At 47.4% G+C, this 71,511-nt stretch overlaps 1 protein-coding gene across 1 annotated transcript; it reads left to right on the plus strand.

The window, feature by feature from the left end:
* The first annotated feature begins 16,142 nt into the window (after positions 1–16,142).
* LBH (LBH regulator of WNT signaling pathway) lies at positions 16,143–40,960 on the plus strand. Its single transcript, XM_082851677.1, has 3 exons — positions 16,143–16,358; positions 18,944–19,046; positions 40,438–40,960. Exons 1-3 carry the CDS (start codon positions 16,333–16,335, stop codon positions 40,624–40,626), a joined length of 318 nt encoding a protein of 105 aa, XP_082707803.1. The 5' UTR covers positions 16,143–16,332; the 3' UTR covers positions 40,627–40,960.
* The last annotated feature ends 30,551 nt before the right edge of the window (positions 40,961–71,511 follow it).

The following is a 71,511-nucleotide window of genomic DNA, read 5'->3' on the forward strand; positions in this document are numbered from 1 at the left end:
TCAAAATCATAAAGATGTCAAATTCATCTATGGAATTTTAATCAAAGTCCAACAGGGTGTTTTGTCTTGTTTGGAACTAGACAATCTGATCCCAAAAGTGATTTGGAAGAGGAAAGGGCCAAGAATAACTGAGAAGCAATTTTGAAAAAGTACAAGGTAGAAGAGCTTACCCTACCAGATATCAAGACTTATCATCAAAATATTTAGTAATGAAGACAATATCATTTGGGCAAAAGGATAGACCAATGGAGCGGAATAGAGAGCCCAGCCACTGGCCCACCTGTACTTGGAAAGAATATAAGGCAGAGATGTCACAAATCAGTGTGGATCTATCTAGTAAACGAGTCTAAGGAGCAACTGTTTTCATATGGGAAATACAAAATTAGATTTCTACCCTAAGTCAACCCCAGGTAGATTAAAGAATTCTTCAATAGAAACAAAAAGCCAAAGTTTAAGATACAAGATGAAACTATAGGAAAATTCTTCATGACTTTAAGATAAAGAAGGATTTCTCTAAGAAATGCACACACACAAATAGAAACCAGAAAAAATGGATAATTTTGACTACATTAAAATTAACTTCTACACAACAAAAGGCCACTATAACAAAGTGAAAAACAAGCCATAGCCTGGGAGAAGATATTTTCAGTGACTATAACATGTAAAGAAATCTCTAAAATTAATTAGAAAAAGATAAACAACACATGGGGGGAAATGGGCAAAGAATATAAACTATCGATTTGCAGAAGAGGAACCCCGGAAGGTCAATAAAAATACAAAGAGATGCTTGCTTTCACTATTAATCAAAGAAATACCAATTAAAACAGTAATGTTATACCATACACACCCACCAGCTCAGCAAAAATTTATGTTAGACAATGCCAAGTACTGGCAAAGGTCTGTTATGTCATGGAGCCTCATTCACTGCTGGTGGGATTGTAAATTGATACAAGTACTCTGGAGAGCAATTTGGCTGTTACTAGTAAAGCTGTAGGTGGTCGTGTCCAGAAATCCCACTCCTAGGCATACAGTCTTGTATATATGCACAAGGAGACATGTATTAAGATGTATGCTGCCGCATGGAAACAACCTAAAAGTCCTTGAGACCGGATGACTAAATTGTATTATAGTTATACAATGGAATACAGTACAGTGTGTGTCAGCATAGATGAAAATCTCATAATTGTAATGCTAGGGGAGAAATGCACATTGCAGAAGATTATGATTACGTATACACACACATATAAATATATAGTTTAAAAGCTGGCACAGCATAATAATACTTTATAATGTTTATGGATACATAAAAATGCAATAAATATAATAAAAAATATAAAAACATGCACGAGGATGTTGAATTCAAAACAGTGCTTCACTCTGGGAAATGAGAGAGGAGAATGGAGTGGGGAAGAGGACAGAGGGAAACTCAGCTGTGTCTCTAATATTTACTTTCTTTGAAGTAAAAAGACCTGAAGCAAATAAGACAATATGCTAATATTTTCTAAAGCTGATGTGGCCATCATTAATGCTGTCCACCAAATATTTCCGGCTCTCTGCTTTCCAGGCCCATGGTAAGATTGTATTTTCCATTCACTTTGAAGTTAGGGGTAGCCTGGAGACTTTGGCCAATGAACTGAAGTGGAAGTGACTTACATTTCTGGTGTCAGTGCACAAAAGTGTTGGCCAACATGGCAGCCCAGAGACAAAGTTTCTCTCCTCCCCAGGCCCTAAGCAGACATGATATTTCCAGATAACCTGTGGAGTACAGGTGGATGAGTGAGAGATGAACCTTTATTGCTCTTGGCCACTGAAATTTGGGGATGTTTGTTACCACAGCACAACCAGCTCTGTCCTGACTGATATAGCTGTGAAGTGTGTCCATAGGTGTTCACTGTGTTAGTCTCTGATTTTATCTACATGTTGAAATATTACAAATACATTTTTTAAAGTTTTTAAATTGGACTGGATTAATCATATTTCTCAGTTCATGGCACATTGTCTTTATTGGTCTGCATAATGCCCTTCTCTTATTCTATTAATTCTCATTTTCTTAGTAAGTACCTCGGACTTGGGATGGAAGCAATGTTGAATGACAGGACATCTTGATGTATTGACAAAGGGAATGAATGATGGGCTCGCACTCCTAGCACAAGTCCGGATTTCCTCCAGTGCTCTCTGGTCAGATTGTGGGAGCCAGACTTTCCAATTAGAAAGTCTCAGCCCTTCTCCAGACAAATGTAAACAAGAATTGTGATGAATGCAATGGTCCCAATTGTTGCTGACTCTTTGTATGGTTTTAGAAAAATCATTTCACCCTTTGTTCCTAATTCTCTGATGTGTTGGAAAGTGCTAACCGTGCCCCCAGAGAGTTCCTTCCCTACCCACTTAGAGCCAGCACCTGCCCTCCATCCCCACCAACCAGCAACTGTTTCCCCAGACGCAGGTCACTTGTGAGAGAAATGCTAAGAAAACTTTCCACACCTCCTGGCTCCCAGGTTCCTTTTGCAGGGCTGCCTGCAGAACCCTCAGGGAGTGAAAACCCCAGAAAGAGAAGGAGGAAGGGGGCAGAGAGCTGGGAGAAGGAAGAGAAACTTGTGCTTCTGGCCAGTTCTGTTCTGTACTGTGGAGCGAAACACAAGCAGTGCCTGGAAGTCACCGTGAAATTTGATGCCTTTGAGAAGTTCCGTGGAAAGAATGACATCATGACCAACCACTCCCCCCCACCCCACCTTTTTTCCAGTGGGAGTGAGAAATAAATAGACTGACACATTTTCCAGTCAGGGAGCGATTCTGGAGAGCAAGTTTACCTTGGCTCAGGAGCTCAGGTGGGGCTGTGAGAAACCTTATCTGTGCTTGCCCTGTAAACAAGGGGCCCTCCATCTCCCCGGAGCCTTGGCCACTGAGCAGGTGACCGCGGCAGGCAGGTGAGCAGGGCAAGCCACGGGCTGGCCAGAGCTACCGCAGAGCCAGCCTGGCCCCAAGCAGGCTGTGTTAGGTAAATATTGCCTAGATTTGACTGACAGACTCATTTACTGACTGTGGCTGCCAAGAGAAATGCCATCAAATCCACCAGATTCAAAGGTAAAACAGACGTCCCTTAATTCGATGTTTCTCAAACTGTAATGTGCATATGGTCACCTGGGGATCTCCTTAAAATGCAGCTTCTGATTCAGCAGGTTGGGGCAGGGCTGAGAAATTGCATTTCTAACAAGCTGCCGGGTGATACTGATGGTGCTGGTCTATGGAGCACACTGTGAGCTGGCAAAGCCTCAGTGTTGAGATGACCGTGTGCATTTTACACGGTCGAAATAGTTACCATTTAAGGAGCCCCGTCTGACTCTGTGACAGGTGCTGTACCAGGTGTCTTCTGTCACTGAGCTCTTTTACTCTTCATACCAGCTCTGCAAGGTAGGCATTATTATCCCTGCCCCTTCCTTGGCAGACAAGGAACTTGAGGCTAAGAGAGGTTAATTCCTGCTCTGTAAGTGTCATTTCCAAAAGCTTTCATTGCTATCTTCCCTCCCCTTCCCCGCGATCTGAAATAACCCAAAGACAAAGGATAATACACACCCTGTGTAGGGCTGGGCGTTGTCTGCTTGTGGTGATCGGCCCACTTGACATCCGAGAATGAATAATTCCTTTTGTACAGAATCATCAGGGCCAAGCACAGGACTTCAGGAATCCTGGAGTGAATGTTTGGCCCAGTAAGCCCTGGCCACAGTAGAGATAGTCACTCAGAAAGGTGGACACGTCTGGTTTTCAAATCCCTATTGTAGTGATGTGTTCACCCCTAGGAAATGCGGTTTAAGATTCTAAATACCAGGAGGAGATGCTTTGATGTGTCAGCTTGGAAAGAATGCCTCTTAAGGGCCATTTAGGACTGCAGGAGGGAAAAAAAATGCCCCAGCTTGTGTAAACACCAGCATGAAGGCAGTTGTAATTGACTGACCCACCTGGAGATATTTAATTACCTCCAAGAACTGTGATGTGCCCTTGCAAAACCCAGACAACTTCCGTGTATGAACTTGCATCACATCTGCATCTCAACCAGCAAGGCAATCCAGCTAGCTGGTCCTGGCCACACACAGGGCAAAGTGGGAAAAATATGATACTCTCCCCCAGACCTTGGAAGACCTGAATTCTGGTGACCACTTAGGAAGTCGGACTGCTCTAGGACTCCATTAGCATTTGAACCTCATCCATAGTGGTTCCAAGATGCGACCATGATTTGTACTGCAGGGTGGGGAAGGCCAGGTTCAGGTCCTCCTGGAAGCCATTACTTTGTTATTTACATATTACATCATCCTACAAAGTATTTGAGGGAGTTTACGGAAACCACATAAAAGAGAGCAAACTTTAAAAAAAAATAAGGAGAGGGAATATGGGAGGAAGGGAAAATAAAAGAAGAGGATTAAGCCTGGTGTGGTCAATACCTTATCAAATATTTTAAGGTCCCACGCACTTGGACTAAGTTATCTTAAATCGAGCTCTGACTTCCTAACCTACAAAGCAAAAAAGAAAAGCATGGACAGCATTCACTACACCTATGCTATAAAAATGAAGCAACTGCTTCAGAGAAGCACAGCTATTCCTGGTGCTGAGGCTCCCCATGGGGCTTCATGAGGGAGAACCAGAAGACACAGTGGCATGTCATCAAGAGTGTCCTCAACACCAGCTCTATGGGAAGTCCCACGGGTTGTTTCATGGGGATGTTTCCTCTAATGCGCCCAGTGCAGGCTGACGGCCGTGCCAATGCCTAGTCCATCGAGAGCAATTGTGAAAGATTCCAGAATGACCCCTGCGGAGCTGGCTTCGTCCCAGGATAAAAATCAGAGGCAAGGAACTGCTCTGGTAATCTGACAGTCTGATTTCTAAGCACTCCTCACGCCTGCCTCTCTGCGAATCTGAATTTAGTCTGCTCTCCAGGTCTTGTGCCCACCTCACTTAATTTTGGGGTGTGCGTCCTGAGCACTCCCAGCAAATCTGCAGACAATGAAGGTGAAGACGGGGCACAACCTGTAGCCCATCCCCGAGCTGGGAGCAACGGTCTGCCCGCCATGACTTGCTGGGCACAGAGCAGTCTCTTTTCCTGGGAAAGCACAGGCTGAGGAGCCAGAGGACCAGTGCTGGTCCTGAGTTCACGCTCACTGACTGTCAGAACTGAGGAAAGTCAACTCCTCTCTCTGGGCCTTACTTCTGTTGCCTGCAAAAGGGAGAAGATGGGCTGGCATCTAATCTGTCCGTTCCAGGAGGATTCCCCAAGCTGTGGTCCTCCGTGATGCACGGCAAATGGAAGAGAGGCAAGAAAGCAGAGTTGCAAGCTTTGGGGTCTGTGATAGAAATGGAAATGTGCCACCTGGATCCGCTTGAGGGGAGCACCTGCTGCCCAGCTGCTGGGAGTGGGGTCAGCAGACTGCATCCAGCTCCCAGCTCCTTCAAGGTCAGCCTCGGCTGAAGAGGGCCTCCTCTGCCAAGATCAGGCCTTCCCCAGGACAGCCCACACCGCAGATGCAGGAGAACAAAGGCCCAGGCATTTTGTCCCAATGCGGGACACTCTGACAGGTAATATTTCCCCCAAAGCTCCCCATAGGATTGGCTGAGATTTGTTGAGCCTGCATTAGACTTCCTTCTCGGCCCAAGCCTGCTTCTTCCCCTTCCTTTTATCAGTGTTGGCCCCAAACCCTGTCTCCACAGCTGCCTCTGAAGAACCTAGTCTGCAACAGCTTCAAAGCACCCACGGCACAGAGGCTTGCCAGACCTGACCTTCAGAACAGAAGCCTTAGCCACCAGGGATCCCAGAGTGAGAGAAACAACTAGTGTGGATGGTGTGACAACACTTATAGCCACAGCCGCAACTCAACAGGCAGTCATCACGTGGACGCCCCACCCATCTAAAACTGACATGATCCTCTTCTCCCCAAATCAGTCCCTTCTGGGCTTTGTTTTCCCAGCGGATGGTGGCAGTTTTCCAGTCACCCAAGCTCAAGAACTCCAAGACTTTTCCAATTCCTTCTCCCTTCTGCTCTCACGTCCAAACAATTACCGAGTTCTAAAGCCTCCATCTCTGCATGGCCTCTCACCTTGTCATCTGCACCTCCCATGGACACAACCTCTCTCTTGGGCCATCACAGCAGGTCCCCTTCTGACCTCCCTTGCTCCAGCTCGCCCCTCCTTACTTACCGTCAGATGGTTATACCTGTGCGGGCTCCTGTCATGGTGATGGCCCCCACTGCCCCCCGTCATCGCTCTATGGAAGGAAGAGAATGTCAGAGATACTGGAATCACACCAGTCCTTCACACCTGTTTCCCCTGTAGTCACTGGGAGGTATTTGTTGCTGCTTGTGACAAACACTCATACACAAAGTGGTAAAACAACGTGAATTGGATAAGTTTCTGTTTCTATTTGGATTGAGGTCAGCGTGATTTCCCTACCTTAGACCCAGAAAACAGAGCACTTGTTCAACTGCGGAGGTGCCCCTGGCATGTAAGTGTATGTGCCTGTGTGGACATGTGGAGGTCCCAAGAACAAAAAAAGAGCTGGGTGACTTGCTGGCATTCAATACCAGGGTATTTCTTAATGTTCCTTGTTGAACAAATAGCTTTCATCTGCCCGTGTCCCCATGTGCAGAAGGGCAGGCTGTGAAGGCGGGACGCCCTCTGCCTGCCAATTAAGGCTGGTGGAACCTCCCTGGGCTTTGATGGAAATGCAGCAGTTCACACACCGTGTGCTTCTAGCCAAGGCATTGGCAAGTGCAAGACTAGTGCAAATACTCTGAGAAATGTGCTGGGAAGAGGGAGAGATGGGTTATCAACCATTATATTTGGCATCATCCTCTTCTAAGAGAACTGGCTTGGCCTCTCTCAGAAAACAAGAAAGGGTTGCTACCTTTGCTATGTTTTCCTGTTAAGCAACAAAATGAAATAATTGATGTGGGTTTCACTATCCCTTCTTTTTACTGTTCATCTTCAAGCAGATCCAGTAGAGAATAATTTAACACTGTACCTTTCTGCCAAGGAAGCCGAGTGTCTGCCGCGACTGCACCCTTATGTGTGACGAGCTGAGGGCAGGGAATATAAGGTCCATTTTACAGAGGAGCAAACTGAGGCCAGACAAGTAAAGAGACCTGTTCATTCTCTTATTAAGAATGTCAGACAACATCATATGTGGTGTGTAATTCATTAGTCTTTATATATTCTTCTTTTTAAATGAGGAAATTAGTAAGAACTGGGGAACATTAGGGTCCTGGAGGTGGAGGCAATAACAGGAGAATAACCCTGGGGAACATGTGTGGAGGAGACCCCCTCCAGTGAGGAACAGGAAGTGAAGTGGGTCAGGGCTTTCAGTTGGGTTCTCCAACTACCCCTAAATAAAAAAAAGCCTGTGGCTAGGGGCGGGGGCCACCCGTCCCCAGCCTCCTGAAAGACTGGAATGCTCTAGCTTTTTTCAATAGTAACATCAGGGCATTAAAGGGTGAAGTTAGAAAACAGCCTCAGGAGGGTCTCCTGCCCTATTTCTGGTTTTCCTTTCTTTTTCTTTTTTTTTTTTTTAAATTTATTTATTTAATTAATTTATTTTTGGCTACATTGGGTCCTGGTTGCTGTGTGCAGGCTTTCTCTAGTTGTGGCGAGTAGAGTCTATTCTTTGTTGCAGTGCGCGGGCTTCTCATTGTGGTGGCTTCTTTTGTTATGGAGCACAGGGTCTAGGTGCGCGGGCTTCAGTAGCTGTGGCACGCGGGCTCAGTAGTTGTGGCTTGCGGGCTCTAGAGCGCAGGCTCAGTAGTTGTGGCGCACGGGCTTAGTTGCTCCGCAGCATGTGGGATGTTCCTGAACCAGGGCTCGAACCCGTGTCTCCTGCATTGGCAGGTGGATTCTTAACCATTGCGCCACCAGGGAAGCCCTGATTTTCCTTTCTTAAGAGGATGCCAGGGCTTCCCTGGTGGCGCAGTGGTTGAGAGTCCGCCTGCCGATGCAGGGGACGCGGGTTCATGCCCCCGTCCGGGAAGATCCCACATGCCGCGGAGCGGCTGGGCCCGTGAGCCATGGCCGCTGAGCCTGCGCGTCCGGAGCCTGTGCTCCGCAACGGGAGAGGCCACAACAGTGAGAGGCCCGCGTACCGCAAAAAAAAAAAAAAAAAAGAGGATGCCAGGGTGTTGAGGAATGAGACGGCCAGGTGCTCTCTCAGAAGGCAGGTGTCTCAGAAGGCAGGTGGGGATGCAAGGCAAGAGTCCTGCAGTTCAGGCTTTGATGTCAGGGTGGGGGGTGGAGGACGTGGGGGCCAGCTGCCCCACTGTCCTCAGTAGCTGGTGAGCAGTACTGTCCCCGGCTCTGCCCGAGCCCATGTGCCACGCCGTCCACTCGCAAGGCTTAGAAACCCTTCATGGAAGCCTCTGACGCCCCAGGGCCTCATCAAACATGTGAAAGGGCATTTGGCCTTCCTCGCCATCACGACCTGTCATCAGCTTTGCTCACACTGGTGCAGGACTTCAGCAGTGATGTCAAGGCCACCTCTCCTGGTGCACACGTGGGCTGCTTGGCCTGGCCTGGGCAGGGGTGCTGGGTGCCTGGGGTCCACTTGGAGAAGTATCCTTTGGTCTAAAACTCCGTCCCTTCTTAGTACAAAGGAAGGAAGAAAATGATCTGCCCAGACTTTTTATACCCCTCCCCATTGATCACTGGCGTTAATCTGCTCCAATGCTGTCGTCAGACTCGAGCTGGGGTCAAAGATTCCCATCAGATCCCTCCAGAAGGGCTGTGACCGACTAGGGAAGTCATTTTCTATTGTGCCCATGGTTGCACCCGCCCAGCCCTTCTGAGGGGTTCACTTCCTTCTCTGTCCTCTCAGGGCATGGTTTCCCCTCAGCCTCCGACCATCAACCATACTCCAGGCTCCGGGACCACAGAGATCTTCCCTCTCACCCACTCAGCCTGCCTGAAATGGCACTATTAGATGGAGACCCTGGAGGTATTGTGAGCATGTCATTCTCACAATAGTGTGAATTTGGCAAATCAAGTTCACTTGCTTCGCAGCTGCCTGAGATTAGGGCGTTGAAGAGTGGACTTTTCTTTGGAAAAGAAAAAAGATGGCTTTGGAGTTTGGAAGGCCAATATGTAGGAGGGAGCATGGGTTTCTTGAGATCAGTGGGTGCCTGAGGCGGGTCAGAAAAAAGGTGTGAAACAAGAGGAGATGGAAAGGGGAAGTCTCAGAAGACACGATTCACATAAATTCAATCTGACCTACTTAACACTTCTGCTTAGGCCCCACCCAACTGGAGGAGAAATGCTGATGTTAACTCAAATAATGTAGAGGTGAGGAAAACTGGACTGGTTTGGCTAACAGAAGTTCCAGACATTTTTCCTGCCAGAAATTTGGTGCACAGCCCATGCGGCTGAGCACAAGGCCCTTTCCTAACAAATAAGTGTTGCATTTCACATGCAGACTTGGAGTCCTAGGGGCCTCCAGTGTCCCCCCTCAAGATCTAGATTCTTTTGCTCACTCCTGGTTCCCAGCACACCCTGGCACCTTCTCACCCCTGGGTCTTTGCTTATGCTGTTCTTGTTGCTAGCATCGCCTTTCTCTGGCTTTTACCCATCCTTTGAGGCCAGCTCAGTAGCATCCTTTCCCTTTCGCTTCTCCTGATACCATTCATTTATTCAACAACTATTTCTTGAGTGCCTACCATGTGCCAGGCACCCTTCCAGGTGGTAAAGGTACAGCAGTAAACAAAACAGACTCAATCCTTGCCCTTGTAGAATTTATATTCTGGTAGTCAGCACCCTTCTCCCCAGGACAAGAGTAATCACGACACCCCCCATGCTCACATCTCTATCACAACAGCTGTCAGATGGTCCTAGAGGGGCTGGCATCTCTCAATCTCCCCAGTGACGGACACCATGCCAGCACCAGAGGCAACCCCTGATTTCTTTATAAATGGAACTCAGGGATAGAAAATCTGGTAGGAAGGGTAGAGGCTAGGGCTTTTTTGTTTTTGTTTTGTTTTGGTTTTTAGAGGAGGACAACACATTTAGTTTTATTTCAGTCAAATCACAGAGGCTCGGGTTTTTATATGCAAACGGTACTTACATAGCACACGTGCTGTTTTTATTCGGTTTTATAATTAGGGGATCGCTAAAACAATTTAGTGATTTGTCTTAGAGCTGTGTTGGCCCATCAGACCCCCTATTATCACATAGTGTGTGTGTCTATTTGAGATGGTTTGGGGGGTGATGGAGATGGGAGAGAACTAAAGACCTCCTAAAATAATTCCTTGGAACTCCACCATCTGGCATGTAGTAGGTGCTTAATACCTCCTTAATTCTACCTGTTGGTAGAATTGTTGTTGAAAGGTCAGGAAGGTGTAATATGGACCCAGCTATCTGATCCCAAGGCTGGGCACCATGTGGGTGTGAAGTACACGGGGGACTCCAGTGAGCTGGTGTTAGCTTGGGTTACAGAGTTGGCAGAGGCCTTCCGAAGGAGCTGCTCAGCGTGCATAATTCACTGCTTGTTCCTCCAAGGAGGAACAGTGGGTGTGAAATCAAGAGGGACACAGCTGGCCCTGGAGGAAGCTAGCTGACATCCTGTATATTTGAAGAGAAAACTGAAAGTGCTTTTCTTCACAAGAAACTATTGTAAGTGTTTTTCTCTTTTTTCCTAACCCCACAGGAGCCATGGAGTTTCTGTGGTCCAGAGGTGTGGGTGAAATGGCGGGGGGTAGGGTGGTATGAAGGGAATTTAGATTATTCTGTGGTCTGTGCTCTTTGTCTAATTTGAGGACGGTATCAGCCTGCTGGAGTCCACCCCGAGGAGCCCTCTGCTATATGATCTGTGTCCTGGTGATAGTAACCTCTTTTCTGGCTGTTAAAGTACATTCCTGTGTAGATGTGGAAAGAGAGAAAGCACGCTAGGGCCAGAGCCAGGACAGGAATGTGAGTATTTCCTTAATTGGACACGAGAGCCTTGAACTGGTTCCAGTTTTAGTGTTTTCTTTTAAGAGCCTGGACCCTAAAGATTCCATAGAGTTTTCTTTCTCTGAAAAAATCCCTTTGGTTCAAAGCCCCCTTGATAGAAATAAAGATAGAAATAAGCCAGGGCTGAAATCTCTTTGATATTTGGGAAGGCAAGAGTTCATGGGCTGCCAGATCCCAGGCTTCTTTTGGGGGTGAGAACGTTCTGGGCAGAACGGTGGAGGCTCCTCGTGAGATGCACAGGGCAAGAGCATCCACGGGCTTCAAACTGGGCTGCAGGGCTCTGATGATAGGATGCAGAGCACTTCGCTCTTGAGCATTTATTAAGGCAACTTCTCTCAGCCTTATTAGTGCCCTGAGAGCTAAAAAGAGACGCTATTGCCTGCCTTATTGCTTTAGGAGTCTGAGACAGAGAGTTTACACAACTTGCTGAGGACTTAGAGCAAAGTCAGTGGAAGGCTAGAGGATTCTGTCTGGTGGGTTTGGGTTGCTCTGTGTCATGGACTGCTAATTCCTTAACGGCCGAGGTGGGAGAGCGTGCCCACACTCTCAGGCCCGCTCATTCATCGTGTGCCCAGAACCCAGCTGAACGCTAGCTGGGAGGCACCGAAAACTCCATGGGGTGTGAGGGGAGCTGCTAGGACTCTGGCACCACAGCAGTGCCCACCAGGCAGAGCTTCACTGCTTGCCTCTGATGTCTGCCCCACAAAAGCTGGAAACTTCAGTCAAGGGGCTGCAGGGGAAAATGGGGCAGTCTGTGGTTGAAATAAGTGAAAAACTGAAGCAGATGCAATCATGTCTGCCAAACCCCTTCTTTCCTCCCCCTCCACATCTTAAAAACAAGCCGTGCATCTGCTCAGTGCTTTCCAACTTACCAAGTGTTTTCATAACATTATCTCATTTCATCCTCACATCAACCCACACACATTCTTGCCTTTCAGATTTCTTATATACTCAAATGAATTTCACTGAAAAATTGGCTAGAAACTCCCTTTCTCCCACTCACTTTTTTTTTTTTTTTTTTAACCCCGAGCCTTTGACTGATAGTTTGAGAAATTCCTAGATTCCCAGGGTGGGAAATTTTATTCTGCCAGCCCTACTACCCCACTGGATGGTCACAAAGTAGTCCTGATCTTTGCTATTGGAATCAACACCTGTGTATTCAGTTTATAGATTAGCTGTTAAAACAAACAAAGCCACAGAGGGGAGGATAAATGTCGCATTGTGGGGAAAATATAGGCTTTAGAACCAACAAGCCCCAGAGTCAAATTTTAGTTGAGCCATTTGAGAGTCACGTTACTTAACCTCTCAGAACCTCTTTATTCAGCTCTAAAATGGGGCAATAGTGCCTCTGTCTTAAAGTTGTTTGTGAGGCATAAGTGTTCTAACAGATGTGAATGTATCTCAACAAACTTACTTTGTGAAGTCCCTTCTAGCTAACCCAAGAACCAGCTTCACCACTACTAGGCAAATTGCGAGCAATACTGCCTTTTTGCAAAGGCAGAAGGGACATAAAGTGTGGGAATATGTTACTAAATGAATGTGGATGGAGACTTTTTTACTCAATGAGTAATTAGAGACGTGTCCTGCATACATGGCATAGTGGTGTCTGAGATATAAAGCTCAGTACCTTTATTCTTTTTTTTAACTCTTATTTTAGGTGAGAGTGAGAAGGAGCTGGGAAACTGGATTTATGTAATGTTGGAAAGCATTACAACTTGGATTTTTCAAGTTGTAAAGTTCTCATTACACTTGGATTTTTATCGAAGCAGAATTGCAATTCAACTTTCTAGTTCCTGGGGACAAAGGTAGGAGAAGGGACTATGGAAACGTATTTAGTTCCCTGGTCTGCACATAGTAAATGCTCAATAAATGGTGGTGGTGGACTCAGGGGGCTTCAAGAGACCGGGTCGTGTGTTTGACTTCTGTTGCTGACTTCCTGGCAAGTGCAATGCAAGGCGTGGGGTTGTCGTGGAAAGAACATTTGACCAGCAGTTTGAAGGCGGGCGTTCAGGTTCCATCAATACCACTTAATAGCCTGGCGACCTTGGACATGCCACTTAATCTTCGATGTCTTCTCACCTGTAAAATGAGGAGACTGGACTCGGTGATTTGGAAAGTCTCTTTCAGCTCTAAGTTTCTGCAGCTCAGTGCAACTTCATTCGTTTGTGTTTCTGTTTCTTCATTTATTCAAAGAAAGCAGAGATAGAAACCTATCTCACGGGGTATTGGGAAGAAATGGTCAGTCTGCAGGTTAAAATAACCTGTGTCTTTAGAGAGATGAAGGAAACACAGTGCCCCACAGCAATGTAGTAGAGTGGCGGTATGATCCTTGGAAACCCCCTTCATTTATTTCAGCTTCTGTTGGCATATCTGTAAAGTTGTGCTATGGTAATCTTTCTACATTCTTTTGAAAGTTGAGATCATGGAAATGCTTTGAAAACCTGCCAGGTGCTATAGAGAGTATTCGGATTGAGAAATGTTATATTTGTTATAGTTGTATAAAAGTTTAGCCCTATGCTTCCCATGTTTTCAAATGAATGAATGTGTCATGGGGACCCAGAGGGGAAACAGAAACTATAGATTTGGGGTCCCAACTCAAGGCTTACTTTCAACTGCATCCTACTGACGGAGGTGAAATTTAGCTAAAATTTGCATTAATACAAATTTTCCCCAAGAGGAGCATAAGATAATTACCTCAGTGTTCTCCAACGTAGGAAATTTTTCCAGAGGCCCGATAGGCCAGATATCTGCTGATGGAGGCCTTACTTCCCATCCTCTTCTCAAAAATGAGGCCATTTTGACACTAAGGGGTGTGTGTGGGGGGGTAGCTTTCTGAGTTTTGAAAGTTTCACAAAGCAATAATCACAAAGATATAATGCACGGCTGTTGGTGTAAAAGTGGTGAGACAGTCTTTCATGCCAGGCCTTGCCACGGGTTGCTACTGGGGAGAGATGGCAGAAGGCATCAGTTCTGCTCACCCAGGCTCTAGCTCAGGCACTCTCCTCTAAGTGCCCCAGAAAGTCCAGCCTGGAAACCAGTTCTCCAAGCACTGGCTTCTCCTTTGGTGGAGTAGATGACATGTCACACCCACCCTTTGAGAAGCTTCCCCACCCTACACCCAAGGCACAAACAGAGTCCCCTGGTGGCAGTAACCTCACACCTGGAATCCCCACCCCACCATGGCACCTGTCCACAGAAGCATCATCGCCCTCCATCAGGACAGTACCTCCAGAGGAGCAGAATGGAGGTGGTACTTAGAAGCACAAATCAATTTCTGATTTATCTTGTGGGGAGGGAGTGGAGATGGGGGTGACGAGAAGCTCCTGAATTTCTCGGGTTGGAGGGAGCAACTAGGGGGCTGATCTTTTTCATTTTATTTTATTTTATTTTTTGGCTGCGTTGGGTCTTTGTTGCTACACTCAGGCTTTTTCTAGCTGTGGCGAGTGGGGGCTACTCTTCGTTGTGGTGCGCGGGCTTCTCATTGCGGTAGCTTCTCTTGTTGTGGAGCACGGACTTTAGAACTCAGGCTCAGCAGTTGTGGCACACATGCTTAGCTGCTCCGCGGCATGTGGGATCTTCCTGGATCAGGGCTCGAACCAGTGTCCCCTGCATTGGCAGGTGGATTCTTAACCACTGCACCACCGGGGAAGTCCCTAGGGGGCTGATCTTGAAGCTGCATTTTCATTGGAAGTTCACTGTTTTTATTCAGGTTGTATATATGAATAACTAAAAATAGCAAAGTTAGTTTTAATTTAATTATTCTTGTCAATTCTTATCCATTATTTTTATTTGGGTTGGCTTGAGAGGGCTGATCAAATTATGAGTGCTTCCTCATGACCCTGCCACTGTTAAACCCTCACCATTAATCCTATCCTCCTTTACCTGAGATAAACCTGATGTTTCTACTTTTAAGCGCATATATATGGATTCAATACATTCACTATCTTTCAAAGAGCTGACTTCAGTGCACACTTCATTTTGCCTAGTTTTGGATACCGTCCTCCCCCTGTCACGCCTCCTCCCCCCTCCACACACACATAGACTTCCTCTGTCCCCAGTACACACTTAAGTCAGGGTTATAAAGCCATTTTACAGGAGTCTCTGAGGCAGAGGTGTGAAGCAACGCACTCCAGCCACAGAGGGGCAGACTCCCATCCCTACTCTGGGGGCTGCGCAGCCTGACCGCACGGAGGGACTCCCGGCGTTGCAATTCCCGGGCAGTGTGGGAGGGGTTCGGCTGAAGCTCTTTGTTTCTTCTTCTTGGAGGAGATCTGGGAGCCAAGGCTGGTGGGATGTGCTTGTGCGGCGTCCTGCAGCACCCCCGTTCCCCCGCCACGGCTCGGGTGTGTATGTGTCCAATGGAAAAACCCTACGACGACACCACATCCTTTCGCGCACCCTCCACGGCTCTCAGGGCTGCAGACCAGTCCATTGCAAGCTAACGTGACCCCCGCGGGCACTCGGTCCCGCAGCTCCGCGTCCCCTCCCACCTTCCCACTGCCTCTTTTTTAGCTGTGCTCTCATTTGCACGCATCTTCCCAGGGATAGAAGAGACGCGTCTCGGGCGCAGCAATCCAGGTGCCACGGGCGAGGATGCCAGGGAAAGGCCTAGTTTGGGGGATGTACGCTGAAGAGGGGTCCCGAGGTGTGGGCCGGGGACGGCGAGTGGGTACAAAAGAGGGCACTGGTTGAGGGATGGCGCCCGCCCCCGCGCCGAGCGGTCACGTCCGGAGCGGGCCCCGGCGCCCTCCTCACACCACAGTCCTCTGCCCCCAAGTACCCCCCCCACCCGGCCACAGAGGTGTGTGCAGGGAGAGGGGCGCGGGGCGCCAACGCCCGCGGGATTGTAGGTCTGAAGTAGCGTTGACATTGAACTCCGGTCCCCTTGCGTGCGTGTGTGTGCGCGCGCGCGTGGCCACGCGCGTGTTTGAGTGTGTGAGTCGTGGGGTGGGGGCCGGGCTAGAAGCTGCAGCAAACCACTGCCCTCGGGGAGCAGAGCCGAGCGCGCCCCCGAGCCGCCGCCAGCGGGAGCTGCGAGCGCCAAAGCCATTCATGATTTTGGTGACGTTATTCCAGGAGTGGGCGGGGGGGGCGGGGCCTCCCGGAGCCGAGCCCCGCCCCCGCCCCTATAAATACGGCTTCCTGGGCTCTTTGTGGGGCCGCGAGCTCGGTGGAGAGCCGAGAGCTCCGTCTGCTTTGCCGACGCTGCTGGCAGTGGGGCTGTCTCCGGGAGGCGGACCGGCGAACGCCCAGTGCCCACACTCGGCAGCCTGCCGCGCCTGTCTGCGCCCGTGACATCCTTACCCGAGACGCAGTGACCGTGTTTAAATCACAAGGGCGTGGGTCAGGCTCCCCTAGGACTTCATGTCTGTATATTTCCCCATTCACTGGTGAGTATCCTGCGCCCTCGGCGGGCATCCGTCTCGCGGCCGTGGCTGCGGGGCCCGGGCGCCTGCTCGTGCCTGCTCTGTGCGAGGGCAGCGGGTGGCGCGGGCGCCGGGCACTAACCCGCCGCCCAAGCCGGAGCAGGAGTCAACGTCAAGGTTGCAAAGGTGGGGGTGGGGAGGTGGCGCTGAGAGCATCCAGACAAAGGAAGTGAACTCGAAGCTCTCACTTAAGTGACGGCTGGTAGGGTGTGCGTACGGCCGTAGTGGGGTCGGGGGAGAACCAGGGGTCACGGCTGAACCCGGCTAATAAAAGCCCCTTCGCGGAGGGCTGCGGGAGGCGCGCGCCGTGCCTGGCGTAGGGGGCTCCTGCTCTCCCCGGGCCCCTCCCCTTTTCCTTTTTGTTTGCATGCAAGTCTTGGCGTCGAGGCCGGCGGCAGCGGGGCTGAGCTGGTGCAGCGGCGGCTTTTGCAGAGCTCCGAGGGGTGAGGGAAAACGCTCTCCCCACACGTAACCCGACTGAAGCCACAGGCAGCAGCACAGTTCCTCGCTGCACCCTCTCGATCCCTTTTCTCTCCATAGACCCTAAACCCGATGCGCCTTGATGGGGGCCCGGGTTGGGGAGGAGCCGCCCTCACCGGGCCCGCCGGGAAGGAGCCCGGGCCGGGTGGGGGGAGGCGGAGGTTGCACCCGACCGGGTATCGGGGCTGGGAGGGATGCGCCCCGGGCGCCCGCCTCGTTGAAGAGCGAGGCCCACGGCCGCTGGGACTTGCGCACCGGCTGCTGCTTCCTTCCTGCTCTGGGGAAGAGGAAGAGCTGTCGGGGGGCGAGCGCTGGCGGCCTGGAGCTCGCTCCCAGGTGCGGGCGTGGAGAGCCCGGCCCCGCAGGCTCCATGTCCGCGCAGTCCTGCTCAGCTCAGATACCGGAAAGTTCATGCTTCTTGCTTCAACTTTCCGGCCCCGCGCCACAGCCGGGAGCGAGGAGCGAACGCCCGGACACCAGGCTAAGAGCCTGGCGAGAGCCCGGTGGGCGCTCTTCTGGCCCGTTACGTTGGGGGTGGGCAGTAGCCTCTCCATAACCCAGGGGGAAACTGACTTTGGAGTCCTGGCTGCTGACCCTAAACTTGCCCGGAAGCCTAGCATCTTCTTATAGTCTCCCCTCCCCCAATCCAGCCCGTCTCTGTTTAGAAAGGAGACTGAACTCTCAAAACAAAGTAAAAATTTCCTCACCCCGGAGGCTTGCGTACCTCTCTCCTCTGAGCTCTCCTTCCCTCCCACCTCCAGGTACCATATGGGTGAAACTTGGAAGGCAGTGGAGGCTGTGTGCGCCTGGCCACTCAAAACTTGCCAAAATGGTGTTAAGACCCATCAGGGTGATTGTCCCCTGAGAGATTAAGGTTTGGTATTATTTTACAGTTGATTGGCATTTCATAGTTTGCAATGCTTTCCCCCCCAGAGATTAGTCCTTTGCCATAGCTGTGAGATATGCATTATTAGCATCATGGTAACAGACTAACAGCGCATCTGCAGCTCAGAGAGGTTATACGACCTGTTCAAGATCACACAGCACTTGAGTGGCATAGCTTGGACCAGAACCTATTGCTTCTGTTTCCAACTCCTGTGCCATTTCTACTCTATGTAGTAGCTGTAAAATGAAGAAGAGTTTGGTACCCCTGTTTCCTTAGATACAGTCTTTCTAAGGCCTACCCTACATTTTTTTTTTTTTTAACCATGTGTAAAGGCATGATGGTGAAAATATTGCCTGTTGTGTAGGGAGTACACTGACTTTGGTGTGTGCTATTTGGCATTACACATTCGGGACCCTGTACGTGCCCGTGGCTTGTGTGAGGATAATGGAACATTTGTATCCTGCTTACAGAGTACAAAGCACTTTTACATGTCAGCCATTGGTGGGCCAGCTTGGCCCCTCTGGAAATTTCCTTTGCAGTCAGAGTCCGGGCATCCTTAAGGCTTTTAATCCAGGGGATGTTTTTCAAGCTGTGAGCTTGCAGCTGCTGTGGCTGGGGCTAGAGAAGGAGGTTGGATGGCAGATGTGAAGCTTTCAGAAAGCTGACCCTTTGGGGCTTTAAGTGGGACATTTTGCAAAAAGGAACACCAGAGACACAGAGAAATTTAGGAAGGCAGCATTATCGAACTTGGTTTCTCTGAGGTTGACCTGTTATCATTATGTAATAATAATATTCAGTTCCCCTAGAGACGGGTTGAATTGGTTTTAATATAGATAGACGGCCTCAGCTACTTACTGTTTTTTTTTTTTTTTCTAGTTCTGTCACTTAAAAGAAAATCCAGAGTCGCTCTGTGCCAGTAGGGACTAGTACAGGAGAGGAGGGAAGAGGAGGTTTGCCAGAGCGGTTTTCAGACAATGGGCTTTGTTAGTGGAGGTTGAGAGCCCTGATGCTCTAGGCTTGTAAGGTGCTTCCTCGGGGCATGAGCTCGTTTTTCAGTGAGTTCTGTTTTGAACACCTCTCATCCTGCTTCCAGGCAGTCCTCTAATTTAACAGCAGAAGGCACTGAGAGTAGGCATTTGAAAGTGCGTGTGTTTGTTGACTTTTGCTCTGGGTTTCTTGGCAGCCCTGACTATCTGAGATCAGCCGAGATGACTGAGGTGATGATGAACACCCCATCCATGGAGGAAATAGGCCTCAGCCCCCGAAAGGATGGCCTTTCCTATCAGGTAAGTTCAGTACTGGCTTCCTTCTGGTTCCTTAGAGCCTAGTGTCTTTTGCTGGGGCTGGAGGCAGACTTGGTTCTGTATCCCAGTGCTGTTTGTAAGAGCTATGCGCCCTTGAGGAAGTCCCCTAATGCCAGTAAGCCTCGGTTTCTTAATCTGTAAAATGGGGCAACAAGAGTCCTTACTTCACAGAATTGTGGTGAAGATTCAACATGATGAGATGACATGGATAAGGCATTCACAGTACCTGGGAGGCAGTAAGCGTTCAGGAAGCATGAGCTGATGTTATTAATTAGTCATCCTGGCTGCTGTGGACTCTCCCCTTCATGGTGGCAAAGGGGGAAGTGATAATGTGCAGTCAGTTCAGATCAGAACTTCCCTCCCCACCCAAGCCTTGGGCAGTAGCAACATTGCTGTGAGGGGCAGCTTATGGGGAAGGGTAGTCTGGTGGAGGCATTGCTGTGTCAAATGCTGCTTTCTTCCTCTGGTTGATGGTTGACCAACTGATTCCAACAGGGTTAATGTTCAAACTACTTAGAGTTGAAGAGACCTTTCCCAGAAGGGTAGCTCTCTCAGGGATGTTATTGCCAGGATCCAGCATAGAGATTATGCTGTGTGGTGGATCCAGAATATATAAGGACCAAAAAAGTGGTCTAAGTAACACCTTCAGATTCTCAGCCCAGTGCTCTTTCTGGCCTGCCATTCACTTTCCACTGCCCACAGCCCGCTGCAGAGACCTCCAGATAGCGCCGAAGCAGTGAACTGTTTTCAGATTTCCAAGAAGAGTGCCTACGTTATTACCTTCAGGGGAGGAAAGAGTCTGTTCTTAAGGGAAGATCTCGGAGCTAGGGAAATTGTGTAGGATGGCTGGCCGGGGAAGATGAATGAAGTGTGATGGGCTCATTCAGCAGATATTAGCTGAATGTGGCTATGGGCCATGCACTTTACAAATGTTACTCATTCACTCTTGACTGTGGGCACTGAGATGGGAATTTTTGTTCTGTTTCACAGATGAGGAAACAGGCTCAGACTGAGTGGATGACTTGAGTCTCGAACTCCAAAACCTTGCACTTCTGATGTATCATGTGTCTGTGCCTTGAGGTTGGCTCTTGGCTAGAATCTAGACTTGTTCTGCCTTAGAACCATTCCAGGGGCATTTGTTTTGTGAAGGAAGAGAAAATAGAAAGCTGGGTGGGTGTGATGGAGGGAGGGTGATCAAAGAGAGCTGAGATGAAAGCTAAGGTTGGGTAAGGTAATTTGGCAGGTGACAGCAAGAGTCACCTCAGACACACTTGGGAGGTTAGAGAAGGCCCCTTTGTTGTGTGTCAAAATGGCCAAGCCCCTTTTGCTGGCTGGAAATAAGTATTCAGGTAGGCTGAGGGGATTCAGAGGGAGGGGGAAAATACCCTTTCCTGGTTGGTTTTATACCTTCCACCCTCAGAGTGGGTCTGAGAGAGACAATTGAAAGCCCCACAGCCTGTGGGAGGGTAGAAGTTTCCTGACCTACCAGCTGGGGTGTTTTTGGGTACCAGTTTCCAAGCCACTGAATCAGACTGCATCTCTTTGTGGTTACAGGTGAGGTGTTTTTTGGTTTTTTTGTTTTTTCAGTTCTGGGTTTTAGATTTCCATCACAAAACCTTTCCAAACACAGTCATCAGTATGTCTGTGTGTGCTTTTTGATATTCTCCTTTTGAACGTGTTCCAGGATAAAGGACCAGGTCCTACAGGGCAGTTTTCTTGACCTTCAGCTCATTCCGCTGGATCTGAGGGTAAGAACAGGTCATGACCCAAGAAGGGGCTGCAGTGCTGGGTGAGGACAGCTGAATTGGGGCTGCCACGGCAGGAGGAAAATAAAATCGCCTCTGGGTTCCTAAGATAACTCGATGCTGCCTAAGAAAAGGGCCCTCAAATCTTCCTTTGTGGTGCTAGACTTAGGGCCCAGTTTTCACAGCCTCTCAGGAAATCTGCCCTGCTACCTGAGTGGGGACTACTGCACAGTTCCAAAATATCTTACCTAGAACTTCAAAGCACTCTGTCACAAGATTTCAGAAAGGTCTTCTGGTTGCCTGGTGAAGAGAAAGGGGAGAGGTGGTTATCGTCAAGCAAGCAGTATTTATTGGACACTCGAGGTACGTAACATGCTATGCTGGGCATTGTAGGAAGGGTCCGGGGCTCACGTGGGAAACTAGCATGTACATAACTGGAACACAGGCCATCTGGTGGAGCAATATGAAAGCAACGGTCAGTCCAGGGATGTGTGGCAATCTAAAGGCTTGGGAGAAGGAGGTCAGACGGGGGCTGGGCCTTGAAGGAAGCTTTGAGAGGACACTTCCACCTCTAATTTTGTTGCACCTTCAGATACCCCTTGGCTTGCCCCTGTTTCAGCCAGGCGCAGAGCTGTGCAGCGAAGTGGTCTGCCAATTGTCATGAGACCGGTATTTTCTGGGCCCACTCAAAGCCAGTGCCATCCAATTAAACACATTCCCACCAGAGCTCTGGGGATTGGCTGGGGCTGCACTTGGCTGGAGCCTGTCCATTGTACATGCTCAGGCTAGGCTTGGCTCTGGGGGCAGGGGATCTTTGAACTCTGTTCTTGGCATTCCTCCTGAGGGTAATAATAGTACATGGCTTTTACTGCGACCTGCTTTTCCAAGGAACTAAAAGTGGGAAGGAGACATCAATCCCAACTTGGCAGTTGAAATAGAATCTCAGACTTGTGGTTTGACCTTGAAACAAGGTCATAAAATAAATAGGCACACTGGAATTTGTCAGTTGTTCCCCCACCTTCCAGACCTACCCAGAAGGAAGCTTTCCTGATTTCTCTGCCCCAGATGTGATCTCCTTCTTCTCCAGCACCTGTGGCATTTGTGCTTAAATGATGCTGCCGTGGTCCTGCCTGACCTTCTCCCTGCCCATGTGTCCGAGGGCAGAGGATGACTTATTCCCTCTTTGTGCCCATCAGCCATCACCCCTCCTGCAGCCCTCCCCAACCCAAGGTGCCTGCTGGCCCTGGGCCTTCACAGAGCAGGTGCTAAATGGATGGTGGTGCTTTCAGTTAAATTGAGTCTCTCGGTTCTGAAGCTGCCCACCTTCACTTCTGCCTTAGAATTTTTAAAGGGCCTCCTCAGGGTCAGATAGATGTCTTTTTATCCCCTGAAAGATTCGGGTAAGCCCATCTCTTGTGCTTAGGGAGTTAGCATGTATAAAAATCCACAGAGCCGGTGCCTTGTTTTGTCTTTAACATTTATTTGGAGAGTCAATTCAGTATGTGCAGTGCACGTCAGCTCTCTCACTTGGCATGAATTATGACACCCCGTGGGGTGGGTGAGTGAATGGTTACTAGAAAGTCGAGGACATGTTGGGCGGGATGGGAGTGGCGGCCAGCTCACAGGGCTGAGTGGGAGGGTCTCCATGTGGACATTTCTGCCCCTGCTGGCTGCAGCTCGCTTCCCACACTGCATCTGTCAGCCTCCTGTTCTCTGGCCCCTGGGACGGGAACGTCTGCGCCTAATGCCTTCTTCCTTTCCCTAATTCAGGGGAGCAGGTCAGTGGCTGCCTTGCAGGCTCCCCCATCCCAGCTCTAGGGACTCTAAGAACGTGGCAATTCAGAATGCCTCTCTGACTGGGTCTCCTTCCGTGCTGGGCCTGAGTTGGCCTGGAGAAGGGACCTGGGCATTTGCCTGTGGACACTGATGCTGCCACCACCAAGGGCTGTGCTGCCTAGCTTCCCCCAGCACAGTTTGCTGAGGCTTTTGCAGTTCTATCCCCCTTGCTAAGTTCTAGACAGAGATATGGCTCCCCAGTTTTCACTTAAGACTGTCCCATCTAAAGCAACTGGACCAAGATCTGATAACTTTTATCCTTCCCAAGGCCCTTTAAATTCCTCTCTGATCAGCATACATGTCCCTCCCTGGTCACCTTTTGTATTCCTCTTGCTGTTCTTGGTCTCATACTCCTACCATTTAACGGCCACCCACCAGTCAGATGAGGGGAGCCAGGGAGGATGCGCTGTAAGCCAGAGGCGCTAATTCTACATGTACCACAGTGCCCCGTGTTCTGGGCCTTCCTTAAGAGCTTCCCCTGCATTTCCCGACAGGAGGGAGGGATATCCTGGCGTTTGATAGGATAGGGAGGAGGGACAGTGGTGGGTGACCTTCTCCTGCCACAGCCCTGCCGTTAGCTTCTTGCAGTCTGAGCCTCGCTTTTAGCTCTGCATTAGGACGGGTCTAATGCACTGTGTTGGCTGAGAATAGCTCCTCCCCAGATAGGAGCTCTCTGCTTCTTCCATCTCCAAGGCCCAACAATAGACGACTCCTTTATCTCTCCCTTCTGCTCTTTATCAGAAGCAGCAACTCCTCTCTCAAAGAATAGTCTCAGTTGAACCTCTAAAGTCAGGTAGCACTTCGGAAACACTTTCTCTTCACTCACCTCTCTGCTGAGCCTTTCTTTATGAGACCCCCGAGGCTGGCTCTCCTTGCTCCCACCCGTGTAAATGCAGGTGTTGAAATCAATGATGGGCTGGGGTTCCTGCGCCTGTCTCTGTTCGCCTCCCTCAAGCCCCCGCTCACAAGGCCACTCCAGGCATAAGTCATCACCTCCCTTTGTCTCCTCCTCCTGGTGCCCTTGTCTCGTTGGATACTCCCAGCTGTGGTACCCCACATGTTCTCAAGAGTTTTGGAGGCCCAGCTGGGCAGGCGCACAGAAGTCCCATGGTCACCAGGAAAACATCTTTCACATCAGACTTAAAAAAGCCTCAGTCGTCCCTGAAGAAACATAAAGCTAAAATTCCAAAGCACTTGGCAGGAGATGTCCCCCCATGGACACGACATGCTCCTGGAATCCCAGTGAGTTTTCTTTTTCCTCTCCCTACCCCGTCCACCCTGCTCCCTGCTTGGTACAATTCATAAGAACATGAGGCAAACAGGCAGTTAGGGCCACAAGGTTCAGAGGCACAAGGAGTTCATGTCTTTGGGTGGCGTTGGGCCTGTGTCTGAACGTGCTGCCTCTTTTTTTTTTTTTTTTTTTTTTTTGCTGTACGCGGGCCTCTCCCGTTGCGGAGCACAGGCTCCGGACGCGCAGGCTCAGCGGCCATGGCTCACGGGCCCAGCCGCTCCGCAGCATGTGGGATCTTCCCGGACCGGGGCACGAACCCGTGTCCCCTGCATCGGCAGGCGGATTCTCAACGACTGCGCCACCAGGGAAGCCCTGTGTGGCCTCTTTTTGAGTCAGTGCCCAGGTCATGTCAGTTTCAGGTCACGTCTCCTTTGTATGAGGGATCCAGCACCTTCCTTCAGTGCCCAAGGCCTTGACACAAACATGGTGTTCAGTGTTTTGCAATGCCCCTGGGTGAGGGCCTGCAGAGGGCTGGAATTATTCCCATGGGGTTCCTCCCCAACACACACACTGTGGTCACAGCAGTGAGTCTGTAGCACTGCCAGGGAGAGAACAAGCTTTCTTCGCTTCCCTAGCCAACGTGACACACACTGGAGCCATACAACCTGGCCTTCTCTCAAAGGGCCTGTGTTAGGCCTGAGGCCTCTCAGGCAGTGGTGTGTTCATCCCTCTCCAGGCCCAGGGTCTGTGTCTTAGACGGCTTTGTTCCCACAATGCCGGGCAGTGTCCTGCGAGTAGTTGCTTAATGGATGCTGTATGATTGATTGGACACTTCCCCTCTCCCTTTCCTGAACTGAGAATTATGCCTCCACCTCGGCTATCCCACGGCGTGGGTTTTTATAGAATCAGCATTTTCTCTATGGTGACCCAGTCTCCCGGGTCGGATAGAGAGGAGGATTGTACCATTAGGGAAATGGATGAGTTTGGGTGGCGAATCTTGTGACTGGAGCCAAGAGCTATTCCTGGGTGTCTAGTGAATGTCCTGAAATGATCTGTCAGGCCCGAGTCCTGAAATACTCCTCGGAGGATGAAGACAGGCCCTCATTCACACGGGGCCCAGAGTTGCCGGGGCTTCGTTCCTTTTCAGTCTCATAGACCCTGCGCCCCCCTCGGCTGTCTCTCGCCTCACCACCTGCCCTTCCCTTGTCCCGGAGCCCAGCTCAGGAGGATTCTTGATCAGTCAATCAGCTCCTGTGTCTGCTCCCCACTCCTTGATTGGGGGAGGGCCCCTCGTTGCACAGACCTATCTTAGAAAAAAATTAATATTTGCCAAAAGTTTCTCCAGCCTGTTTTTACCTCAAGGGAAGTTTGGGAGCTCCCTCAGTCCCCTCACTGCTAGAATTAATTGCCTTACACTGTCAGAAGCCCCTTTTAGGTAAACTGTATAGAAGAGGCACCCAAGCATTTAGCTGAAGCGACATCGACTGCTTGCAACTCAGCCAGTAATTGTACTGGAGCCAATGGGAAGGAAGGTTCCAGATCTCTCATCCAAAGGAGAACTGCCCTGAGCAAAGAGGGAAGTCACAAACCTCAGTCCGGGGGCGGGGGGGGGGGGGGGGGGGGGTTGGTCTCTAGGTCTGACTTTCTCCTAACTTGAACCTGAAGGTGGTTGCCAGGCAGAATTAATTAGTATACCTTGAATTCATCTCCTGTCTTTACTTTGTAGAGCTTGAAACACATGTCCACCCTGGATTTGAGAGCATCCTTGGTTTTCCCAAATTCCTAACCATTTTCTCCAGACACAGCCCTATGTGTCAGTTCAAATTTATCCGCAGGTGAACGTTAGCCCAAGGTGTGTGGGCAGCCCCAGGCTCAGCCGCTGATCCCCATGGGACAGAGCCTGAGATGCCTACAGAGGCTCTTACACACACACACACACACACACACACACACACACACACACACACACACTCGCATGCACTTACATGAACTCACACACACATGCGCACACACACACACGACCAAAAGGGCAGACAGCAGAATGTTAATAGCAGTTGTTTTAGATCAGAGTGCTGTAATTACAGGAAAATTTTCTTTTCCTTCCCCTTTTTTGAGTAACTTCATATTTTCACTGGCAAACTATGTATTTTATTATTCTTATGCTTACTTTTCAAATTTTTAAAGTAGCATAGGCCCATTATGGAATTTTTATTTTCTTCTTTAAACTTTTTTTTCCAGTCACCATAATCTCACCATGCATAAATCGCAACTGTTAACATTTTAGCATCTTTTCCACAGAAGTTGTTTTTATATGGCCAAGATCACACAGGGTTGTGTTCTGCTTTTTTACTTAATGGTATGTAAGTCATCAGCATCACATCATCACAACTTATCTTTTTTTAAATAAATTAATTTATTCTATTTATTTTTATTTTTGGCTGAGTTGGGTCTTTGTTGCTGTGCACGGGCTTTTCTCTAGGTGCGGCGAGCAGGGGCTACTCTTCGTTGTGGTGTGCAGGCTTCTCGTTGCGGTGGCTTCTCTTGTTGCGGAGCACGGGCTCTAGGCATGCGGGCTTCCGTAGTTGTGGCTCACGGGCTCAGTAGTTCTGGCTCATGAGCTGTAGAGCGCAGTCTCAGTAGTTGTGGCGCACAGGCTTAGTTGCTCCACGGCATGTGGGATCTTCCTGGACCAGGGCTCGAACCCGTGTCCCTTGCATTGGCAGACGGATTCTTAACCACTGCACCACCAGGGAAGCCCAAAATTTATCTTAAAAATGCTTCAAAGCCAGCATTTTAATAACTGCACAAAGTTATAAAGTTACAACATGATTTTTTCACCATTCTCCAATTGTTGAATTATTTTTAAATTGTATATATTTTTCTCTTATAAATAATGTGATAATTTATATATAATTTTATATATAAATCTTTGTCCATAGTTTATACTATTTCCTTAGAGTCTTAGGAATAGAATTTCTGAGTCAAAAGGTGTAAGAGAGTGTGTGTGTGTGTGTGTGTGTGTGTGTGTGTGTGTGATAATTATAAAGGTGATATTAATTCCTTTTAGAAATTTAGGAAAATATAGAGAAGTACAAACGAAATTTTAAATGCCCATATTCCTATCACTGAAATATTTTGGTATGTTTACTTCCAGTATTTTATATGCATTTTTATTAAAAAAATAAAATTGAGGTAAAACTGTATGTGCCAGAGTGAATCTTTTTTCACTTCGTATAATATTGTGACTATGTTCCTGTCACTTGGTTTTCTTTGTAAAATGGCATTTCATTTTGTTATGTACCACTTATTGCTGAATATTTAGGTTGTGGCATATTTTGTTCTTACAGAGAACACTGCTTTGAATATCATTTTACACAAATCTCTGCGCAGGTCTGATTTGTTTCCTCAGAATAAATTCCTGGAAGTAGAATTGCTGAATCAAAGAGATTAAACATCATTAAGCCTCTTGATTATATATTACCTTAATAACAGAAGACAAATAAAAGAGTTTATCATAGTATAAGCTCCCAGCATTGAAAGCTCTACAAATAGAATCTCAGGGTTGTAAAATCTATACCAATGGGATGATGGAGGAGCTTTGTGGAGAGAGTCAGAAAGGTGTTTGGTTACTTTAAAGTGTTTGGGAGATGTTGTACATCTTCCCCTAGTTTGTTAACTGCTTATTTTGAGCAGAGATGATAACAGTTAATGATGTTTAGGCACCATTTAGCCAGCGTTGCAAATTAGCCAGGGACATTCTTGTCCCACAGTGGGTATGTTGACATGCTCTGTGAATTACAAATGTATATGAGTTGGCGATTCCCCTACTTATCTCCTTTATTCTGTTAATGACATTGGAGCACCGTGTGACCTTGAGGAAGACCAGGGTAGTTGCCTTGGCTTGGATACCCACGACGGTTGAACAGACGCACGTTTAGTCCCCTGAACCACCTTGGTTTTCCTGGGGTTCCAGGTCTGGCTTATGGAATGGTCATGGTTTTAGAAATATTGCTTCCCTGGAATCAAGGATAAACTGGGCTCTTAGAAGTAGATCTGAACATAATGGAAGTCTTGGGCCAGTGTTCAAGGGCCTTCCACCCAATAGCACCGCCAGGCTCCAGGTTCTTTGCGACAGGTAAACAGCCTAGGCCAATGCTCCAGTAGAGTCCAATATGCCTGGCGGTTTACAACTTTAATTTAGGTGTTACACAGACAAACTTTGAAAATGTTAGTGTATTTTATGGTTATTACCTATGACAAGTAATACTACTTTTCCATTTATGTAGTAATAGAATTTTATTTTATTTTTTAAATGTTTTAAACAAGTGAGTAAAGAAAAAATATAATAGAGCAATAGCGTGTATGTGGACGGGAAAGCGTAACCATGGTGGTGCCTGACTTCCTGGGACTGGCGTCACCGTTGTTACCATGAAGGAATTTTTTTTCTTCAAGAGTTGAATCTGTCCTCTTGGACGGAAGCATTCTTAAAGATAAGCTAATACTAAATTATGATTTCTGTATTTCTTTGGTCATTTGCCCCCTTGGATATAGCAGTTAAAGCCGTATCAGAAACATTCTTGGCTCTTTTCCTTGGCACCCTAATATTGGAGGTTTTAATGCCAAATTACTTCTTAATCAGGTTCTATGTATACACCCCTTCATGTTTTAACAAAGTGTTAAAACCAAAGTGTTAAAACCTCAGCTGCCCCTTAGGTTCACAGAAACTTTCAAGGGATGCGACAGCAGAGAGCATTTTGGAGAAATCAATTTCCACATCTTTAGCTTCCTTCTGTTCCTTTTCTAAAATTGCGTTTCCTGAAGACAGGCTTCACCAGTTTTCTTTTCCTACCTTTCCTATCAAGATTGCCCTCCACCCCCTTTGTAAGAGGACCTGCTTCTCACCTACGTGAATCTTTTAAGGTGCCTTCCCAGCGTATAGAAACCTTAGGAGAATCGAACAAATGGACCATTTAAAAATGTTACTGTCTAAGAAGCTTCATAAATCCCACCTATCTATAAAAAAACAGTGAAAAATTACCTTTGCGTTTAATAATTATTTGTGGTATGTTTATTGATTACTTATATACTAATAGCTGCAATAAGCCAATCCAGAATTTTATTTTTTTAACTAACAAGGCTTAGGGTCATGGGACATAAAAACATTAAAAGCCGATTTACAAATGCATCTTTTTATTGCAGGGAAGTATGAAAAAAGCTAATGACTAAAAACTTTCAAACATGAAAATACATTAATATAAAATTCTATGGAGCAGTAGAATGGAAATACATTTTCAAGTAGAGAAAGGAATAAGATTTGACTTACGAGCTTGTTTATGAGTTTTTAAAATAGGTGATGGTAGATATCAAATTGCTATGGTGTTTATAAGCCATTGAGTACTTATTTAAAAGAGTGGCATAAAAGTTTATTTTAAAATGGTAATATTTATAATACAGCAGAAGTTTTAGGTGTCGGTTTTAAAAGGTGTGAAAGGAGACAGTTTTTGAAAATTCTTTCAATTCTTTCAAAATTCTTTCAAGATTCTTTCAATCTCCAAGTTTGGAGATCGTGGATATAGATATTTTCCTTGGGATCAAAACTGAGATACTGTAGCATCTCAGAGTGGGAGGGTACCTTAGAGACTGGGCCAGTCTCTATCAGATGTGAGAATGCACTCTACAGTAGCGTGGCACTGGGTCACTTACGTGTTCTTTGGACATTGCCAGTGATACGGAGCTCAGAACCTTTCAGCGCAGTGGGATTATGAAGTATGAATCTGGATAACTGGTTTCTAATCTTGGCTTTGCTACTGTCTATGTCATATCAGGCGACTCCCAGCATCTCTTTGGACCTTGCCTTCCCCATCTGTAATGGAGAGAGTTGATTCTATCATTTTCGTTAGAAGTTGTATAATGCGGTGAAATCCTCCATTCTGATCTTAGATAGGCCCCCTGGAGTTAAAAAAAATCTGCTCTCTCTTAGACTTCATGTCAGCCTTTTAAGTATTTGAAGGCACCTCTTATGTTCCCCTCAAATCTTTTCCAGTTTTAAAACATATTATCCTTCAACCTTGACTTATAGAGTCATCTTTGTGAAGGTATTTTTTTCTCCAGGCCATTGGCTCTCAAATTTTTAAATCTCAGTCCCTTTTACTTTTTAAAAAATTATTTAGGACCCCCAGAGATATTTGTTTATGTGGGTTATATCTTTTGATATTAAAACAGTTTAAAATTTTTATTATTTATTAATTCCTTTAAAATGACAATAAAACCATTACATGTTAATATAAGTAATGATTTTTAATAAAAATAAATATATTTTCCAAAACAAAAAAAAGTTCAGCACCAAGAAAGGTTTCACATTTTTGCAAATCTGTTTGATATCTGGCTTAATAGAAGACAGCTAGAGTCTCACATCTGCTTCTGCTTCCAATCTGTTGTGATCGGTGTTGGTTGAAGTACATGAAGAAAATCTGGCCTATGCAGATGTGTACTTAGAAAAGGGAGAAATATTTTAGTAGCCTTTTCGTATATTTTTCTTTGATATTTTGGCAAAACTCAGTAAGTGGTAGTTTCTTAAAGGTTAGTGGTAATGTGGAATCTGAAACCTTATCAATGAACTTTTTGTACTCTTACATTAGCCTATCTTGCACTTTGAACGAATCTTTTACGCATGCTTGTTTTCATAACGTGCTGTACTGATCATTTGGAAAATATAGGTTTGCTGAGTTATGCAGATCTTCCAAAGTTAACACATTTTGTTACATAATATCAAAAAAAATCACATTAGTTAATATGTGGTCTCCAGAAATTCTTCAAGTGATAGGAAACTGTCAAGATTATGGTGGCTGATACAAGTTTTACAAAATTCTAATTTTTGCTTGAGACCTCAGTTTTTATCATTGGTAACAAATACCATCAGTCACTTTTTTGAAATATCAGGCTCATTTTCTTTGAAATATTAGGCTCAGGTCTGCCAAATACCCAAGTCTGAATAACCACGGTTGTTGGTCAGTCATTCTTTCAACTAAAAATGGCGTCCCATGGAAAAAGCGGCTCACCACTCAATCCCATAAATGCTTTTCTGCGAGACAACCATTGTGCTCTGATGTGCACCAGAAGTGTTGTATGCCGACTTTGCATTTCATCACAGAGTATATTAAACAACATGTACTTAATAGTCAATATTTAATAAAAATTAATCTTTACTGCTTCATCAAGGACATGAAGTTTTTTGTTTTTTGTTTTTTGCTGTACGCGGGCTTCTCACTGTTGTGGCCTCTCCCATTGCAGAGCACAAGCTCTACACGCGCAGGCTCAGCGGCCATAGCTCACGGGCCCAGCCGCTCCGCGGCATGTGGGATCCTCCCGGAGCGGGGCACGAACCCGCGTCCCCTGTATCGGCAGGCAGACTCCCAACCACTGCGCCACCAGGGAAGCCCGAAGTTGTTTTTTGTTTTTTTTTAATTGCAAGTGGGAGGTGGTGACGAATACAATGACCACCAGCACAGTTTGCAGCTGCCGCCAGCATTAATTCTTGCTCAGGTGCCAGCAATTTCACCCACCGTTGCTTTTTATACCATTAGCGCAAGTATCAGCACAGGAAAAACGGCAAATAACATCTTAGTATTACTAAGAAAATATTTTAACTCCATGGACACTCTGTCCCTGAAAGGAGCTCAGGAATTAAGCTTTGAGAACCACTGCTCTAGACTGAACAGAATGTGTCTGATCAGACGCCGGCTGGGCATCACCTCCCTGTTAGTGCAGGTGGTGTAGATGGTCTCCATGAGATTAGCGGACCTCTAGGAACATAGCCCTGTTTGCTTCAATGTTTTCACATCAATACTGCAGTTGCGATCAACTATAATCGCCAGGCCTCTTTTACTGGACCTACTATCAAGCAAGGCTTCCTGTTGGAGAGGGGAAGAAAAGTTTTTAACTTAAAGAAAGATATAAACTAGCTGATGACCTCACTTTGGGAAAAGGTGAGTTGGGGGTGATGGATGTCATCCAAGTGGAGACTTTCACAGATGGTGGAAAGGGCAGTGAAGCCGTGGATTGGGGAATCCTCAGCCTAAGATGGACAGTGGAAGCCAGGAAGCTGCCTGAGTCCAGAGAAAAGCCTAGGCTGACACCAAGTCCAGGGAGGGCACAGGGAAGGTGAGGTTAGACAGGTCAGGTGAACCTGAGCAGGGTCATGAGAATCAGGAGAGAAGCAGCCTTGAAGCAGGCTGGCCTGGTAGTGTGCTGCAGAGGTTGTGGTGACTGAAGGCCAAGCAGGGCCCTGGGCCTGGGCTGTAAGCAAGTCCTCAGACTTGAGAGTGGTTTCCATCCAGCGATGGTTTTGGAAGCCATGTAATAGGGGAACCCCAGACAAGAAGAGAATGGGAGGCTATGGGACCAGGCTAAATATTCAAGATTTTTGTCTCCAAAACAAAGAATGAGGGAATGGTTGGAAATGGCAGCCCTGTCAGTCTGGGCTTTCTGAGAGAGGGTGTGTGTCCGTGGGACACCTGGGTGGCACCAGCAGGAGAGAGAGAGAGAGAGAGAGAGAGAGGCCATCCCCCAAGGCCCAGAGATGACTGGGAAGCATGTCTTCTTTTCAAAGGGCAATAATGAGATAGTCAGGGGGGATATTTGGATGGGGGTATTTGAAATCATCCTATGCCAGAAAGCTGCAGTGTTTTCTTACCACCCTGGAGAACTCTGAGAGATGTTCTGTAACATTACAAAAGCCCCATCAGCTCGCTGGGCCCGAATTATCTGCAGCAAGTCGTGCTAATTAATTGGAATTTGGAACTCCTGACTTGCAGGATGGGTGTGTGTTGGAGAGATGTTTATGAAAGATGGTGTTTATCCAGAGGATTTCCTTTTCTTTTAAGTTTCAAGGCTGGAGGCTTAAGCATCTTTAATCCAAAGGAAGGAGATCCAACAGTTGTTAATAAAGCCCCAAATCTCTGCTCAAGTCTCCTGTAGGATTAGAGACACCAGAGAAGTGTAGGAGAGGGTGAGGTGGATGGTCTATAACCCCAGTCCAGGGGAGATTTGCGTGACGTGAGTCTCAAGGATGGAGAATGAGGTCATTAGCATCTGAGTGGAGGTGTTAGAATGTTCTTCCCCATCCTCTGAATCCAGGCAGTAGCCACTGTGCCCCTTTGCTATAATTCTTTCTGTTCTTGCTAGCCACGTTTCACTCTGAAAAGTCAATAAAATGCAAATAATGATGATGATGATAAAATAGCAGGAGGCGAGGATTTCAAAGAACATATTTCTTGCCTTCACGTATTGTTAGGGGACAAAAAGCAGGGTGTACTTTTCTTTTGAATTAGCTGCCCCTCATTCACTCAGCCTTTGTCAGAGCAGGATGCTGGTAGAGATCTGCCCATTGTTAGAAACCAGCCCTTCCTAGGAACGAATAAACACACAAGGCCAATCCATTGTTATTCTCCAGGAAAAATAAGAAACCCAGGCGGCAGGCCCCTAGAGTAGGCTGGGGGGAAGGAGGGGAGGGTGCGTAATGGGGAGACTTACGCTGCAGGGGCTTCCACTGAAAGGCCAGGATCTGGACAAGGCAGTGGCTTCCATTCCATTTGGCCTAACCAATACCCTGGGAAAAGAGAGGTACTGTAGGAGAAGTCCAGAGAACCTGGCCTAGACTTTGTGAGCACAAGCCCAGGAGTGCTGCTAATTTCCTCCTGTCCCAAGCCACAGCTACAGACGTTCCAGTGCCTTACTGTAAATGCTCCCTGGGGACCCCAGCTTTTCCTAATACGAACCATCATTAGGAATTTAAAGTTTATAGAACATACAGACATACCTGTATTTAATTCTCTCCAAAGCCTGTAAGATGGGAATTAGTAGTAATCCCAATTTATAAATGAGAAAAGGGGGGCGATGGGCCTCCACATCTTTGAGCCTGTTGGCTTCCGTGCTGGCACTCAGGCTGAAGCATCATGTAATCCTTTCAACAATACTGTAGAGTGGAAATTCCTTCCTCATCTTACTCACGAGGCAGCTGAGGCTCAGACAAGCTAAAACGACTTGACCCCAGTCATACAGATAACAAAGCACGGGACAAGGGAAAAGCCAGATCTTTCAGACTCCTGGTCTACCTGTGGGAGTGGAGATTTTCCATCACAGGTTTGAGGTTCATTTCTACCCCCTCCTCTGGACCAGAGAGGGGAGAGACACACTGTGTGGTTTTGGATGCCGAGGCAGATCCCTCTTGGGGCCTTGGAGAGCCACCTGGTTATTCATCGCAGGCCCTGTGTCCCACCTGCCCTCTCCCCCCCACCCCAGCACGCCTCCTTCCTCTGTTCCACCCCAGCAAAGAGGAGCAGGATGGCCGAGCTCCCTGGGTCTCAGCTTGCAGAGGTGGTAATTAGCCCTTTGTATCTAGTTAACCACCTTTCATCTCCTCTACCTGCTGGTGTCCGCTTTCCCTATTAGCATCTCTCAGCTCTTTGCCGAGCCCTCCACCTTCTTTGTGGCCAGCTCGGGTTGTTTGTCAGGGGTGACGGCTGAGGGATGCACGCACACAGGGGAGGGCTGCTCCAACCAGAGTCGCTCATTTTCCATCCTAGGTGCCAGGCATCTCTCTCCTCTCCCACCCCAGAGGCAGCCAGGTTTAGGTCACCTGGCTTAGAGGCAGACAGTCGATAGCTAGGCCCCCAAATTTCGGGCCTTTGGAGCCCTGGTATTACCTTTCAGTTCCCCTCCGTAGGTGAAATGGGAGCCGACTGACCGGTGACTTTTATACTTTCAACAAAAGCCTGCTGACTAATTCTGCATCTCCAGGGGCTCACCTTCAACCCCAGACTTCTCTGCTCTCAGGCCTCCCATGTCGGTCTATTAGCCAAGCATCCTGAGCTTTCCTGGACGGTCCTGCTTTCAGTGTCCTCATATTTATCTATTTATTTGTGTAGCTATTTCAATTTATATTAACTTTACATATTTCATATAAATTTATATTAATAAAAATGAAAGGGAATTAAAAATTTTAGCCTCGTGCTTAAGAGACACATGGGGCTGGTGTTTACCGTTGGACAGCGCAGATAGAAAATATTTCCATTATTGCGGAAAGTTCTGTTGGACAGCTCTGATCTACAGGCAGAAATTCCAGTATATTGGCATCCAAACTACATCTCACAGACCATTTCTTCCTAGAAGGTCCTAAAGCTCCTTTGACCTTTTTTTTTTTAATTTATTTTATTTATTTAGTTTTGACTGCGTTGGGTCTTCCTTGCTGCATGTGGCCTTTCTTTAGTTGCGGCGAGCAGGGGCTACTCTTTGTTGCAGTACGTGGGCTTCTCATTGCGGTGGCTTCTCTTGTTGCGGAACACAGGCTCTAGGCACGCGGACTTCAGTAGTTGTGGCACATGGGCTCAGTACTTGTGGCTCGCGAGCTCTAGAGCACAGGCTCAGTAGTTGTGGCACACGGGCTTAGTTGCTCCACAGCTTGTGGGATATTCCCGGACCAGGGCTCGAACCCGTGTCCCCTGCATTGGCAGGCGGATTCTTAAAACCACTGTGCCACCAGGGAAGCCCCTCCTTTGACCTTTTGAGTGAACTCATTTGAGTTCCCAAAATGTCAGATCCTGTTGGGATTGGAGGCCACCTGGCAAAGGATGCCCTTGAAGAAGTGTCCGCTATAAAATTGACCATTACCAAGTTTTTTGTTTGTTTATTTGTTTGTTGTTGTTTTTGTGGTACGCGGGCCTCTCACTGTTGTGGCCTCTCCCGTTGCGGAGCACAGGCTCCGGACGCACAGGCTCAGCGGCCATGGCTCACGGGCCTAGCCGCTCCGCCGCATGTGGGATCTTCCCGGACTGGGGCACAAACCCGTGTCCCCTGCATCGGCAGGCAGACTCTCAACCACTGCGCCACCAGGGAAGCCCAACCATTACCAAGTTTGTTTGTTTGGTTTTGGGTTTTTTTTGCGGTATGCGGGCCTCTCACAGCTGTGGCCTCTCCCGTTGCGGAGCACAGGCTCCGGACGCACAGGCTCAGCGGCCATGGCTCATGGGCCCAGCCGCTCTGCGGCATGTGGGATCTTCCCAGACCGGGGCACGAACCTGTGTCCCCTGCATCGGCAGGCAGACTCTCAACCACTGCGCCACCAGGGAAGCCCGACCATTACCAAGTTTGAATGCCTGCTGTTCCCCACAGTGGGACATGCAGGGCCCGGGATGTTCTTGGTGCATGTGATCTCCAAGATGTCATTTGCAAAGGAGGGAACTTGGTGTCTATTAGTTTCATCCAAGCCATCAGCCCTGGCAGCCGAGTGTAACAGCTGGATGTGGAGTCCGGTGTTGGTGGACAGAGGAAGGGGCAAGGCTGAGAGAATCACAGCTGGGATGGATGCTTTGTGATCTGTTCTGCCCTGGAGGGTGAGGGTGGGAAATGCTTCTCAGAGCCTCCCCATCTTCCTTTCTGGACACCTTAGAGAGGAGCCTTTTGCTTCAGAGAGAAATGAAAAGGATTTTTTTCCCCTTCTCCAGTCCAAGGAGAAGGGACGCTTTGGGGTAAGAGGTTTAACCAGAAGCAGTTTCTTTTTGGAACAGGGGCAGTGCTTTATTCCTGGCCAGTTCCTGCAGGCAAACAGCATGCTGGGCTGGCCTGCTGCCCCAACTCTACCTGTCATGTGCTTGGCAAGTCTGACTTGAGTCCTTTTTTCCACTGCCTTCCCCACCCCGTCAAACTGCCGTTGCAACCTCTCATTTTTCTGCTGCCTAGATGATTAAAAAGCATGACTTAGTGGAAAAATCTTGACCTCCTTGGGGTCAGCCTCTTAGGCAGCTGTCAGAGATAAGATTGTACTGGCAAAATACTCAGCTTTGCTCTGCAAGGCTTTCTGTCTGGATGTGAGGAAATGAGAAGCTGGTTGGTTCTGGGTGCGTTTTGTTTGTCTTTGGAGAGAGCTACAATTTTCGGAGGCATAAATTGGTATTATCTGATAATACAATATAATCTCTGATGGGAGGGTTAGATTATTATAGTGATTTTTAAAAATGTAATTAACAGGCTTTGTAAAAGAAAAAAAGTTTTTTTTCCATGGCGCCTGCTTTGAGCAATTCAGGGAGCAAAGTTCTCTGGCAAGTAAGCAGTATCAGAAGTTCAATGCTCAGACTTCCCCCAAGGACTTAAAAGACTTAATTGTGTGGCTCCTGGTATGAAAGGCATTGTTTAGAGTTATTTTAATTACTGTGTTAGTATTTCTGCCTCTTGCTTGGAGTTTGAAACTGCTGTTGGAGACTGCTCTCGCAGTCCAGTTGAAACTGCTCCAAAGAGGACATTCCGATTTGAGTTTAGCATATGTCTTCAAAGCATTTTATCATCTCTGTATTTGCCCAGGCTTTGCACCCACCTAGTGAGACCAGAAGGCCACTTCACTTCTTAAAAAGAGAAACTGAGGCCCGGGCGTTTGAGAGGTCTTGGTTAGGGTTGTACAAGTGATGTCAAGGTTGATGTGGCTTGACCCAAGTGTTGTCAAATGAGCACCTCATTCGAAGTCCTGTGGGTCTGAGTTTGGGTCCCCGTTCAGCTGCTTCCTAGCTCTGTGGCCTTGAGTAAGTCACTTGCCCTCTCTGTGCTTCAGTTTCCTCATCTATAAAAAGTGATCACACCACTGCATACTTCAGAGGATTATTGTGAAGATTGAGATTCTGCTCAGCAAACATGCCTGGCATATCTTCCATCATCAGCAGCCTCCTTATTTTAACACTTTTCCCCCTACTTTTAGTTAAAGACGCATTCCTGGCTTAGAACAAAATCATATGCTCTCCGCCCTTGTCGGCGTCCTCCTCCTTCTGCTGGCCTTGCCGCTGCCTGTCTCTCTGGCTCTTCCTCAGCGGGTGTGATCCTAGCTAGGAGCCGGGCGCCACCTCTCTCAGCCAGGGGGTCACAGCGCAGGCCCAGCCCTGGGCTTTAGGTTAGAGAGTAGAGGCAGGGGCCCAGGGCTGTCTTGGGCCAGGTGTCCATCCCCTCTTGATATTTCGCAGCTCTGTCCTTGAAGATTTAGAACAACTGTTTGGACGGGGCAGCTCATCTTCTGGACCTAGCTGCCCAGATGGTCATCCTGGGGCCTGAACTGCCAAATGGGCCATTAAAGCCTAGGGTCTTGGGCTTCCCTGGTGGCGCAGTGGTTGAGAATCCACCTGCCAATACAGGGGACACAGGTTCGAGCCCTGGTCTGGGAGGATCCCACATGCCGCGGAGCAACTGGGCCCATGAGCCACAAGTACTGAGCCTGCGAGTCTGGAACCTGTGCTCCGCAACAAGAGAGGCCGCGACAGTGAGAGGCCCGCGCACCGCAATGAAGAGTGGCCCCCACTTGCCACAACTAGAGAAAGCCCTCGCACAGAAATGAAGACACAACACAGGCAAAAATTAATTAATTAATTAATAAACTCCTACCCCCAACTTAATCAATCTTAATCAATCTTAAATTAATTAATAAACTCCTACCCCCAACTTAATCTTAATCAATCTTAAAAAAAAAAAAAAAAGGCTAGCGTCTTGCCCACCCTCCCTGGTCAGTTTTCTGTGAAGTGGGCAGTTGACCCAGTGGCATCCATTCATTGTTCAAGAGGCACAGGTGTTGAAGACAGGAGATCTAGGTTTGAATCCTGGCTCTTCCTTGTGACCCTCAGAGCCCCAGGTCTCTCTGCTCCTGGGCAGGGGGGGAGGGGGGAGGTGAGGCCTACCGGAGGCATCTGAAAACGCTTTGTAAACTGTAGCATACTTTCCACTCATGGGGGTTCCCCTCACTCATGCCCAAGGCTTGTGCTCGGAAGGGCACCTGTGTCCTCACCCACAGCAGGAGGCTCCGGCTCCCCAGAGGAGAAGTGAGGAGGGGCCCAAGTAAGCCACTTGACCTTCTCCCTGCTCGGCATGTGGGTCTGTGCGCAGAGCCCAGTCCAGGGGCAGACCTGCAGGGCTGGCTGCATCAAGAAGAGAAAGCCCGCAGGGGGGCGTCATCTTTCCCGCCCTCCCTCCACCCCACTAGCCTAGCCCCTCCCTGCCTTGTTTTCCTCCTGGCCGCCATTACCATCCTGTTTATAAGCCCCGTTAAGTCTTTAATGATGCCTGGTTGTGCAGCTGGCTTAAGACTTAATCCCCCAGCAATAGGGCTTTATTGGATAAATGGTTAATAATCACTCGTCTGCAGGGATTGGGGAGGTTGTGTTGAGGCCCCTGATTCCCGGAAGCCCCACGTGGCCTCTGACATGGTCAGGGACTTGATGGGGACAGCACTGCGTGGGGCTAGGTGCAATAAGATTGGGTACCCTCATAACACCCCAGAAGTTGGGAAGGCCTGAGTTTCTAGGAGAGCACTTCTGCTACCTCCAAGGAACAGAGCCAGGCACAGGGAACCCCCGGGATCTCTTCAAATGTGTGTCTCCACCCCCTCCAGGGTCTGCTTTCCTTTCTTTTGCCATTAACAAGCTGTGTGACCCTGAGCAAGTCTCCTGACCCCTCTGGGCCTCAGTTTCCTTATCTATCAAATGGAGAGGTTGGAAGAGATGGCCTTGCAGGTGCCGTGTGATTCTGTGAGCCCAAGCGTCCCAGACAGTCTCCTCTCTCCGGCTCTCTGGCGTGTCCCCGAGAGCTGTGTGTGGCAGGAGACCAGCAGCCCATTGGATTAAGTACTTAAGCTGCTGGGCAAAGAATTGGGTCAGCTGTAGTCACAGGGCAGTGTGCGCAAAGGGAATCCGCAGAGCCTGGATTTTATAGCCTGGTTTGGGGTTTCTCCCAGCTCTGGTCAGGACACACAGTAGGCATCAGAAAAAGGAACCTCGTTGACAGGACTGTGGAAAGAGAAGTAGACTCTTTCAGGTGTAGAGCCGTCAAGGAGCCAGGTGTTGTTTACAGGTGAAAAAAGAGCCTGGGATTATGTTCCCATGTGCCTGTGTCTGGGGCCATGCCTTCAACCCTGATTTGACTTTGACTTTACAGCTACAGCGAGATCAGAACCCGTCTCCTTGAGAGGCACGTGATATTGGCCACGGACTTGGGAGTCAGGCAGACCTGGGTTTGATCCCATTCTACCACTGCTCGTTTCCAGGCTGAATGGTTTGGGCAACCTCCTTCTCCAGGAATCTCCTGGGATTCTTTCAGGTGGCGTGAGCAGCACCTATGTTTCTGCCTGACCGTGTTGGGTCCAAATTATATATGTAAAGTACCTGGTAGGTGCCAATAATTATCCTGGGAGGAATTTAATGTTATAGCACCTGTTGTATGCATTGTACTTCTAGAGTAAAATGCTTGCTGCAAATGGAGATGTGACTCACTGTGGACATGATTTTGAGTTCTTTTATCTGAAAACAAGACCAAAAAGTACAAACGCAAATTTGGTGGCACTGCCATGAAAACTTTCAGCTTCAGGATTAGTCTGGGTTTCCCTTGTTGCCCCAGAGTTTGTTCCCTGGCTCCTGCCTGATGCTCTGCAGTATCCCACCTGCTGCTCCCCAGTATCCCAAGGGCGTAGCACGGTCTCTGGTGTATAGCGGGGGCTCGGTCCTGCACGTGTACCTGATGGGGTTCTCCGCTTTTATTTCAGATCTTCCCTGACCCGTCAGACTTCGACCGCTGCTGCAAACTGAAGGACCGTCTGCCCTCCATCGTGGTGGAGCCCACAGAGGGGGAGGTAGAGAGCGGGGAGCTCCGGTGGCCCCCCGAGGAGTTCTTGGTCCAGGAGGATGAACAGGACAACTGTGAAGAGACACCGAACGAAGACAAGGAACAGTAGGGTCCACGCCGGCTCCCACAGGGTCACACCAGACAGCATCTGTACCTGAACTGTGTTCTTTCCCGCTACCATGGAAGGAGAGCATGAGCCACAATAGTTCTGAAAAAGTCAGACGATGGCTTCCGTTTTGCACCTGCAAATCACTGAGTTGGTTTTCTTTTCTTTTCTTTTCCTTTTTTGAGATGTCGGGCAGTGGAGCCCTCTGCGACAACACGCCGGACCTTTGAGAAAGGAAGCTGCTTAGAGCAGGGGTTGGGGGGTGCGGGGAGGCGGGCGTCTTGGAGATCTTTATCTGAACTCAAGCAGGCTGGGGGCAGCCGTGGGATTCCAGTGGGCTCTGGGGGTGGGCTGGGATGGGGGGATGTGCAAAGCTAGCAAGGAACGTCTGGGGCAAGAAAACAAACAGGAGATGAAAGAGAAAATACACATTTTAAAGAAAACATTGAGCAGAGAAGTGCAGCCAGGAAGTACCTACCCAGCAAGCATTCGCTCTGGCTGCTGGGACATCAGACAACAAAGTCTTCATCTCTCTCTAGTTTTGCCCACTGCCAGCCTTTGTTTTTGTTTCAGGTGTGTTGGTCTGTAATGGGGAGGCAGGCAGAGGAGAGCAGTGGAGGCTGGCTACCTGCAAAGCCAGCTGGAGGTGATGCCGATGCCAGGAACGCCTCCCGTTTCCTTCTCCAGACCCTCCCCTCAGGCCCTAGCAGGTGCGTGTGCCCCCGTAATCTGGAGGTTTTTAAAGAGGCTGCAATGTTGAGCGCTCCCCTGATTTATCCTTTTTGCCTCCCAGCCCTTCTGGAAGTAGCGAGAGCCCTTCCCACCCTTGTTGGAGGGCCGATGTAGATGCTTGGACACCAAGGTCCATCCCCACCTGCCCCCCCACACACTTGCTCTCCCTTTGGGCAGAGGCACAGAGTGGTGGGCTCCCCCAGGCTGGCCCTTCCTTCTCCTCATCTCCACCCTCCCAGCCCTGGCACAGCGGTCAGGCCGGGTGGCTGCCAGCCCTGCCGCAGATTCCAGCCAGCCTGGCCAGCCACAGCACCCATTCCCGCGTGGGATCTTGGCCTCTTTTTCCGGTGGGAGCTGAATGGCGAATGGAAGATGCTTTTTCTGTTTCTTGTGGGGGAAGTGAGCTTTAACGCAGGTCCTGAGAGCTGGCAGAGCCTGGGAGTTATTGGATGGCAGTGACAGGCTCTCACGCAGCAGCCTGGGGATTGAATTTGAAACTAAAGGGTGTCATGAGGTCTTGGGCTTCTTCTGCGGTGTGTCTGGATGCAGGGGGCAGGACGAGGGAGCATCATCCCTCCTCACCTCCCACCTGACCCCTGCAAGGGCAAGTTGCAAGAGAAGGCTAGCTTGGACTTAGAGCTTCTCGTCATAGTTAGGAACCATCTGGAGCTGCAGAGATTGCAGGACAAGCCCTTCAGACCGTCTCTATCTCAGAGCAGGACGGTGCAGCCAAGAGGTGTGCTCAAGACCCTCCCTGGGGTTGTACTTGGCCAGCGGAGGCACCCACCGTGTCCCCTCGGGGCTCCAGTCAGTCCAGCTTGATCCCAGCTGGGACATGCGTGTAGAGTTGTACTTAATACCTCAAGGTTAGTGTGGCTCTGGAGAACGCTGGTGCAGGAGGACCAGCGTGTGCTGTTGTCACATCAGCAGGACTTGGTCCTGGGAAGCCAACGCTCACCCCCTCACCCCTCTGCCCCCAACCTCTGTGTTGTCTGCTTGTGTTGCACACACTGATGGCAATAACTTCCTCCAGCTCCTCGAGCAAGTGGGAGAGGCCTGCAGCCTGCCCTGCGAGGGGGCTTCTCACTCTCGCTCTCCCTCTCCTTCTGGCTGCAGGGAGCCTTTCCCAGTTACCCTCACACCCCCGCAGCTGCAGTTCTCATCCCGTGCCTCCCTGTGTGGATGGGGTCTTGCCTTGGAAAATCCCGTGTTTCTGTGTCCCCCTCTCATCTGCTCCCCTGTATCATCTGTCCTGGTCTTGCCGTCTGATGGGAACGTGCTTGTAAACTGCATAACAAATCTACTTTGTGTATATGTGTGTTTATGGGGGTGGTTTATTATTTTTGCCGGTCACTAGACCCCTTTGTACGGTCACGTGCAGTCTGAGCAGGCCAGGGGCTGACAGCTTAAGTCAGGACCCTCAGCGGCGAGCCTCTTGGGGCGACCCAGCTGCTCTTGGACAAGTGGCTGAGCTCCTGTCTGGCCTCCTCTTTTTTTTTTTTTAAGTAACTTGTGTGTATTTCTAACTGATGCTATTGAAACAAAACAAAGCAAAACAAAAAACCCCCTAGTATTTCAGTAAAAATGCCTGTTGTAAGATGAACCTCCTATAACTTCTATCTGTTCTTTTTTGAGGCTCAGGGAGAAACTAGCATTTTTTTTTCCAAACTACTTTTTGTCACTGTGACAGTTGTAAATAAAGTTTGAAAATGCTTTCCACTCTTGTCTGGTTTCTTTCTTTCTTGCTGCTCCATTGGAACAGACAGAGCACAGGAGATATTCTTGCCAGAGGCTGAGTTCAGTGGAGCCCCATGTGAGGGTCCTTACATATCTCACCTTCTGGCCCTTCTGGGGTGAGCCCATCCATGGTTTTTATCAGCTGGTTGAATGAAAGCAGCTTTTTTCTTCTATGCTAGAGGTTCTAACTCTGGATGTGCATCAGAGTCACCAAGAGAGCTTTAAAAAAATACAAATAACCTGGATCCTACCCCCACAAACTTGCATTTCAGTTGGTCTGGGGTGAGGTCCAGGCATTAGCATTTTTTAGAATCACCTAGATTTTAACACACAACCATGGTGGTGGTTGTTTATTTTATTTTATTTTATTTATTTATTTTTAGCTGCATTGGGTCTTCATTGCTGCACGTGGGCTTTCTCTAGTTGTGGTGAGCGGGGACTACTCTTCGTTGCAGCGCACAGGCTTCCCATTGCGGTAGTTTCTCTTGTTGCAGAGCATGGGCTCTAGGCACGCGGGCTTCAGTAGTTGTGGCATGTGGGCTCAGTAGTTGTGGCTTGTGGGCTCTAGAGCGCAGGCTCAGTAGTTTGTGGCACACGGACTTAGTTGCTCCATGGCATGTGGAATCTTCCTGGACCAGGGCTTGAACCCGTGTCCCCTGCATTGGCAGGTGGATTTTTAACCACTGTGCCACTAGGGAAGTCTCACAGCCATGGTTTTAAACCGCCCTTCTAAGGGAAGAGAAACATCCAAAATATATTGTAAAGTTGTTCACAAAGACTGGGAGTGAATGAATGGGTGTGTATATAGCTCGAGAGAAATCCAGGAATCATTCAAACCATTGACTGAGTGCCTAGGACTTATCAGGCATTGTTAAAGAGTTTGGGTGAACAAAATAGCAGCGGTCGCAGCTCTTACTGCACTGCTTTAGTGTAAAATTAAAGGAAAAACAGGTGCTCTAAGAGTAAGTGTCTGTTGGAAGGGTCAGGAGGGGCATTTGAAGAAGTGACAAGGGGTAGGAGAGGAAGCGGGTGAGGTGCATGGAGAGAGTACTTCCGGCAGAAAAGGCTTGGGATGAGCTTGACTGGAGGGAATGGGGAGGAGGAAACAGTGCAAGGAGGGATGCTTAGGCCTGGGTGAGGAGTTTGGGTTTTATTCTAAGTGCAGGGCCTAGGACAGTATCATTTACATTTTTACACAATCTGGCTTTATGGAGATGGGATTGGAGCGGGCAAGATGGAAGGCTAAGAGACCAGGAAGGGGGCTTCATGGAGGTCAGAGTGAGAGAAGGTGGTGCTTTGTGGAAAGGGTTTTTGGACATTTGTTGAACCTGAGGCTGGCTATTTTTGCCTTCAATCAGCCCACATCTGGGCTCTTAACCATGGGCAGTATAAGTAATCAAGTGATCTGTGCTGAGCTCAATTGATATTAGTGGAAGATCAATCCATTTTAACATTAGCCTGTCAGACCATTAGATCTATGGATCTGCTGCCCTGAAGATAATCCTCATCTTGGATTGCCCTCTGTGTCCCCCAAACAGCCTGAGGATAGAGTTTATTACAACACAGCCTCCTTGAACATAGCCCCACAGAAAACTGGCTTTATTCACAGATGATATCATTTATGTAGAAAAATCCTATGAAACCTACCCCAAAAATCTACTAGAGCTGACATGTGAATTCAGCATGGTTGCAGGATCTAAGATCAATATACAAAAACCGACTATATTTCTGTATACTAGCAATGAATAATTGGAAGTTGAAATTTAAAATTCCACTTATATTAGCATCAAAACATAAACTATTTAGGGATAAATCTGACAAAAGATGTACAAAACCTATTCAATAAAAATTACAAAACACTACTGAGAGATATGAGATAAGACCTACGTAATCAGAGGGGTATACCTTTTTCATGGCTCTGAAGACACCATGTTGTTAAGATGTCAGTTCTCTCCAAATTGAGCTATAGATTCAACACAATCAAAATCCCAGCAAGTTTTTTTTTCAGAAATTGGCAATCTGATTCTAAAATTCCTGTGAAAATGCAAAGGACCTAGAATAGCCAAAACAACTTTAACAAAGAACAAAGTTAGAGAACCCAAATCTCAATTTCAAACTTTATTACAAAGTTACAGTAATCAAAACATTTAGCATTGGCATCAAATAGACAAAGAGATCCACGGAACAGAGTCCAGAAATGGACCCAAACATAAATGGATGATTGATTTTTGACAAAGGTGCCAAGGCAACTCAGTGGAGAAGGGACAGTCTTTTCAACAATTGGTGTTAGAACAATTGTACATCCACATGCAAATATCCCCTGGGGATGGAAACATGAGTCTTTACTTCTGTCTCCCATTGTCTCCATGTGACTTTCTAAATAGAATATTTATTCATTTAGGAAAAAATTCATGTTCATGGTTGGTCAATCGCTTCAATGCTGTCCCCACTCCACCCCAGGTCACCTCCTCTGTCCCTAAAGGGGGAACATTGGTGGCAACTGGTGACCTTTGCTGTGTTATTCAGGATGACTTGTATTCAAGTCCTGCTCAGCACCTCCATATGTTATCTGGGGCCAGTTTCTGAATGTCCCGGATCTTCAGGTTTCTTTTCTAGTACCTCTTGCACAGTGATGTGAGGATTGAACACTCAGTAGGCACTCCACAAGTCAGGGTTTTACCTCTCTTCCCCTTAAACATCTAAGGAACCGGCCCCTTCCTTCTCTCCCCTGTTTTTTGCTCTGAGTCCTGTGTGCACACCAGAGTCAAGGAGAGCTTCAAGGTGAAGACAGCTCCCTACTCACAAATGCACCTCCCTTAGTCTGCCCCTTTTATTTCTCACCATGAAGGAAGGGAAAACAGGGAGAAGAAGGGAACTTTAATGCCTTCTGTCCACCGAAATATTGGAGAGGGAAGGGGGAGACATCTCCCATCAAGCTAGGCCTGATGTCTGGCTCCTTTTTAAAGAGGAGATCCTTGGGCAGAAACCTGTTTGAAATGATGCTTGAGTTTTGTGTAGAGGTGTGGGTGACTGCAAATGCAAAGGCCCTGTGGTAGACATCGACTTGACTTTTTTGAGGAATGTCTGCAAAGCCAGTAGGGCTAGAGTAGAGGAAAAGAGAAGTAGCTGAGGCCAGATATCACAGAGCAGAGTTTAGAATCACTATTGCCCACTCTGAGAAGCCCACTGGGGAAGGAAGCAGGCTCGTCAGGCATCCCAGCCCCTGGAAATCCACTGGTCAGCCCACCCAAAGTTGTCTGACCGGGTGGCAAATGGCAGTCGGTATTGATGGACCTGAGGCAATGTCACTGCCTGAAGGGGCTTCTGGATCATCAAAGGAGAATTAAATTAGGTAGAGTTCAGTTTGTACATCTGTCTTCCAATTACTGAAGTGTGGTTATGGCTAAGAGAATGGGCTCTGAGCTCAGGGCCCTGGATCTGTAGCTCAGGCCTGCCTCCTACTAGCTGTGTGACCTTAGGTGAGTTACTTTTCTTCTCTGGGCCTCACTTTCCTCCTCTGTAAAACGGGTACCTACCTCACAGAGTTGTGGTGAGGCTTAAATGCACTATTACAAGTAACATGCTTAGAACTGTAGCAGGCACACAGTGAGTGCTCAAAATGTTAATCATTGCAGTAGGCAGAATAATACCCCCAACTCCCAAAGTTGTCCACAGGCTAACCTCCGGAGCCTATTACTCTGTTATGTTACATGGCAAGTGGGAATTAAAGTTGCAGGTGGAGTTAAGGTTGCTAATCAGCTGCCCTTGGCTTGGGAGAGCCTGGATTATCCAGGTGAGCCCAATCTAATCACAAGCGTCTTTACAAGGGGGAGGCAGAAGAGTGAGTGCCAGAGTCAAAGAGAGATTTGAAGATGGCGGAAGGGGCCACCAGCCAAGAAATGCAGGTACCTCTAGAAGTTGGAAAAGGCCAGGAAACAGTTCTCCCCGAAGCCTCCAGAAGGGACACAGCCCTGCCGACACATTGACTGTAGCCCAGTGACACCCATTTCGGACTTCTGACTTCTAGAACGGTAAGATAATAAATTTCTGTTGTTTTAAGTCACTACCTTTGTGGTAATTTGTTAGAGCCACAATAGGAAACTAATACAGCCGCTGTTATCATATGATGATGGTGATGATGATATAGACTTTTCCTGTGTAGCCTCAGAGAGCAGGGTGGCAATGGACAGGAGGGGGTTTCAAGCAGGCCGAGGCCACTGTCCAGAATTAGAGCCCATGCTGTCCTAAGGCTGAGTCTTCTCTGGGTGTCACCAGGCAGAGGTATCTGTCAGATGGAGGGGGCACCGCTGCACTGGGACTGGGTACATTTGAGGCTGTAAAGAGCTGATTCTAGAATTTTGAAAATTAGTGATTGATGTGTGATATGTTTGTCATTATAGCCTATGTATCAGAACATTCACTAGAACACTCCCTTCTCCCCATTTACCTGCATAGAAGGTCCTGCTTTGAAATGTAATTCAATTTGCACTACTTCTGTTGCCATTTCCAATCATAAAAGTATGAATTCACCCTTTTCTAATATTGGCTACTATTTATAGAGCACTGGGCTATAGGTTTACCATAATTTCTTCTAACTCTCACAACAGTTTTACAAAGTGTGGGTTTTTATAGAGAGAGGTTTTTTTTCTGTATAAACTACAGTTAGCAATGATGGAAATTATACAAGATGGTAGAGTTTGGGGACCTCATCTTTCAAATCCCATTACGGTGGCAAGTGATGGGATTATTTGCATTTTTGTTTCCTTCCATTGTCCCTCATACTTACCAGAATGTACTCAATATATTTTTTTCCCATGAAGTCGGCATTTTTAATGTTATTTTACAGATGAGGAAGCTGAGGTCACAGGGCTTTAAAATATACCGAAAGCAGGGTTAGAATCAATGATGTGCTGGTAAATGTGTAAAAGCTGGTGCTCAAGGGAAAAAACCCCAAAAAACCTGATTTAAAACTTCTGCCAATTTCCATGGCATAAATGCTCCCACTCTGGCTGATTTCGTGGACAAGCTACTCAGCCTGAGTCTCAGCTTCCTTTTCTGTAAAATGGATATAACTCCAAAACCAGGACCGTGCCTAGTTCAGAGGCCCTCTATAAACTCAAGCGCCCTTAGTTCAGAAAAGAGAAATAGCTCCAAAAGATGTACCTGGCACAGTATTTTTCCAACTGAATCATGAATCATTATTGGGTTGTGAAATCGATGTATTTGTGGTTTGCAACCAGAATGTTTAAAAAGAAAGATGACAGAAAAGACTAGAATAGAACAGGAAAAACATATCAGAGTGCAGCAGACATGGGAAGATTGTTATTCCCTGAAAACTTGGTTTCATGCCTACCTATGTACGGATGTGTGTACTGGGTCATGAGAAATTGTGCCGCTGTCAAAACAGTTTGAGAGTCACCGAGTGAACCTGGCTTTCTAGAAAGCAGTGAGTGCTTGTACCTTATAGAGTTGTAGGGTGGGAGAGAGGCAACTAGAAAAAGTACCTTTATACCCTTCTCTGCAGAGGAAGTGGGGCTGAGGCACCCAAGGGTGGGGTCGGGGTGGCCTGTGTTGAGGGGACCAGCCAGAGAAGAAGGCCACGATGCCCTTGGCCTCCTCCTCCAAGGCCAGGGTTAAGCTCCAGGCAGCCCTCAGATTGCCTCCTGAGCGCTAGAGGGAGGGACCCTTGCATGAGGGAGGAGGAGGAAGCTGCACAGGAAATCCTGGCTGTGAGTTCAGTGCTGCTAGACCCACCACAGCAGCTCCCAGGCAACCAACAATAGCGCCGTTAGATAAAAATAACCCATGGGCTCTGCAGCTCTGCCGTGCGGGGCAGGGGCGTGCGGTCTAGAGGGCTGGATTCTCACCACTCTACAGCTGGGGTCATGCTACTTGGCGCCGTGCTATGCCTTGATTTCCTGATTGCTAATTAGAGGGCAGCTTTTCAGCTGGAGGTCATTTGGGCTGGTGCCAGGAATGGGGCCCCTTGCCCCCAGGGTCTCTGCTCCCCTGCACTCTTACACAGGGTGATATACAAAATCGTTCATGCTGTGATCTTGAGATCTGAATGCACCACCTCTCCCAGGTGGACTTTCTTCTTAAAAGAGGGCCCCAGCCCAGGAGGGCTTACCTGAAACCTGTCTCGATGGGGGTTGGGGGGATACACGTGGAGTGAGGACAGAGACCTTCCCTGCAGCTCTCTCCCTTGGCTATGGGCATGGCCTGACCCCGAAGCACCTCCCACTGTGCCCCCGAAGTCCTCTCTCCAGGCTGAAGAGAGAGGTTCCCTGTTCCCCTCAGTGCTTGAGCTCTGCGAGCGGTCAGTCTCCCTGCACACTGGGGAATGGAGGGAGGGGGGGAGGTCTGGCCCAGTGTTACTTTACTGGAGCAAAGCCTGCCGAGGGTCAGCCGCCAGCTCTGAAACACACAGACTAGGCGGCCCTGTTTGCTTCTGGCCTCGCAGTTTGCTGGCCAATAATCTGGTTTTAGCCTGCTTCTCATCCTCCCCTGCCCATCCCAGAAGCACCCGCGTCCCCCAAGGACAATATTACACGGCACTGCACTCTACAGTTTACAATACACACTTCTGATCTTTCATTCACTTACGCAGCACTTTTTTATCCTGGGCACGTGGGCAGAATTCAGGGGTTCATGTGTATTTGGATTGGGACAGAAAGTACATCTATATTTTCCTTAAGTACTAAGTGAAATTTAGCATATCCTGCTGTTAGGGATGTAGGCAACAAAGCACTGTAGTGTCAGCAGCACCTGTGATTGTCACCCGTAGATATCACAGGTATTTTCATTTTCACAGCACACTTGTTGCAGGTATGAATTACCATCTGTAGTCATGGCTACCTCAGAATATCACACCTGCTGCTTCATTTTGTTAAAGCATTAATAAAGGACACTTATGACTTTGTCACAAATGCTTAGCTGTATCTCAGCATAGTTGATTTTCTTTGCAACACTTTGCATTTTATTTTATGCATTGAAAGCATTACTTTGAGAAGAGGATTAAAACTTTTTCCAAAAGGATCCAAAAGGATCTATGGCCCCAGAAGACGAGGAAGCCCCTGAGGACCTGGTGCTGGGGCCCTGAGCAGAGCTAGAGTACAGCACGCAAGGGCAAGGAAGCCTCACCCATAACCCCCAGGGGCGCAAAGCCAAGAGAAATACCCATAAGCAAATAAGCAATTGCAAACTAGCCTGATGGGTGCCGTGAAGGCAGAGACTGGACAGAAGCCACCTCTAGGACGGCCACGAAGTAGGTGGCCGCTGCCGCATTTCAGACTCTGCGGAGTCCCAGCCACCGCGGGCTGAAGAGGAGAGAGCCCATCTACCTAACCGTCCTGGGGGCCCTGGGTGGGGCAGCTTCTCCCTGGACCCGCTCCATTTCCCTGCCAGCCTCAGCCCAAGGCCTGGGAACAGGGTGATGAACTGTCCCCACTGCGTTGGCCTGAGATGTTTCCCAGAATGCAGGACTTTCAGGGCTAAAACCAGGAGTCCTGGGCAAACCAGTATGGTTGGTGACCCTACTTGGAAGCCAAACCCCACCCTTTTTACCTAGGACTAATTCAGCCACCTGGAATTCGGGTCCGCTTATTCCCTTAAGCACCTTCTCTGTCCATCTCTGTCTGTACCTGTCTCTCTGGGTCTGTCTCCGACTCTCATTCTCTCCTCACCTACCCAGTTTCTGCTTTAGCTCCCAAACCGGCCAAAGTCTCCCAGCTCCTGGCTATAAAGTGATTTGAACTTCTTATTCCCCTGGGGGCCTGCCAAGCACTACTTGCTCTTTGTGTTTAATTGAGGTATAATTTACATAGTCTTCAGTTCCCAGGTGAATGGCTCAGTGAAGGTTTATACACCCATAAAACCACCACCCAGGTCTAGATACAGAACACCATCACTCCCCAGAAGGCTTCCGAGTGCCGATTTGTTGTCAATTACTCCTCCAAAGGGTAACCACTACTCTGACCCCTGCCACCTTCCTGTAAATGAAATCATGCGCTCTACCCGTCAGGAGCACACCTGCTCCACCTGAAGCTGCTTCAAGCCCCAGTGTTGCCAGCCCAGCTGGGAGAAACCCTCTTCAGCAGGACCAGAAAGCAGGAGGGACAGAAAATGTAGGGGAAACTTTACACCTTATGGCCGGAGGGAATAAATAGCCTCATTTTCAAGTGACGACACCAGGACTCAGAGAGACGAGTCACTTACTTGGTCCTTCTTTTGGCTAGCAGTGACTGGGCTCAGGGACACAGCCTACTGGGGAGGCAGAGTTGGAATTAGAACACAGAATCTCCTTCCTTTAAGCCCTGCAGCCTCCTTTAGGCAAAAGCCAGGGCCGACTCCTGCTGTGGCGAGGAGGTTTTGCCTGGGACAGCTGAGCGGGCAACCTGTTCTTTCGGCTTCACCCCCTGCCCAGATCCCCCAAATACCTGAAAGCCCAGGGATGCAGAGTGGTGGTTCTCAATGCTTACTGCACATTAAAATTACAGAGGAGCTTTCAAAAGACTCGATGCCCAGACCAATGAAATCAGTGTCTCTGGAGGTGAGACCCAGGAGCCCGTAGTTTTTAAAATACCTCAGGTGATTCCAATATTCTCAGGCAAGTTTGTAAAGCAACAGCACTTCTCAAAATTCACAGTGCATGTGAATCTTCTGGGGCTTTTGTTAAAATATGGATTCTGATTCAGCAGGTCTGGGGTAAGGCCTGAGATTCTGCACGTGAGACTGATGCTATAGTCCAGGAACCATGCCTGAGTAGCAAAGATTTAGAGGACCATTCTGTATCCCAATTCTTCTTCATACAAATGTATTTTGCAGTGATGCATTTTTCAGTTTGTCTTTTAAATATAAGGCTCACCTAACCACACCCCCCCAGTAATTATATATTTACCCACCTTTACCAGGAAAGAGTACAATGATTTATCATGTGCTTTCTATGTGCCAAACATTGTCCCTCAATAACTTTGAGGATAGAGAAATAAAGAGGTTAATAACATGAAAACATGGAGTAGAAACAGAGAACAGAGATAAAATATCTAATATACATCCAACTGGGGCTTATGAAGGTGGTAAGAAGGAAAATAAAAGGGATACAATATTCAACAAGAAAATGGATAAGGAGGGAGTGGCCAAGATGGTAGAGTAGGAAGACCCTGAACTCACCTCCTTCCATGAACACACCAAAATTACAACTGCTTACAGAGCAACTATTGATGAGAATGATCTGAACGCTAGCAGAAAAGATCTTCTAAAATTAAAGATATAAAGAGGGAACCACAAGGAGATGGGTAGGAGGGTGGAGATGTGGTATAGTTAAGACCCACACCCCTGGATAGGTGATCCACGAATGGGAGGATAATTACAATTGCAGAGGTTCTCCCCAAGGAACAAGGGGTCCAAGCCCCACATTGGGCTCTCCAGCCCAGGGCTCCTGAACAAGGAAGACTAGCCCTCAGAATATTTGGCTTTGAAAGCCAGTGGAGCTTACTTTCAAAAGACCCAGAGGACTGTGGGAAATAGAGACTCTACTCCTCAAGGGCACACACACAATCTCACATGCTCTGGGACCCAGGGCAGAAGCAGTAATTTGAAAGGAGCCTTGGTCAAACCCACTTCCTGATCTTGGAGAGCCTCCTAGAGAGGCAGGAGGCAACTGGGACTCACCCTGGGGACATAGATGCTGGCAGCAGCCATTTGGGGGAGTTCATTCTACCATGAGGCACCACTGTGCAATACTACCTATAGCTTATTAGCACTGGGACATGGTCCTGCCCACCAGCTGGTCAGCACCAGTCCTGGGAAGCTCATGGCCAAGCAGCTACATGGACAGAAACATAGCCCTGCCCACCAGCAGACCTGCTGTCATAGGACCACCAGAAACATAGCCCCACCCACTAGCAGACCAGCTGTCATAGGACCACCAGAGGCCCCAGCTACCCTGGGGTCTGGCCCCACCCACCAGAGGGCTAAGGACCCAGCCTCACCTACCAGTGGGCCGGCACTAGCCCTAGGACTGCCAGGGCCCTGCAGCCAGTTAACCCAGGACCTGGATTCACCCACCAGTGGGATGGCACCAGGACTGAAACTCCACAGGCTATGCAGCCAGCTGTGCCAGGACCTGGCCCCATCCATCATTGGCTGGCAACTTCCACACCAGGCAGGGCCTGGCAACCAACCAGACCAGAGGTCAGTCACACCTAATAGCACATCCACGGTAGTCAGCCCACCACAACAGAAGGGCCCATGCAGGCCACACAGAGGGCATTGCTAGACCGTATGGGTCTGGTGACCAGAGGAGGGTGTTTTGCTGGGCCCCAGAGGATGTCTCCTTCATAAGGTCACTTCTCCAAGATTGGGGAACATGTCTGACCTACCTAATACATAGAAATAAAAGCCGCAAATTAGGCAAAATGAGGTGACAGAGGAATACATTCCAACATATTCAAGAAACAAGATAAACCCCAGAAGAAGGACTAAGCAAAGTGGAGATAAGCAATCTACCCAATAAAGAGTTCAAGCTAGTGGTCATGAAGATGCTCGAAAAGCTCAGCAGAAGAATGGATGAACTCAGTGAGAAGTTTAACAAAGAGTTAGAAAACATAAAGAACCAAAGGTGGAGAATACAATAACTGAAATAAATACGCTAGAAGGAATCAGCAGTAAATTAGATGATACAGAGGAATGAATCAGCAAACTGGGTGACAGAGCAGTGAAAATTACCCAAGCTGAACAGAAAAAAGAATTTTAAAAATGAGGAGTTTAAGAGACCTCTGGGACAACATTAAGCACACTAACATTCACATTGTAGGTGTTTCAGAAAGAGAAGAGTGAGAAAAGGAGACAGAGAACTTATTTGAAGAAAAAATAGCTGAAAACTTCCCTAACCTGGGAAAGGAAACAGACATCCAGGTCCAGGAAGCACAGAGTCCCAAACAAGAACGACCCAAACAGGACCACACCAAAACACTCTGTAACTAAAATGGCAAAAATTAAAGAGAAAGAGAGAATATGAAAAGCAGCAAGGGAAAAGCAACACTTTATGTACAAAGGAACTTCCATAATGCTGTCAGCTGACTTTTCAGCAGAAACTCTGCAGGCCAGAAGAGGGTGGCACAATATATTTAAAGTGATAGGGACTTGCCTGGTGGTCCAGTGGTTAAGACTCTGTGCTCCCAGTGCAGGGGTCCCAGGTTCAATCCCTGGTCAAGGAACTAGATCCTGCATGCCACAACTAAGACCCAGTGCAGCCAAATTAATTAATTAATTTTTAAAACCTATAAAAAAATAAAGCCATAAAAGAAAAAAAAACCCTATAGCCAAGAATACTCTGCACAACAAGACTATTATTCAGATTAGAAAGAGAGACCAAGAGTTTTATAGACAAGTAAAGCTAAAAGAGTTCAGCACCACAAAACTGGTTTTACAAGAAATGTTAAAGGGACTTCTCTGAGCAGAAAAGAAAAGGCCACAACTACCTATATGAAAATTATGAAAGGAAATAAATCTCACTGGTAAAAGCAAATATATAAAAAAGATAGTAGATCAACCACCTATAAAGCTAGTAGAAAGGCTAAAAGACAAAAGTAGTAAAATCATCTATATCCACAATAAGTAGTTAAGGGATTCATATTAAACATGGGCAGTGGGGGTGGGATTTAGTGAAAAAGCAGGATTGTTAAAATGCATTTGAACTTAAGAGATCAGCAATTTAAAATAATCATATACACACACATATATATATATATATATATATATATATACGGTTATATATAAACCTTGTGGTAACCACAAACCAAATATTTGTAATAGATACACACATAAAAAAGAGAAAGGAACCCGAACATAACACTAAATGTAGTCATTAAATCACAAGAGAAGCGAGCAAGAGAAGAAAGGAATGAAAAAGAACTACAAATACAACACCAAAACAATGAACAAAATGGCAATAAGTACATACCTATGAATAATTAATTTAGATGTAAATAGACTAAATGCTCCAATCAAAAGACATAGAATGGCTGAATGGATACAAAAACAAGACCCATATATATGCTGCCTATAAGAAACTCACTTCAAGTCTAAAGACACACAGACTGAAAGTGAGGGGATGAGAAAAGGTATTCCATGCAAATGCAAATGCAAAGAAAACTGGGATAGCAATACTTATATCAGAAAAAAATAGATTTTAAAACAAAGACTGGAACAAGAGACAAAGAAGGACATTACATAACAATCAAGACATCAATCCAAGAAGATATAACTATTGTTAATATATATGCATTCAACATAGAAGCACTTAAATAAAGCAAATAATAACAGACATAAAAGAAAAATTGACAGTAACATAACAATAGTAGGGGACTTCAACACCCACTTACATCAATGGACAGATCATCCAGACAGAAAATCAATAAGGAACCACTGGCCTTAAATCAGCAGCCCCAAACCTTTTGGGCCACAGGGACCGGTTTTGTGGAAGACAATTTTTCCATGGACTGGGGTGTGGGGGGGATGGTTCAGGTGGTAATGCAAGCCATGGGGAGTGATGGGGAGTGGTAGATGAAGCTTCACTTGCTTGCCCGCCGCTCACCTCATGCTGTGCGGCCTGGTTCCTAACAGGCCCGGGGGTTGGGGACCCCTGCCTTAAATGACACATTAGATCAGGTGGATTTAATTTATATATATAGAACATTCCATCCAAAAGCAACAGAATACCATTCCTTTCAAGTGCACATGGAACATTCTCTAGGATAGATCACATTCTAGGCCACAAAACAAGTCTTAATAAATTTAAGAAGATTGAAATCATATCAAGTGTCTTTTCTGACCACAATGCTATGATACTAGAAATCAACTATAAGAAAAATACTGCAAAAAACATGAACACATGGAGGATAAACAATATACTACTAAAAACCAATGGGTCAGTGAAAAAAGTCAAAGAGGAAATCAAAAAATACCTAGAGATAAATGAAAATGAAATCACAACTATCCAAAATCTATGAGACACAGCAAAAGCAGTTCTAAGAGAGGAGTTTATAGTGATACAAGTCTCAGGAAACAAGAAAAATCTCAAACAACCTAGCCTTACACTTAAAGGAACTAGAAAAAGAACAAACAGAACCCAAAGTTGATAGAAGGAAAGAAATAATAAAGATAAAAGAAGAAATAATTGAAATAGAGACTAAAAAAAATAGAAAAGATCAATGAAACAGAGATATGGTTCTTTGAGAAGATAAATTGATAAACTTTTATCCAGACTCACCAAGAAAAAAAGAAAGGGGCCCAAATAAATAAAATCAGAAATGAGAAAGAAGTTACACAGAGGATCACAAGAGATTACTACAAACAATTATATGCCAACTTAGAAGAAATGGACAACCTAGAAGAAATGGACAAATCCCTAGAAATGTACAATTTCCTAAGACCGAATCAGGAAGAAAAAGCAAATGTGAACAGATCAATTACAGTAATGAAATTGAACCAGTAATTTAAAAATTTCCCAACAAACAAAAGTCTAAGACCAGATGGCTTCACAGGTGAATTCTACCAAACATTTAAATATTTACCACCTATCCTTCTCAAACTATTCCAAAAAATTGCAGAGGAAGGTACATTTCTGAACCCATTCTATGAGGCCAACATCACCCTGATACCAAAAACCAGACAAAGATATTGCAAAAAAAGAAAATTACAGACCAGTGTCACTGATGAATATAGATACAAAAATCCTAATGAAATGATTCTAAAATTTGTATGGAAACACAAAAGACCCTGAATAGCTGAAACAACCTTGAGAAAGAAGAACAAATTTGGAGGTATGATGCACCCTGATTTCAAACTATAATACAAAGCTACCATTATGAAAACATTATGGTACTGGCACAAAAAGAGACACATAGATCAATGGAGCATAACAGAAAGCCCAGAAATAAACCCACACTTATATGAGCAATTAATTTATGACAAAGGAGGCAAGAATATACAGTGGGGAAAAGATAGTCTCTTTAATAAATAGTGTTGGGAAAACTGAACAGCTACATGCAAAAGAATCATACTGGACTACTTTCTCACATCATAAACAAAAATATACTCAAGATGGATTAAATATTTAAATGTAAGACCTGAAACCATAGAACTCCTAGAACAAAACATAGGCAGTATGCTCTTTGACATTGGTCTTAGCAATATTTTTTTGCATCTGTCTCTTCAGGGAACAGAAACAAAAACAAAAATAAACTAATGGGACCACATCAAACTAAAAAGCTTTTGCACAGTGAAGGAAAGTATCAACAAAACAAAAAAGGCAGCCTACTGAATGGGAGAAGATATTTGCAAATGATATGTCTGATAAGGGATTAATATCCAAAGTACACAAATGACTTATACAAATCAACATCAGAAAAAGAAAAACCCGATTAAAAAATAAGCAGAGGACCTGAATAGACATTTCTCCAAAGAAGACATGCAGATGGCCAACAGGCACATGAAAAGATGCTCACCATCACTAATCATCAGGGAAATGCAAATCAAAACCACAATGAGACATCGCCTCACATCTGTCAGAATGGCTATTATCCAAAAGACAACAAAGAACCAGTGTTGGCGAGGGTGTGGAGAAAAGGGAACCCTCATGCGTTGTTGTTGGGATTGTGTATTGGTGCATCCACTATGGAAAACACTATGGAGATTCCTCAAAAAATTAAAAATAGACCACATCTGAGTATTGAGCTGAAGAAAACAAAAACACTAATTTGAAAAAATATATGCACCCCTATGTTCATTGCAGCATTATTTACAATTGCCACGATATGTAAGCAACCTAAGTGTCCATCAATAGATGAGTGGATAAAGAAGATGTGCTGTATATATACAATGGAATATTACTCAGCCATAAAAAGAATGAAATCTTGCCATTTGCAACAACATGAATAGACCTAGAAGGTATTATGCCAAGTGAAATTTGTCAAACAGAAAAAGACAAATACTATGAGTTCACTTATGTGTGCAATCTAAAAGGCAAGCATAAAAAAACAAAAACGGAGTCATAGATATGGAGGACAAGCAGGTGATTGCCAGGGAGCTGGGGGCTGGGGGAGGAGAGAAATAGGCGAGGGAGATTAAGAGGTACAAACATCCAGTTACAAAATAAGTGAGTTGTGGGTGTGAAATATTGTATATAGTGTGGGAAATATGGTCAATAATAATGTAATATCTTTGTGTGGTGACAGATGGTAACTAGAGTTATTGTAGTGATCATTTTGAAGTGTATGGAAATATCAAATTACTGTTGTGCACCAGGAATTCACATAGTGTTGTAGGTCAGTTATACTTCAAAAACAAGCTCAGAGTAAAAGAGATCAGATTTGTGGTTACCAGCAGCAGAGGGTGAGAGGAGGGGGAATTGGATGAAGATAGTCAAAATGTATAAACTTCTAGTTATAAATACTAATGATGTAATTCACAACATGATAAATACAACTACCACCGCTGTAGGTTACATGGGACAGTTAAGAGAGTAAATCCTAAGGGCTCTCATCACAGGAAAAAAATTGTTTTCTATTTCTAATTTTGTATTTATATGAGATGATGGTAATCATTGTGGTAATCATTTCTGAACTTATTGTGGTAATCATTTCATGAGTATATAAGTCAAATCATTATGCTTCTCACACCTAAAACTTATACAGGGCTGTATGTCGATTATATCTCAGTAAAACTGGAAGAAAAAGATAAATTTTAAAGAAACAAAAAGGAGAATGGATGAGAACTTGTCATAAATCATTAAATAGAATAATCCGTAAATTTGAGAAGGCTGCTGAATCCCCCTAAAAAAGATGAAGGGAAATACACACCCAGACAGAACAAATTAAAATTTAGAACACCTAATATGAAAAGGAAATCTTAAGAGCAGCCAGAAGTAAAAAGATGATTAACTTCAGTGGAATTAATAGTAAAGTGACTCCTGAACTCTCCCCCGCTTCCTTGATGCCCCCGACAAACTAACTTTGAGGAACGACAGCCCCCATTTTAATCATGAGTAACTCGGAAGCCCATAGTATTAAAGGCAGTTTTAACTCTAAGTCACCAAGGCTCTTTTGAATAAATAACCTGCTCCTTCCTACCCACCCCTTTTTAAAATTGTGAGTATTAAACTTTCCTATATAAATAAAAATTTACCTTGGGATCCAAACCTCACCCAGTCTTTAGTGCAAACAATTAGAAAAAGGTCCTGCCATTTTTCTAATCTCTGCCTCAGATCTCTTGTTCACTTTCAGTTCCTTGATTCCTTGCCCTGCCAGCCAAGCCTTCACGGAAACTTCCTTCCCAAACACCCCTTCCACCTCTCACCAGTGTTTCTGCCCCACCCCAGCCTGGCCCAATTGCTACACCCCAGGACTTCTCACCAAGAAGGGTAGCTAGAGCAGCCCAGCTAGAACGACCTGAAGCAGCTGCCGGAAGTACCACCCCAGTCCCAGCTTGCTTTTCCGTCCTTTACCCAACATTGCCAGCTAGGGTTGGGTTATGGGATCCTGGCCTGGGGGCTCCCTGCAACAGTCCTGTCGCCAAAGAGAATTTCCCCACAGAAATGAGGGCTGTGCCCCTGGCAGCGTGATGCCAGTCTAAGGGGCTGTCCTCCTGTCCCCTTGCCTGTGGGAGGATGGATGACAGCACACATCGGTGATACTCAGCAGACCTCCCCAGCTGGTTGTGTCCATGGTCACTCCCTAGCGGGCCGTGAACCAGCAACCAGTTAATGAATAAAGCAGGTTCTCCTTGAAAGCCTGTGTCTCTGTGGTTGGTGAGGAGAAAACCATGAACCGCTACATGTTGTGGAATACCTGGGAGGTTCTATTACATTGTCACAGCTGGGCATTGTCATAGGGGCCATCGCGGGCCAGCAAGGCCAGCTCTCTGATGGGAGGCAGCCTTGTGCGGTGGTGAGAGAATGGATTTTAGAGTTAGACAGACCTGGGTTCATACCCCAATTCCCCCACCGCTCCCTAACTGGCCACGTGACTTCATCCTCTGTGTGTGTGTATAGTGGCCTCATCTATAAATTGAAGGGAGATAATAATAATTAATTGGAGTAATGACTGTAAAGATCAGGTATGTATAACATCTGGCATTTAGTATGCATTAGGTTTAAGCAATTCTCTACTGTTGTGAGGATTACGTGAAGTGATCCACGTGGAAGGGGCTTTTTAGCTTAGCTCCTGCCCCACAGATGGGGCTCATCAAATGTTATAGGTCTTCTGCCCCTTTCTTTTTTTTTTTTTTTTTTGCGGTACGCGTGCCTCACACTGCTGCGGTGCCTCCCGCTGCGGAGCACAGGCTCCGGACGCGCAGGCTCAGCGGCCATGGCTCACGGGCCTAGCCGCTCCGCCGCATGTGGGATCCTCGCGGACCGGGGCACGAACCCGTGTCCCCTGCATCGGCAGGCGGACTCCCAACCACTGCGCCACCAGGGAAGCCCCTGCCCCTTTCTTGATAACCATCTTTCTGATGCTGAACAGCCATTTCTCTGTTCTGCCTTCATCCCAGGTACAAAGGAGGGGTGGGTGGGGCTGAGGGTCTGGCCTGAGCTCACAAGCTTCCAACCCCCTACTATGGCCACCCTTCCCAGACAGCCTCTGACCATTCACAGCCTGCAGCTTTGCTAAAATTCCTGAGACCAAAGAACCTCTGACCTTAGGCTTGGGAGTGGTTATCTTAGGTGTTGGGGGTGGGAGAGAGAAAAATTTTGGCATGTGGACTGGTTCACAATGGCCCCAGCTCAAAAGCTGCCGTGGATAATCACTGTTTATCAACTCATTGGAAAAAATGACTACAATTACATTTCGCACATCAACAAAAAGGAAACATAAAAGCCCCATTGGAATGTCTGAGTCACTCTTCAGAGCCTTTAAATTACCCATTCGTTATGACCCTTCTCCTCGCCGCTTCCCCCCCGCCGCCTTGCAGGGATGTGCAGTGCCCAGCGGGCTGGCATTTACCTGACGCACCAGCCTGGCCAAAAGTCCTCATGGAGCACCTAAGACTCTGTTTGGGGGCTTAAAATAGACCTCAAAGAGTTATTAAAGAGATCAGTGGGGCTCGGGCTCTGGGCTGACTGGCGACACGGGTGTGTCATTTACCCATGTGTACAAAAGCCGGGAGGAATGAGGAGGAATCATGGTCCACAGGAGCCATGGTGTCACTTGGTGCCAGCGTTTGTGCACAGATGTAAAGCTTGTTTAAAAACGAATGGCTTCGGGCTTCCCTGGTGGCGCAGTGGTTGAGAGTCCGCCTGCCGATGCAGGGGACACGGGTTCGTGCCCCGGTCCGGGAAGGTGCCACATGCCGCGGAGCGGCTGGGTCCGTGAGCCATGGCCACTGAGCCTGTGTGTCCGGAGCCTGTGCTCCACAACGGGAGAGGCCACAACAGTGAGAGGCCCGCGTACAGCAAAAAAATAAAACAAACAAACAAAAAAAACGAATGGCTTCACTTAGGAGAAGACGGTGGGAGGACTGAGCAGTGACTCCCACTGAGGCGTTGCCTTCCTGTGCTGCCAGGTGTGTGCAGTCCCACACATCATTTGAAGTAATCCAGACGTCCCCTTCTGAAAACTGGGTGTAAGTTAAATACTGATCTTTAAGATCACATTTTAAATTCACAGGAACAGTGGTTTTAAAAGCATTTTGTAGGGGTCATGCACTCCTTTGAGAATCTGATAGAAGCTACAGACTTTCTCTCCACAAATACCAACAAATTCCAGGTAGTTCACGGGCTCCCCTGAGAGGAGGGGTGTCTCTGGAACTGAAATGGCTCTGGACAGACTTCTCTGTGGGGAATTCGTTTGTGAAGTGTCCTCTGTCCTGGGAATCCCACAACCCACCTCACTTCTTGTGTGTGTTTTATAAGACTTCATCTTGGCAAGTAGTGTCCGTTCATGGAAAGAGAAGTAGCTCTGCCGCTGAGGCCTGTGGGTCCCTATCCCAGAGTTCCCTTTCAGCTCATGCAGATACCAGGACATTCCTTCCAAACCAGGATATCAATCAGGCTGACCTCAGCACAAAGTACCCATTGTCGGGGCCTGATGCGTGACCTGGCCCCTCATGGGTCCCTCCTCGAGCCACCAACACCAGGACTGTCTTAGCTCTCTCGGCCAAGCCCATGTCCCTCGTGCCCAGTAGGGAATACTGTTGGAGGGCACAGAATGACAGGTCTCCAGGATGAAAGTGTATGCTCGATCATACCCAGTGCTTCAAGAATCTTGGCCATTAGCCATTCATTCTTCCACTTGGTCATTAAATCTGCTGGCTGCATGGGCGGGGGGCTACAGGTCCAGGCTGGAGAAAGGCTGTGTTTACAAAGTAGTTTTATGCCCGCCTATCTGTCTGAGAACTTTGGAACGCTCCTCCACCACAGCAATACAATAACGATCGATAATGATAATAATGATTTCTTACAGTTGTATGACATTTTACCCTGTGCAGAGTGCTTATGTATAGATTCTTTTTTTTTTTATTGTGGTAAAACGTACCATTTAAACCATTTTAAGTGTCCAATTCAGTGGCACTAAGTACATTCAGTACTTGGTGCAACCATCACCACCATCTATTTCCAGAAGGTTCTCATCATCCCTAACCGAATCTCTGAACTTCTGTCGCTATTGAATTTGCCTATTCTAGGTACTTCATATAAACTGAATCATACAGTATTTGTCCTTTTGCATACAGTTTAGGTCACTGAGCATAATGTTTTCAGGTTCATCCATATTGTAACTGTATCAGAATTTCATTCCTTTTTATGGCTGAATAATATCCCATTGTATGTGTACACTGTGTTTTGTCTATTCATCTGTCAGTGGACATTTGGGTTGTTTCTACCTTTTGGCTAGTGTGAATAATGATGCTGTGAACATGGGTGTAGAGCCATCTGTTTGAGTTCTGCTTTCAATTCTTTGGGATATATACCTAGGAGTGGAATTGCTGGATCATATAGTGACTTTATTATAGTCTCCTGTTGAGACTGGATATACAATTCTTGATTATAACCATTTTAAACATGAGGATACTGAAGCTCAGAGAAGTGAAATCACTCAATGGAGGTTGCTAACTTAGGGACTGTAAATATTCCTGCACCCGGAAGTGGGACTAGCGTGAGACAAGTGAGGCATCTAGGGTACAAAATTTAGGAGGACTCTCAGGTTTGTGTGTCCCCCCCTTGCCAGGGCCATCTTAAACATGAGACATGGTAGGAACACTGCCTAGGACCCTTTTAGAGGCCATGAAAATGTTTTAATTTATTTTAAAGTCAGAAGAAAAAAATATAATCCAGCTTGGATTAAATTTGTCTTTATACCAAGTTGAAATATAATTTTTCCTATATATTTCTTAGTGGAGGGAAAGGATGACAAAGGTGCAAGTGCCCAGGACCCCGGAAGTCATGGTTCCTGTCCTGAGAGTAAGCATCCTGTTAAGGATTTAAGGAGCCTCTCATTTTCAGGTTCCTATGAGGAAGAACCCTGCTCTGTCATGAGCCCCAGAGTGGGTGCCTCCTTGAATTTTGTGCCCTAAGCCCCTGGTTTGCCTCACCTGGGCCTGGGCCTGCCTGGGTCTTGACCAGGCTGGATGGTCCCTCCTGGTTTGCTGGGCAACGACATCTCAGGCCAAGATTATGTTCCCAAAGTAAGGGGTCAGGCCAAGGAAGCCAACTTTAGTCATAAAAAGCTATGTGTTTGCCCATGGGGGGGTGCTGGGGGACCACAATGAACCCCACTGCACGGCAGCCCTCACTAATAATGATAGTAAGCCCTCACCCCTTATTCCATTTCAGAGAGCTTGTCACATCTGTAATTATTCTTACTTTACCTAGAAAGTCTCTCTTTGTCTTCATTCCCAAACGATTAGCTAACTCTGCCAACCCACAAGGGCCAGAGAAGGAAAAATTGTCTTCCTAAAAGACTGTGTTCTGGGTTCATAATCTTATTTTTTTCCTCCATTCAGGGACCCCATTGGCCCCCACTTCATAAGACACAGTCATTTCACATTCACTTCTGCAGGGAGAAAGCATTTGGGAAGACAAGATATATTTTACTTATGAATTAGTTCATTCAGCAAATTTTCATTGAGCACCTACTGTATGCTTAAGCAATGGGGATACAAAAGTGAACAAAACAGTCAAAAATCCCTGCCTTCATGGAACTTACATTCTAGGAGAGGAGATAGACAGTAAAAAAATAAGTAACTCACAAAATGTATGGTGGGCCTGACAGTGAAAGGTAATGGGGAAATTGAAGCAAGTGATAAGGAACGCGAATGGGGCTGGGAGTGCAGTTTTAGGCTTTAGACTGGGTGGTTGGGAAAGATCTCACAGAGAAGGTTACATTTTAGCAAAGACCTGAAGAGCAGGAGGGAAAAAGCCACATGGATATCTGGGAAGTGCATTCCGGGAAAGAACAACAGGCAGGTGCAAAGGCCCTGAGGCTGGAGCGTGCCTGGCAGAAGGGAGTCACTGCTGTGTGCCTGCGGGTGGACGCCTCTGTTCAGCATCAAACAGTCTGTAATACCCCTGCTGAGGACTCCAGTTCTCTGGTGTCAACCCACAGGGTCCCCATTCTCTAAGCATCAAGGGTGCAGTTATGTTTGCTGTCCCTCGGCCTATAGGATCCTGTCTTCCAGGAGATTCTGTTAGCAGTCTGGTCTGTTCTGAGGTATGTCTGTGACGGGGCTTTAGAGCCACATGGTGGGCCCATTTGCACCCCTCCCCCCACCACCTGCCACACAAACACCTACAGAAGCAGAGAAAACAGTTGGTGAAGCGAAGGTGAAGCAGATGTGCAGAGATAGGAGAGGGGCAAGACCTGAGGCAGAGAGACTGACACAGAGACTGGGGGGCGGGTGCTGGGAGAGAGGCCGCCTTCATGATTCCTAACAGCTTCAGTGTCCTGATTCCCGTCCCTCCCTAGAGGGGCCCCACTGGCTCCCACCCTTGGATTATCTGCTCCCACCCAGCAGATATCCCTGTATCTTCATAATGACTCCCCCCCGCCCCACTTCGTTTCTCCTAAGTGAGCTCCAGAGCCTACCTTCTGGGATTCTTCCCCTTCTAGCTGCTCCCTTTTCACACCTAGAAGTCTTTCTGCCTTTGGCCATCTGTGTCCCTGGAGGAGTGGGACCTACCGTGCGGGCTGCCGGCTCACTTTAGGCGGCTGTGAAGCGGGGAGCACGGCCTGGACTCAGTTGCCCTGGGTTCACCCTCCAGCTGGGCCTCAGACGAGCTCTGTAAACTTGGACGAGTCAGCTGAATTCCTTGAGTGTCTTTCTTCACCTCTACCGTGGAGGCTGTAATCCCTGCCCTGCCTGCCTCTCCTCACTGCTGTGAAATTACAATAGGACCTGTGTGGAAGGATTCTGCCACTTGTCCAGTGTGAGTGGTGGTGGCCCTGCCCCCCAGCCATGGCCGTGACTTAGCCGGCTTCCCTGGCCCAGTGCCCTGTCACTCAGCTGTGCGGCTGAGGCTCCACCTCAGCCTGGGTTCCACCCAGCCGCTCTCTCCTTCCTGTTTCCTCCCTCTCTAACCCTTGAAGTTTTCCTCCTGACTTGGTTACTCTGAATCAGGCCACCCTCCGTTGGCTTCTCAGCAATCTGCATTTTTTCCTAAAGCTCCTTTTGCTCTGTGAAAGTCCCCACCCTCCCTGAATGACTGGGCCCGTCTACTACCCTACCCACCCCCTCGCAGGCTCATCCCCCCCAGGCACGCTCGTGTCACAAAGAGAAAACACCTTTTCCCGGCATTTCAGACCAAAACCCCCAGCTCAACTCATTGTCAGGAACAGCCCTTTGGGCCACCAGCAGGAGGGAGGGCTGCGAACTCTGTAAAATTGCTCAGCTATCTCTTGAACCCATGTTTTTCTCCCCATAACCATTCTCATTCTTCAATTTAAGTCACCGTCCCCTCTCGAGACTATTGCCATAATTTCCTGGCTCTTCTACCCAAATCTCTTCTCTCTCCCCAGCCGAGCCATCATCCACCCTGTCCCCAGAATAAGCCTTTGAAAAACTGATCTACCCAGCCTCCTCCTGCCTCAGAATCACCCATGACTCCAAATAGTCCACAGGATGAAACTCCAACCCCTTAGTTTGGCATCCATAGCCCTGGCGAAAGCCCTTCCCTAGCCTTCTCTCCTATACTGCACGCTCCAAGCAATAGGGCAGGCAGCCTCTGAGATGGCCCCAATCATCCCTGCCTCCAGGTACTCCCAACCTTGAATCATCCCCTCCTCTTGAGAGTTGCTAGGCCTGGTGATTTGCTTCTATCCTATGAGTAAGGCAAAAACAATGGGGTATGAGTTCTGAGACTAGGTCACAAAAAGACTGTGGCTTCCATCTTGCACACCCTCCCTCACTCTCACTTGGTTTGAGGGAGGCCAGCTGCCAGGCTTTGAGCTGGTCTGTGGAGAAGCCCTCATGGCAAGGAACTGAAGGAGGCCACAGGCCAAAAACCCGTGAGGAGCTGAGGCCCTCAGCCCAATAGCCTGTGAGAATCCGCATCCTGCCAATAGCCACACGGGTGAGCTTAGAAGCAAGTCTTCTCCCATTTGAGCCCTCAGATGAGACCCCAGCTCTGGCCATCATGTCGACTGCAGTCTGGTAAGAGATTTTGAAGTAGAAGCACTCAGCTAAGCTCTGTTCGAATTCCTGACCCCAAACTGAGATAATAAATATTTGTTGTTTCAACAAGTTTGGGAATAACTTGTTATACAGCAATAAATAATTAATGTAATACAGCCTCACTAAGTCTCACTACATCTCAGAAAGTCACTCTAGAATTTAACGCTACTGTTTTTGTTTTTATTTATTTATTTATTTTTGGCTGTGTTGGGTCTTCGTTGCTGCGCGTGGGCTTTTCTCTAGTTGCGGTGAGCTGGGGCTACTCTTCGTTGCAGTGCGTGGGCTTCTCACTGAGGTGGCTTCTCTTCTTGTGGAGCACGGGCTCTAGGTGCCTGGGCTTCAGTAGTTGTGGCTCACGGGCTCTAGAGCGCAGGCTCAGTAGTTGTGGCACACAGGCTTATTTGCTCTGCGGCATGTGAGATCTTCCCAGACCAGGGCTCGAACCCGTGTCTCCTGCATTGGCAGGTGGATTCTTAACCACTGCGCCACCAGGGAAGCCCTACTGTGAACTGTTGATCAGCATTTTCTACAGGCTTGTCATACAGCCTCCCATTTTCCTATTTCTCTGCCCACCTCAGTCTTCATCTTTCCACAACAGATACTGCTGATCATCCCAACTCTTCAAATTTCCAACACTCTCACCCACCCTCAAAGGCTCCTTCCCAATATGCACCTGCCCCTTACTCCCAGTAAATGACTTCATCAAGAATATGAAAGCTATCAGAGGAGAAGTCTCTTACCTTCCACTCTAAAGAGATAGAGTTATCCACTCCAGCAACCAACCACTCATCCTTCTCTCCTGTGACTCCTTAAAGCGGATCCCAATCCGTCTTCCAGGGCTCTGGGTCCCACCTTTCTCCTGTATTTGCTACCCCTCCCTCTCCTTTCCAACATTTCAAGTCACTCAGTTCTCTCCCATCCTAGCAAACATTTCCTTGATCCCACAACCCCCTCCAGCAACCACCACCCTCTCTGTCTTCTTTCTACAACCAAACTCTTGGTGTGTCCCCTATCTTTCCTTCCCTCCCATTCACTCCAGTCTGGCCTTTGCCCTAACCACCGCACCAAAACACCTCTCTCTAAAGTCATCAAGGAACTAGAGGTTGCTAAATCCAATAAACATTTTTTAGGACCCCGTCCTTTTGACCTTCAGGAACATTGAAATATTGATTCCTTTAGGCTTCAAGGCTCCCCCAGCCTCTCATTTATAGGTGCTGTTGCTAACTTCTCTCCTCTCCTCATCCTCCAGGGCTGGAGGACCACAAGCTCAGTCCTGGGCCCTCTTCTTTCCTCCCATCCCACACACTTTCCTTTTGCTAGGAAATCCCAGACGCATCTCATTTACTACCTCTACATCCATGACTCAGATTCATACTCCTAACCCAGACTTCTCTGAGCTCCAGATCTATGTATTCAGCTGCTTGCCATCCACGTAGTTGGCTCATAGGTACCTTACACTCAACATGTCCAAACTTGAATTCATGTCATGAACCTCGCAATTGGTACTCCCCAGTGTTCTATTTCTCAGTGAATTGCCCAAGCCCCAAATCTGGCAGTCCTTCTTGGTTACTACTTTCTATTCTGCCTCCTAAAAGTACCCATTGTTTGCTCTGCATCTCCATCACCATTAGGCCAACCATCATCTTCTATCGCCTAGAGTAAAGCAATGTCCTTTTCTTTTCCTTTTTCTCTTTTAAAAGCAATATCCTTAGAGCTCAAGTATTCTCAACCCTAAACATACATTAAAGTAACCTGCAGAACTTAAAAAAAAAAAATCACTATTGCCCAAGCCTCATCCCAGAAGTAAAAAAATCTGGGAGTGGGCTCTAATCATCCTTATTGAAAACTCCCCAGTTAAATCTAACAGCTATAGGATTGAGATCATTGATCTGACTGGTCCCCACGCATCCATTACGGCTCCACTTCATTTTCCACACAGCAGCCAGGGAGGGGTCTTTTCCATAATGCCAATCTTAACACGTCCCTCCCCTTGCTCTTAGGATAATGATCAAAGCCTTCTGGTCCTGCACCATCTCATTCGGCCTGCCTCCGATAGCCTGGGTGCCCTATCCATTCTGAATACTTTCAGATACTCTGGACCCCATGCTCTTTCTGCTTCAGAACTGTCACCCAGGCTGTTTCATCCTCCTCGAATGCCTTGCCTGACTAATCCCCACTCATCCTTCAGGAATCAGCTTAACTGTCTCTTTCCCAGAAAGACCTTTCTTGATTCCCAGACCACATGGGACCCCACTCTCTTTTGCCCCATTCATGTTCCCATAGCTCCTTTCCCTTCCCCTTCACAGACTTGGCACAATTGTAAATATAGTTATTTGTGTGATTTTCATTCGTTTAATTTCTGTTTTCCACTAGAAAGAGAAAAAGATCTTGGCTGCCTTGTTATTTTCTGCACTCCTGGCACCTAACCCAATTACCTGGAACCGAGTAGGTTTTTAATAAAATTTTACAAAATGATAATAAAGAAACACATGTTCCTTCATGCCCCCTAGTCTGGTATATTTTTCCATCTGCATAGTATGCACCAATCCTGTCCGCAGCCTTCTCAGTTTTTTCCCTGGAAAACTCCTACTTATTCTTCATGACCCAGTGAAAAAAGTCCTTCTCCACAGTTTCCTTCTTCTCTTTAAGCCGACAGTCTTTTCTCTCTTGTGGTATTTTTGCTTATGGACTTTCGTCCTGCTGTAGCTGGACTTCATGATTATGTCTCTTTCTTCTGGTGTTGATAATTCATTTGCTGGATGAATGAACAAACCAATGATATAATGGGATCACATTACTTAATCGTAACTTGAATAAACACACATATGAATTGCCGCACAACATTGGTGCTGGTCAGACTTAAAGTTCTCGTGCGCAGTTCTTGTGCCGCGCTCCCCTGGCCAGAGCTTGTGGGATTTTCTTTTGGGGCCTCTCCAGACAGATCTGGAGCAGTTCTTTGATGCAGGCTACCGGGTGGGCTTTTAGAGTGGGGAAGGCCATAGGACTCTCTGCCCCTGGGGCGTAGGAAGAGGAGATGCAGCCTCAGCCCCGTCCCCCTTCTCCCATTACTGGTGAGCTGTTTTCCTGGGGGAGCATGACTCTCTCTGCTTTAGGCCCTGACTTGGAACACTGAATCGTTCAAAGCCAGCAGAGTGATTAAGGCTGTAGGTAGAGACCAAGTCCAGGATGGAGTGAGGAGATGGTCTGCCTCAAGGATGAGGAAATGAGGAAGAGATGCTTCATGGCCAGGCTCCAGTTGCCCTAGAATGGAAGTTTCTAGTATTTTCCAGCAGCTGCTCCCTCCTTTCCAAGGCACTCAGCCTGAGGAAGTGCCTCTGCACCCTCAGAACTCCTGCTGTGCTGTATGTGAGTCCCGGCCCCGGGCAGCTGGGTGAGAGGCCCGCTGTGTTGGTTCACGTCTGCTGACCAAGTAGAGAGAAGCAGAAGCAGGGCCGGGCAGGGCTGGGGCAGCCATCTGGGGAAAGGCAGCTGAGGGCCCCTTCCAGCATGGCCCCACCCTGCCTGTCCTCAGGCCCTCTTTCTCTTCCCTTGACCAGCTCCACTGCTTGAATTACAGGGGTGATGTGCAGGCAGGCAATGCCTTTGGAAAAGGACCACCTGTAAGGTGTTAAAAACAGTGCTGGGGGTGGTCAAGAAATGCCTTTGGAGCAAGGTTGACATTGGGAGTGACATTAGTAATAATAGGAGCTAATGTTTATTGAGCATTTCCTAAGTACTTGACACAACTGTCCTATCTGAGAACCTACACCTCCTCACATGCCTTCTGAGAACACTCTTCCTGTGGTGGATGCAGGGCTAAAGTGTACGTGAGGCGCCTCTTTGGACCACCTTGACCCTCTGAGCCTCACCATTTCTGGCTCCTTTGGCCATCGATTGTGTTCCAGCTGCTTCTGAGGTGACCAACCCAGCAGCAGCTCGTCCAGTTTGCAGTGGGCACAATCTTGCAAGGCCCTCTCCTCATACACCTCTTTCCTATCATGGGGCTTCCGTGTTGCCTCTGAGGTGTGAGGTGCCACTAATGGGCCTCAAACACACAACCCCAAAGAGTAAGACCTTAGATCAGTGGATGCAGGAGACAGTGGACACATTTCCCCCCTTCCTTCCCCGGAATGGGTTGTCCTGAGACCCAGAGGTTCATACAGACTCTTGGAAGATGGTCCCACAATATCGAGCAATTGGTCTACTCAGTCTAAGTGAGGCCAGCTCAGAAGCAAGCACATGTTAGCAGTCCTGGCTTCCTTCCTCACCCCAGTTTTCATTTGCTCTTCCTCCACAAGAACTGCAATCCCTAATAGAGCAGTAGCATGTCAGCGTGTGCCTTGAGCTCTGCTTTCTGAGGTACCCAGGCTCAGGCAGGCTAGTGGGGAAGCGAAAGGAAAAAATAAAGATTGGTGGAGACTTCCAGGCCGAAGAACATGGGTTTTGTTCTGTGATAAGATGGAGCTGAGCGGTGCAGGAAGATAACTCTCTTAGGTGGGTGGAGGGGAGAAGAGAGAAAGCGGCAGCTCAGACAGAAAGTCTGGTTGGCGGCCATGGCACAGTCTGGGAGGAGCTGGGCTGCTCAGGCAACTGTGGGGTACTTACTCATCTGGTGACCTGTGGGTGGCTGTTCATTTCTGGAAGAAACAGTGGGAGAGGGAAAGAAATGAGGCCCTAGCTGTGGAGCCTCACGTAGCCTTGACCTGTATCCTGCCATCTGGTTACATCTGAGAGTGTGTCCCCTTCTCTCTT

This window comes from Leucopleurus acutus (genome assembly GCF_964270905.1).
Source record: "Leucopleurus acutus genome assembly, chromosome: 12".
In the NCBI taxonomy this organism is placed as follows: Eukaryota; Metazoa; Chordata; class Mammalia; order Artiodactyla; family Delphinidae; genus Leucopleurus; species Leucopleurus acutus.

Bases quoted from the DNA above. Each gene is read 5' to 3' on its own strand.
- LBH (XM_082851677.1), top strand. From the start codon at position 16,333: ATGTCTGTATATTTCCCCATTCACTG. The intron at 16,359-18,943 runs GTGAGTATCCTG...GTTTCTTGGCAG, and splicing joins GTATATTTCCCCATTCACTG to CCCTGACTATCTGAGATCAG. The intron at 19,047-40,437 runs GTAAGTTCAGTA...CTTTTATTTCAG, and splicing joins AGGATGGCCTTTCCTATCAG to ATCTTCCCTGACCCGTCAGA.